The sequence below is a fragment of the Panicum virgatum genome, chromosome 9N, assembly GCF_016808335.1.
Source record: "Panicum virgatum strain AP13 chromosome 9N, P.virgatum_v5, whole genome shotgun sequence".
Classification (NCBI taxonomy): domain Eukaryota; kingdom Viridiplantae; phylum Streptophyta; class Magnoliopsida; order Poales; family Poaceae; genus Panicum; species Panicum virgatum.
In genome coordinates, this window is record NC_053153.1 from 8714818 (window position 1) to 8777070 (window position 62253).

General features: G+C 50.3%; 9 protein-coding genes, 3 long non-coding RNA genes and 1 pseudogene across 15 annotated transcripts; 7 read left to right on the forward strand and 6 right to left on the reverse strand.

Annotated features, from left to right (window-relative positions):
- Nucleotides 1–1958: 1958 nt before the first annotated feature.
- On the forward strand, nucleotides 1959–6541 carry LOC120688225 (CBS domain-containing protein CBSX3, mitochondrial-like). Of its 4 annotated transcripts, none has more exons than XM_039970424.1 (7): nucleotides 2093–2238; nucleotides 3644–3666; nucleotides 3850–4113; nucleotides 4218–4299; nucleotides 5748–5821; nucleotides 5983–6043; nucleotides 6139–6541. In XM_039970424.1, exons 3-7 carry the CDS (start codon nucleotides 3856–3858, stop codon nucleotides 6279–6281), a joined length of 618 nt encoding a protein of 205 aa, XP_039826358.1. In that variant the 5' UTR covers nucleotides 2093–2238; nucleotides 3644–3666; nucleotides 3850–3855; the 3' UTR covers nucleotides 6282–6541. The 4 variants fall into 4 exon arrangements, with proteins under 4 accessions (XP_039826355.1, XP_039826356.1, XP_039826358.1 ...); XM_039970423.1 differs by having other exon boundaries at nucleotides 2106–2238; nucleotides 3853–4113; XM_039970421.1 differs by lacking the exon at nucleotides 3644–3666 and having other exon boundaries at nucleotides 1959–2238.
- A 2214-nt stretch (nucleotides 6542–8755) lies between these two features.
- Nucleotides 8756–9965, reverse strand: LOC120691613. Its single transcript, XM_039974753.1, has one exon. It carries the CDS (start codon nucleotides 9779–9781, stop codon nucleotides 9068–9070), a length of 714 nt encoding a protein of 237 aa, XP_039830687.1. The 5' UTR covers nucleotides 9782–9965; the 3' UTR covers nucleotides 8756–9067.
- Nucleotides 9966–14114: 4149 nt separating this feature from the next.
- On the forward strand, nucleotides 14115–15856 carry LOC120693113 (GEM-like protein 1). The gene is made up of 4 exons (XM_039976515.1): nucleotides 14115–14765; nucleotides 14875–14964; nucleotides 15068–15357; nucleotides 15522–15856. Exons 1-4 carry the CDS (start codon nucleotides 14576–14578, stop codon nucleotides 15717–15719), a joined length of 768 nt encoding a protein of 255 aa, XP_039832449.1. The 5' UTR covers nucleotides 14115–14575; the 3' UTR covers nucleotides 15720–15856.
- Nucleotides 15857–15875: 19 nt separating this feature from the next.
- LOC120693115 (ATP synthase delta chain, chloroplastic-like) lies at nucleotides 15876–17701 on the reverse strand. The gene is made up of 2 exons (XM_039976516.1): nucleotides 17256–17701; nucleotides 15876–16949 (listed from the first exon to the last, which is right to left on the reverse strand). Exon 2 carries the CDS (start codon nucleotides 16943–16945, stop codon nucleotides 16295–16297), a length of 651 nt encoding a protein of 216 aa, XP_039832450.1. The 5' UTR covers nucleotides 16946–16949; nucleotides 17256–17701; the 3' UTR covers nucleotides 15876–16294.
- A 139-nt stretch (nucleotides 17702–17840) lies between these two features.
- On the reverse strand, nucleotides 17841–21677 carry LOC120693108. The gene is made up of 2 exons (XM_039976511.1): nucleotides 21372–21677; nucleotides 17841–21281 (listed from the first exon to the last, which is right to left on the reverse strand). The coding sequence occupies exon 2, from the start codon at nucleotides 20070–20072 to the stop codon at nucleotides 17985–17987; it is 2088 nt and encodes a 695-aa protein (XP_039832445.1). The 5' UTR covers nucleotides 20073–21281; nucleotides 21372–21677; the 3' UTR covers nucleotides 17841–17984.
- Nucleotides 21678–22372: 695 nt separating this feature from the next.
- On the forward strand, nucleotides 22373–23493 carry LOC120693117. The gene is made up of 2 exons (XR_005682864.1): nucleotides 22373–22875; nucleotides 23104–23493. It is a non-coding gene; the product is annotated as an uncharacterized LOC120693117 (long non-coding RNA).
- Nucleotides 23494–23963: 470 nt separating this feature from the next.
- On the reverse strand, nucleotides 23964–25319 carry LOC120693112 (syntaxin-related protein KNOLLE-like). Its single transcript, XM_039976514.1, has one exon. It carries the CDS (start codon nucleotides 25165–25167, stop codon nucleotides 24229–24231), a length of 939 nt encoding a protein of 312 aa, XP_039832448.1. The 5' UTR covers nucleotides 25168–25319; the 3' UTR covers nucleotides 23964–24228.
- A 239-nt stretch (nucleotides 25320–25558) lies between these two features.
- On the forward strand, nucleotides 25559–31750 carry LOC120693111 (annotated as a pseudogene).
- A 2664-nt stretch (nucleotides 31751–34414) lies between these two features.
- LOC120693109 (endoglucanase 10-like) lies at nucleotides 34415–38042 on the forward strand. Its single transcript, XM_039976512.1, has 6 exons — nucleotides 34415–35148; nucleotides 35655–35962; nucleotides 36110–36574; nucleotides 36822–36957; nucleotides 37036–37208; nucleotides 37296–38042. Exons 1-6 carry the CDS (start codon nucleotides 34773–34775, stop codon nucleotides 37701–37703), a joined length of 1866 nt encoding a protein of 621 aa, XP_039832446.1. The 5' UTR covers nucleotides 34415–34772; the 3' UTR covers nucleotides 37704–38042.
- Nucleotides 35044–35758, reverse strand: LOC120693116. Its single transcript, XR_005682863.1, has 2 exons — nucleotides 35614–35758; nucleotides 35044–35524 (listed from the first exon to the last, which is right to left on the reverse strand). It is a non-coding gene; the product is annotated as an uncharacterized LOC120693116 (long non-coding RNA).
- A 437-nt stretch (nucleotides 38043–38479) lies between the features above and the next one.
- On the reverse strand, nucleotides 38480–40225 carry LOC120693110 (pentatricopeptide repeat-containing protein At1g77405-like). The gene has a single exon (XM_039976513.1). It carries the CDS (start codon nucleotides 40181–40183, stop codon nucleotides 38924–38926), a length of 1260 nt encoding a protein of 419 aa, XP_039832447.1. The 5' UTR covers nucleotides 40184–40225; the 3' UTR covers nucleotides 38480–38923.
- A 6510-nt stretch (nucleotides 40226–46735) lies between these two features.
- LOC120687326 lies at nucleotides 46736–48161 on the forward strand. The gene is made up of 2 exons (XR_005680696.1): nucleotides 46736–47408; nucleotides 47503–48161. It is a non-coding gene; the product is annotated as an uncharacterized LOC120687326 (long non-coding RNA).
- A 3652-nt stretch (nucleotides 48162–51813) lies between these two features.
- LOC120688231 (glycerol-3-phosphate acyltransferase RAM2-like) lies at nucleotides 51814–53438 on the forward strand. Its single transcript, XM_039970455.1, has 2 exons — nucleotides 51814–52791; nucleotides 52920–53438. Exons 1-2 carry the CDS (start codon nucleotides 51925–51927, stop codon nucleotides 53436–53438), a joined length of 1386 nt encoding a protein of 461 aa, XP_039826389.1. The 5' UTR covers nucleotides 51814–51924.
- The last annotated feature ends 8815 nt before the right edge of the window (nucleotides 53439–62253 follow it).

Here is a 62253-nt window from a genome sequence, read left to right on the forward strand (position 1 = left end):
ACCCCCTCATTCTTCGTCGCAAATTCAGGGGCTTCGTGCGCGCAAGGCCGTGCCGTCGATTCGTCGCCTGCAGACAGCTGGGCTCGCCGGAGGCAGCACCGCCCAGATCCGCGCGGGCGTCGCCAGTTCCCGCGCCACTGGGCTCGCCGAAGAGAGAGAGAGAGGGAGGGAGGGGGGAGGCGGCGGCAGGGGGCTGCAGCAGGGAGGAGCGCGCAGCGGCCGGCGCGTGAGCGAGCGACACGGGTGGAGCCGCTTGGCGGCGGAGGGTGGTGGGAGTGGACCGGCACGGGCGGTCGACGCCAGCGACCAAGCCAAGGAAATGAAGTAGTTCGCGGTGGAGTTTTTTCGTTCAGGTTGTGGGACGATGGTGGAAGACGGAGAGGATAAGGGAGAAGGGAGAAAAAAAAAAGAGAAAAGGAAAAATAGAAAAGAAAGGAAGAGAAAAAAGAAATGGAAGAAAAAATTAAAAAATGAAAAACCAAATGAGTGGAGTGCGGCAGACCGCACTACCTAGATGATGCATGAATCCATTCCCCCCTAGGCGCTGTCCGTCCTCCGCTGGCGTCGATTGACCGCCACCGCCGACCGGCAACCCTCCCTGAGCTGGTTTGGGTGGCGCACAGCAGGCCCGCAACGGCGCAGCGCGCGTTGCGATTGCCAGCGCCCCCCTTGCCGTGCCGTGTGCACCCCACCCGCCGCCCGCGGCGAATGGTAGCCCGGTCCCCGGGCGTCTCGGGCACGGCCGCATGGGCACGCTGGCTGCTACGAGCTCGATCCACGCAAACTAACGCTCGGTCAGTTGGCGACAGGACGCCAACACGAACCAGAGAAGGATGAACTTGTCGCGAGCAGAAAAGATGCATGAATCCCAGGGAATCCGACGGATCACACCAACGCGGCCCCCGATCCAGCCATCATATTTCCGATCCAGCAGCAGAGCGACAGGCGCGGCCGCGCGGGAGCAGAGAGCCAAGACAGCGGTGGCGGTGAAATCTCGCTCAGGTCAGCTGAAACGTCGGCGTCAGGGTCAGGGGTCGCGCGTCACGCTTGCCAATTGCCATCCATCCGCCGGGTTCCACTTCCACCTCCTCCGCCGGGCCGCCCGACGAGGCACCGGGACGGCGACGCCTGTACGTGCGCCGCGCGACGGCGACGCCGCCCCGAGTGGCTGCTGCTGGCGGCTGTTGCGTTGCGTCGCGTCTCCTACTCACCTCGAATCCTTGGCCCCCGCGGTCCTCAGTGAAAGGGGCAAAGGGCCCCCTACTCCACACACAAGCTTTTCGAAGGCCCCCGTTTCCCCCAAAGTGAAATGGACCCCGATTTCCGGTGGATCCGTACGTCCTTTTGCAAGTTTGGATGGCCATGAATTTAGGGGTTATTTGGTTCCAGAGATTTTTTTTAAGTCCCTGGAACTTTTTAGTATTTAAAAGTATTAAATAAATATTAATTATAAAACTAATTGCAGAACCCTGGGGCTAAACTGCGAGACGAATCTAATGAGGTATCTTAATCTATAATTAGCGAATGGTTACTGTAGCATCACTGTAGCAGATTATGAATTAATTATGCTCATTAGATTCGTCTCGCGAAAAAGCACTCAGCTGTCAAAAAACATTTATAAACAGATTTTATTTAATACTATAAAATAGTAAGATTATTTTTGATGTGACAGAGACTTTTGAAAAAAATCTTGGAGCCAAACAACACCTTAGCCTAATTCCAACTAGTGCCCAACTATCCCCGGCACGGTTCACCCCACGAACGAGCCGGCGCTGCCGAGTGCCCACCCATCCGCTGCGAGATCCAAAGGGCATCGCCGTCTCCTCGCAGCACCAGAGTCCAGGCACTTACAAATTATTATAAAGAAAAAATAGTACCCAGAAATCAGATGCGAATGCACTGAAAAGAGCTTTGCAGGCATAACCCTTTGAGCTCAAGAGAGTTGAGCAATTAATTTTCCTCCAAGTCGCGCTGAAAAAAAAAAGGTGGAAAGTGAGGGAGAGAAGAGGAGACAGGGGCCGTGTGGATAAGACCGGCCGCACGTGACTTCACCAATCCCCAGTTCGCCACCCCCCAGAGACACGTCGCTTTAACTAGCGCTCGGCACCCCCAGGCCCTCCCCTCGCACGTAACTAGTGTCCTTCCTCCGTCTTCCTCCTCTCGCTCTCATCCACTCTCCACGCCCAGCGCCCCCCCTCGCCACGGCGGTGCGGAGCTTCGGCGGCTCGGCTCGAGCAGGTAAAGCAGCCGAAACCCCCTCCGCTTTGCTTAGATTAGACGGATCGATCGGCTTGGGCGATCTCGAGGCGTGGCGTCGCTGCGCGTCGTGTACGTTCTCCAGGGAACTGCTGCTTTGCTTTGGATCGGGTAAAGCTGGCTGTACGTTCACGGAGTTCTCTCTCTTCGCGACAAGAGTATTCGTTTTTCTCCTTTTATTTCCCTTGATTTCTTCACGATCTGGTCTGCAACTCTCAAAGGAATGCGAGCAACTCTGCTCCTGGGCTTGGGTACCCAAAGGAAACGAGTTTTTAAGCAAACAGGAACAGAACAAACACTGCTAACCAATAGAAGAAAGGGAAAGAAAGAGTAGTTTTGTTCCAGGGTTTTCTCCTGCTGTCGCTGCCGGATCTGTTGTTCTCGCTCCTTCCCTCAGTTGTTTTCGCTGTTTTTGTTTGGCTGTTAGTTGAGGCAGCATATTGGTTGATCCCTATCATTTGGCATCTTCATCGATACGCATACGCATAGATTGCTAGGGCGTTTTTCTTCCTCTTGTACTACTAAATGGAGATTTCGTTTTGTGCTGTACGACTCCAGTAGTCTAGTTAACACTTCAAAAACATGTCGGTTTCAAAATCCCTCCGAGTCAGGCGTGTGGCACCTAGTTTTTCAGATTTGGATTCGTTCGTTCGTTTGATTCTCGCATCTGCAGTGACTTGGTAAATCCGAATGAAACGTCATGGAGAAAGTCCAGTGATGAGTGGGTGGAGTTCAGTGTTCTGGGTGGCGACGCCACTAGTTGGATTCTCTCTGTGTTGGTGATTCCTTATTGGTTTGATTGTGACATAAAACCGAATCTAATGTCATGGACCCGGTCCATGCTATATTCTTCAATTCTGTTAGTGGTCTGGATTATTTGAAATTCGAAATACAGGCCTGCCAAAGGCATCTAGATATACCACCTTACTGTGTAGATGCTGATTATAGGTAAATTATGGCATCTCGCTAGCAAGTTGCATTGAAGTATTTGGTTCTGTACTCTATCAGTGATTAGAAGACTACTTTTTTGTATAAATTGTTTTCTTCTTCTATCCTTACCGGTAGGAGGGAGTGATAAGCTAGACATCCTTTTCATTGTGGCAGTACCTTGAAAACTAGCGTCTCTTTGGTATTGTGCTTCGGGTAACATCGAGATAGGATTTCCAACTAGGATTGGGACAGGATTTGTTTGTTTATGCAGAACAGTGCGATGGCAACATTATTGCTGAAATACTTCCCCTTATCCAATCATTCTTGTTGCTTTCTTTCCAATTCTCTGTTTGCTTTATAGGACAACAACTTTTGCTAAAGCCCAGCCTGGCTGTCCAGTGGACCCAGCAATTGATATTTGCTTATTTCCCTGATTTCTGTTTTTCTTTGTACCAAGGTCCATGCCCTGGTTCTGATAAGGTGAACTACTTGGTGAAAGTTCAATGAACTTGTGTACTTGACTACCAGTTTGCTCTTCAAAAGTTGAGCTCTTAAGGCAGCAAGCAAATTAGTGTGGTTTACAAAAATTATAATTTAAATGAATAAATCCTTTAATAGTTCAAAATGAAGTAATTGCTCCTTTTGATTTATGATCTGACACAGAAGAAAATGCAACGGGCAGTGCAAGCCATCAGGTCGCATGGCAGTGTGCTTAAATATGCTGTTCAACAACACATGAGCGCTCCCAAACCAGCAATGCTTCCTGCTGCCTTTTCTCGCTTCATGTCAGCTTCATCTGCTCGCCTAGAGGATAGTGGATTTGAAACTGCCACTGTAGCAGATATCTTGAAGTCTAAAGGTAAGAGTGCTGATGGATCTTGGCTCTGGTGCACCACAGAGGACAGTGTCTATGATGCTGTCAAATCGGTATGCGTTCACTTCCTAATGGTCATATTAGCTCTTTTATAGGCAATGGTTATGCATCGAATTTTAACCTGCTTTTATTTACATTTAAAAAAACCTTTTGGCAGATGACGCAACACAATGTGGGAGCTTTGGTGGTGGTCAAACCTGGACAGGAAAAATCACTTGCTGGCATTGTCACAGAGAGAGGTAGTGAACAACTTTCTATACTCACTGGCATCTAGCCTGTGGTTATGATGGAAAAAAAATACAAAATAATATACTACATTGTGTTGTGTTATACGATTTTATATTTCAATTGATTGACACCCTTGACCAAAAGTTTGTTCATAAATTCATAAATACTTGATTCAATATTTGTGGGTATGATGGAAAAATTACAAAATCATGTACCATTACCACTACCTGCATTTTAAATTGATTCACACCCTTGGCTAAAAGTTTTGTTCATAAATACTTAATTCACTATTCTCAATGCATATCTTCCTAGAATGTCCCTCTAGCTTTACCCTTTTTGCCTTATTGTTCTTTAGACGATAGAGTGTACTCTAGTCATATTCTGTGAAAATTATGACTGCCAAGAGTCAATTATCTGAAAACTTGAGGAGTAAAATTTTGGAAGATAGAAAAAACTACTGCTTAGTGCTTAGTGATTGCACTTGTTGATAGAAGATATGTTTGGAAAATAATAGATTCATGTTAACCAATGATTGTCTCTACATATATAGCCTCACGTATACAAGCTGGACGCTATGCCGATATATATATATATATATATATATATATATATATATATATATATATATATATATATATATATATATATATATATATATATATATATATGCATATCAGCAAACTTGCAATTTGTATATATGCATATCAGCAAACTTGCAACTTGCAATTTGAAATGTACTGTTCTTAGATGTTTCTTTTCCTTTTCTTTTTAAATGGAAAATAGCGGTAGATGCAAAGCCATATTACTGCCCCTTTATAGTGAAAGGAAACTTGAACAATACATTGGAGAGGAAGGTATTAAAACTTCTATTGTAAGGATGCCAATGTATAACGCCTGTTTGATTTTGCTTCAGCTGCGCATCATATACTTTTTGGCATTCAAATAGTCTTCTGAGTACTTCGTAATTGATACATCAAAAACATGCAGATTATCAGCCACATGGTTGTCTGGAGTTAAACATATATGTGAAACACATGGTTGTCTGGAGTTAAACAAATATGTGAATAAGTAACATTAGATTGTCTTCACATGGCACAATGATAGTCACCAGTTTACACAGAGGTTTACGAGCAGGGAATTTCACGGGTAACAACTAACAAGTGCGTCACTTCAAGCCATTAACTCGTTACACCGCATACTGCAATCTTTTTCCTGTACGCAATGCCTTACTGCACCGTCCACCATGTTTATTCTTGGACTTGAATGTAATTAATCACATAGTAGACAACAGATGGCATATGGAGTCAATGTTTTCATGGATAGAGCCAATACTTGACAAAGGTTTACTTCTGAAAATGGAACTGGAAGCATGAAAATCTTTTAAGAAAGACCGGCATATAAGATCATTGTACTATGTGAGTATACCATTCGACTAACATCTGAAACTGTGCGTGTTCAGATTATCTCCGGAAAATCATAGTGCAAGGACGATCTTCCAAGTCAACTAAGGTTGGAGACATCATGACTGAAGAGGTATTGTCCCTTGTCCCTTCTACTTCTACAGTTGTACTACATTTTCATTTTCAGTTTCCACCATACCTAGAATCTGATTGGTACAAGATGTCTACTTGGCAATCATAAGTATTAGAAGGATGTTTAGACACAACTTAACTGATGAACCATCATGCTGACAGAACAAGCTGATCACCGTGAAGCCTGGAACCAAGGTCCTGCAAGCCATGCAGCTGATGACAGGTAACCAAAATGTGTTCTTCTGTCAGGCAGTACTACTATAACCGTTCAAGACACTGGAACTGATCATAACCTGTTGTGCCGATCTCTTCTTGCAGAGAACCGCATCAGACACATCCCGGTGATCGAAGGCACAGGGATGCTGGGGATGGTCTCCATCGGCGACGTCGTCCGTGCGGTGGTCAACGAGCACAGGGAGGAGCTGAACCGGCTCAACGCCTACATCCAGGGAGGCTACTAGGACGACGCCCCTACCTCCCAGCGAAGTCCGCCTTTGATATCCAATAACTCGGACCAGTGATGATGACGAAATAGGCCGTGTGTTCGCGGACAATGTTGTTGAATTGCGCAAGGTGTTTTCCCCCGCGTTTACTATATGTGTATATTGCCAAAAGGCGGGCGTGACAGTGCGCCTGGTGCTGGGGCGCAGCCGCGCAGACTATCTGACGGTGGAAACACCGGAAATAAAAAGCGTGCCGCCGTGTGCTTGCTTCCTTCGCAGTCGCAGGATGTCCTCGTTTCGCCGTGCCTATTGTTTGTGAATTGTGATGCTTGTTTTCCCCTGGTGTTTGGGTTGAGACTCCTGGTCCCAACCAAGAGTGGAAACTCCTGGTGTTTGGGTTTCTGGAGACTGAAGTGGGAGTGTTTTATTGGTCACATCAACGAAGACGAAAGATAGTTGTTGGACTGAAATAGCTTCTGGGTCAGTTTCTCTCGCTTTTTGGGGAGATCACGGTCGTCGTGGGCGTTCTGCCCATGACAGTGTTTACCTGGCTGACCCTCAAGTTGAATAGTTCAGGCGTTTGCTGACTTGCTGTAGTTGCAATTAGTCTCTATAGCTGATCGGTCGTGCATGCCGTCTAATCTGTAGCGAAAGTTCAATTTCTCGTGGTCTTAGCCGACGCCTGAAGAAGACTGAAGAATATTTTATCTCGTTCACGCTTTCGTCAAATTGCATAATTTCCGCGTCTCCAGGATACGAGCAAGTCACCGCAACGACATTGTCGTTATAGATGCATGGCACACGTCTCCAGTGCAGAGCAACCGTGAGCTCACAAGGCAACTTCCTAAGTTGGTTGCAGTTTACTCGTTCAAACATTGTACAGCAGCTTGGCACTTGCAGCCGACCAGAACCGATTTTGCTGTCCATATTGACATCTTCACTGCTAAGAGAAAAACATGTTGCTGGAACTATTTTTCCTTAATCTAAAAAGAGAGAAAAACATGTAAGCATAATACAAAAGATTTTATTAGCACAAAATTGATTCAACCAAATAAAGAACAACGATCTTTCATGTGTGCGTCGCACAAAATATGCGCATGACCTACCTTGCGGCATGTTGGCTCCTTGCATTTAACCCCTTCTCTCTTCCTTCTTGATGAGAGAACTAGTTTACTTTCATTACGTGTGCTGTGTGTCTGTGAAGCTCCGGGTCCTTAACATGCTTCAGCTATTTACACACCTGTACTGTCATGCTGCATTCGAGGATGCATGCCATAGCTGAAGCGTCAGACTTGACTCTCTTTTTTTTAATAATTACTCTAATATATTAAAGCAATGAAAGCAAAGTACAAACTTTGCTCACTTGTTAGGTCAGTCTCAGTGAGGAGTGTCATCAGTTACTAAAACTGTAAACTAGATAACCTAACCGTAGAAGTGTCATGGTGATAACACTCCTCTCATATTCCATAATACTTCTACTTATCTATTCTATCATATTAGTAAATTTAATGCTCATAACATTATCATTAAGGTTGGTCTTAAAGCAGTGAAAGCAAAATACAAGGCGGCCAGCATTATTTCTTTAATAAAGCAAGCACTAGTACGGTCATTAATGCTCATTGTGTCACGGTACAGGTGCTAGCACATAGTCCGTATACACACGTTAATCATCTTCAGTATATGCACCAACAGGGAGAGAAGAGGGTATTCCAACCCATAATTCTTATTCCTTTAGTCTAGCAACCATCACACATAGGCCATTATTTATAATAAGAAATTATTTACACTAATTATATGGGCCACGTTTTAGTTAATATAACAATTTAACAAAACATTGCTTAAATATTTGGAACCTGCTGATGCCGACAGGCAACAGACTAGTTGCTTCTGCAAACGCTGGAGCCAGGGAAAAGATCTGCAGAGCAACGCGATGGGACCAACAGGCTACATACAGTCCTCTCTCCGTTCTTTTTTATATGACACCATTGATTTTTTTTTTAACTTTAACCAATATTATTTAATTAATCAATTAGTTAAATAAAATGAAATGAGTACCTTTACGTCTATTATCAAGAGTCTTTTGAATCTAGCTTGAAGATTTGGCTATTTACATAAATATTTGTAGAAAAGACGAATAGTCAAATAAAAAAAATCAATGATGTCATATATTTAAGAACGGAGGGAGTACTGTCACCCCTATGTTCGTGCCATTGATTGTGTCCCCCATTATTATCCTGCCGTTAAAACGGTTTAAATTATGTTACCTAACCAATGCCATCGTAGTACTACGTCGCACAGGTCAAAGAAAGAGGAAAAGAAAGTGCAAAAGAATGCTAGACGAGAACGTTATCACGTAACTTTACGGCTGATCAGAATAATGGAATCGTAATCATGTCGTCACTTGCCTCGCGACGCAAGCTACATGTTTTTTTTTATATAAGACGCAAGCAAGAGGTTGAAACGGACAAAGAGCTGCAAAAGGATTGGAAATCTTTTGGTCTGGCAATAGGCAATGCATTGTAATTGCCTCGCTGAATCTTAATCGTTGAATAAGCAAGCAAGATTGCAAGAATTACAATCAATAATCTGTACATTTGACATCTAAATCAGGGAGAAACCGAACTGAACGAAAAGATTATCGATTCTGCTCGTCTCCCCTCCGGCCCTCCCTGCTTCCAATCCCCATGCTTCTCTTCCTCGTTCTTGCCGGCAAACTGGAGGCATCATTGCATTTGGACGTTGGCCAATCGAATACTATTAGTAGTAGTAGATCAGTAGTAGCAGCGGCCATGGGCGGCGGCGGCCTATCGGCGGCCGGCGAGGCGGTTGAGCCAGGCGTTGCGGAGCTGGAGCTCGACGGGGTCGCCGAAGCACTGCGCCCGGGCGAGGCAGAAGTGCGTGCAGAAGCCGGCCGAGGAGCGCACGCGGCAGGTGTCGAGCACGTAGCAGGACGCGCACTCCATCCCGCGCGCCTGCACCACCAGGCCCCACACCTGCCGCGCGGCCTCCGTGGCGGAGGCGCCGCCGTCCGCGGCCGCGGCGGCCACCTGCTCGATCAGGATGATCCCGTCCGGCCGCCGCTGGCCACCCGGCCCCCACCGGCGCTGCACGTCGGGCCAGCTCTCCGGCGACGCGGGCTCCCGCCGCACCGTCACGCCGTCGTCGTCGTCGCTGCTGAACAGGTGCACCAGGAACGGCGCCTCCCCGATGTGCCGCACGATCTCCGCGATCGACTCCCGCATCCACCCTTCCACCTTCTCCTCCCCGACCTTCTCCAACTCCTCCTCATCGCCATCTCCTCCGCCGAACACGCTCCCCAGCAACCCCTCCTCCCGGTCCCGGCGCTGGAGCTGCAGCCCCTGGGGCGCGTCCGCGACCGCCGCGCGCAGGCGCACCGAGGCCGCCCGCCGCGTCGTCACGGGCCCGAACGACGCCGGCATCCGCGGCCGGGGCAGCGCCACCGACGACGACGACGACGCCGGGCCGTACCCCCGCACGGTGGGCGCCACCGCCGCCATCGCGCGCCGCACCACCACCGATCGGACCGCCGCGGACTCCTGCGACCGACCTGATATGATCCGAGGCGCCGGGATCGATGGCGAAACCGGTGGCAATCCGAAGTGGTAGCAGTAGCACGAGCCGAGACGAGTCACCGGCGATGGAACGGGTGGTGCGCGTAGAAATAGGTTGGGAGGACGGATTGGGGAAGCCGTCACGGCAAAGGTCTCCGACGCGCAACCGCCTGCTGCTTCCCGGAACGGCTCCGCTGCGGGCGTGGCGTCCTACGTGGACGGAAATTCGGGATCCCGTGCGGCCGAGGGCGCCGTGTGAACATCTTTGTGGCGGAACGGTGGGCTCTGGTTGGTCGGGACGCGTGCGCGGTGTGGTGCGGGGGCGAGGGAGCGTGGGGCGCGCGGGGGCGCGCGCCGCGGCACGCTCCGGCACGCAGCGGGCGGGAGGCGGGAAGGAGTTTGCTCGTGCCACGCTGGACGGGGAGGACATGTCAGCGCGCCGCGGCACGGACACGTCGGACCGGTGGCGGGCCTCTCGGCTTTCCGCTCCGCACCACCGACCACCATCGCCGCGACGTGTTCCGATTTCCGTGGCTGCTGGCTGGCCAAGACGAGCCGTGTGGGCCTGAACCGGTCGCAGCGGCGTGGTCGCGTGCGGGGTCTCGTTTTGCTCGTGATCCTGGCGCGCCCGCGTCGTGAGACACGGCCCCCTCTCGCGTGCGGTTTTGGGTTCCGCTGCACCGGTGGTGATACGTACTCCGGAGTAGTACGATTTTTTTATCATGCAGTATAACTGAGACATTTATAACACACGCTCACTACAATTCTTTTGCTACAGATCTTTTTTCTATGTTTATTATGTTCAGTAATAACTCTTTTTTCCAATGCACTCATTCTCGCACGGAGCAGTCGATGGAACACAAGACTCCGTACGACCTCAGGTATTTATTTTTAAAAAAAATCGTAACGAATGTTTAGTATTGTGCACGTTTGCGCAATCGCGCTAGATGATTCATACCATTGAGGCATTGACCAATAAAGTTTAATTGAGTCAGCTAGTCAGGGCATAAACTTTTCTTGCAAGAAACATTTCCCTTTAGAATAGATGAAACCAACTGTATAATTTGTTTATTTCAGTACAATCAAGCGTATAACTAGGATTGCGACAAAAATAGTATATCGATTTCGTACGGGTCTTACATCGTCACATGGATGTGTCCCTTTTTCGTCAATGCCAAACACATGGGGGCTGTACAAAAAGGCCTTTTAAGTAGTGTGTGCGTCTCACCCGGCATGGCACTGAAGCTAGCTTCTTTGCCGTATCCGGAAAATGCAATCACGAGTTCACGACACCCTCTAAATTCGAAACCCAGCTTCCCAAGCCAACGGAATGGTGGTAGGGAAGCGAAATTGGCCATGAAAAATATGAAATGCCCATGGGTATTTCATAAAAAGCATTTCTACCCCTATTTTAAAGCGTAATTGTGATTTTATCCCTTCTTTTTAAACTTTGTGATTTTACCTCTCTGATTTCAAAATGAAGCGGCCATTTACCCTTATTTTGCAACACCGTTAGTGTTTCTTGGATTAAACAGTAGAAAATAAGAAAATAAGAAAACACATAGAGGCAAAAGACATAAATGCCCAAACCTTATCTCCGTTCACCAGCCCCCTCCCCGTCACCCTCCCTGGCCCGACCAGGGTTTTTTTATCCGACCGACCGGACCGAACCGCCGGCGCCCGGTTCCGGCTAACCGGTCCGGTTTGACCGGTTACCGGTAAAAACCGGTCAAACTCAAATTTGAATTCAAAATCCGCAGTTATACCGGTTTCGAACGGCTAACCGGCCGGTTAGACCGGTTTACCGGTCCGGTTTGACCGGTTACCGGTCGGTTTGACTGGTAACCGGTCGGTTTGACTGGTAACCCGCTAAATTCAATTTTTTTTCTTTTTTTGTTTAAATTCAAATATCCGCAAAGTATACTAAATGAATGTTTGTATAACATGTTTTAGCCTAAATGAACCCTCCAACCCTTTTTTGTATTACTTTTACATTGTATTTGTATACTTTTGTATGCACGTTTTTTTTGTTTAACTTCAAATGCTCGCAAAGTATACTAAATGAACGAATATTTGAAAAAATTTGACATCATTAAATTCGTCACAACTTGAAGTATTTTTAAGATTTTTTTGGGGATTTTTCCATTTTTTAGAATTCAAATTTAAAATTTGAATTTGGGCCCGGTTTGAACCGGCCGGAACCGGAACCGGTCCGGGCCGGTTAGACCGGTAACCGCGGTAACCGGTCCGGTTCCCAGCGGTTTTTTTAACCCTGGGCCCGACCTCCTCCACACTCCCCGTCGCCTGCCATGGCCCCGACCTAGGGTTCCCTGCGGCGCCCTCCCAGGCCCCTTCGCCCTGCGGACTCCCTGCCCGGCCCCCTGCGTCACCCTCCTCCGGCGGCCAGGCGCGCGGCGTCTTCCTCCCCTGCGCGCGGAAGGGAGGGGCGCAGGCGGCGTCGGAAGCAGCAGCTGAGCAGCGTGACCGCCGATGTCTTTGCGGAGAGTCCGCTTCCCTTGCAAGCCATCCTACGAGGAGCCTAGCCGGCCTAGTTACACAAGAGAACACAAGAAGGGGAGGCTTCAGGTTCCGGGCGAATGGGTCTACGTATGTGCCGCTTTGTTTTGTTTGATCTCAAGTTCTCAAGTGCTGCACAGAATTGACATGTTTGATCTCTAATTCTGTTTACATGGGTTGTCAGTTGAAATGCTGTCGAAATTTTCTACAATTTCTATACACAAAATGTCAACTTTTGATCTATTATAGGGGTAAAAACACAATTATCATAAGAAATAGGAGTAAAATCGCATGGGCCAAGTTGTCCATTTATCAAAAAGTTAACACCATTACCTAGACTTAACAGACTAGGGGTAAACTCAGCCTTCGTTTTAAAATCGTTGGGGTAAAATTATAAAGTTAAAAAAACAAGAGGAAAATCACTATTACGTTGCGAATAGGGATAGAAGCGTTTTTGCCCCAATAGTCTTAATTCAGATTTTATATGCACATAGATTACTGCACCATCTATCAATGCATATTTTTATAATCTGACTTTTTGAACACCTATTTAGCATAGTAACAATACCAAACACATGGATAGAGCGGAGTGTCCGAGTGTAGACTTTGCCCAGCTGTGCAACAGACGGCAGTACATCATGCTACAGAAAATGGGCTCAATTCTCCAATGCAACGCCGATCAATCTGGCCAGGCCAGGGCCCAGCAGGGTGGCAAATCTATGGACCGCACGTTTGGGCCGAACCAGATACTGTGAGGCGATGCCCCACCTGTTGGGCTAAGGCTATCTCCAACTATTCCCCCTCTCCAACACCCCCCATACGTAGGGTTTTCCAAAAAATTCCTCCCCCTATAACTCCTTCTTTCCAACCATTCCCCCCATATCTATTCCCTCTATATACTATCACTCATTAACTAACTATTTATTTATTATTTTTGAATTTTAAAAAATCATACAATATTTGTATTGTCATAATACGCATTATCATCATGTTACGGGGCTTAAACGGGATTAATATCGTGAAGAAACGATATGATTAGAATATAGGAGGAGTTGAAACTCACTCTATATATGAAGAGAGTTTCAACTCTCCCCATATATAGAGGAACCTTTGGAGGGAACCGTTGGAGGGAATTTCCTCCCAAAACTCCCCTACGTAGGGTGGGAGGCGGTTCCCAGGGAACCATTGGAGCGAGCCTTAGGCTGGCTCCAACGGTGCCCCCATCCCTCCCCCCACCCCATATCGGGGGAGCTATAGGGGAAATCCGATCCAACGGTTCCCCCTATAGCTCCCCCTATATACGCTCCCCATATATAAGGTGAGTTCTAACTCCCCTTATATCTCTAATCACACCGTTTCTTCACGATATTAATCTCGTTTGAGCTCCGTAATATGATGATAATGTGTATTATGACAGTACAAATACTGTATGATTTTTTTAAAATTCAAAAACGTTAAATAAATAGTTAGTTAATGAGTGATTAGTATATAGAGGGAATAGATATGGGGGAATGGTTGGAGAGAAGGAGTTATAGGGGAGGAATTTTTGGAGGGAGATAATAAAATATAGTAAATAGTATGTTTGGGGGGAGTTGGACTGGCGAATAGTTGGAGATAGACTTAGACCACAACCAGCCACCGTCCCCGCATCTTCGTCGGATTTCTCTGACCGTGCCGTGCTCGATCCTCAGCAGCAGCTCACCCGGTCAGCGCTTTCCTTTTCCTTCTCCCCGAAGGCGCCGTCTCGAGCATCGATCGCCGCACCGGCGATTCGTGCACCGCTCCGCGCGGATTCGGTGCGGCAGACGTACGCGGACGTGACGCGAACCCCCAAAATATTCCACTTGTCTTCTTCAATCACGCCCCCCTCGGCCCTCGCCGACAGCGCGGCAGTGCACGCCCCCTCCTTCCTTTCCTTTCCTTTCCCTTTCCTTCCCTCCCTCCCTCAGGTGGAGAGCCGTAGAGTGTGGAGCAGACGCACCGACACTGGAGCGGGCGCCTCCGATTCCCCACACAGAGGGTTGCGAAGCACCCGCGCCACCAGATCGATTCATCGATCACCAGGACTCCCCTTCTCCTGAGCCCGGACCAAATCGATCGGCAGTGCCGGACGGACGCCTCGACCCCTCCCGTCCCCGGGCACCACCAGAGGAGAGAGAGAGAGAGAGAGAGAGAGAGAGAGAGAGAGAGAGAGAGAGAGAGAGAGAGAGAGAGAGAGGCTCGATGGCGGCGTCGTGGGCTGCTCCGCCGCCGGGGTACCCGGCCGGGCACGGGCAGGCGTACGGTGGGCAGCCGCCGGCCGCGCCGCAGCCTCAGGCCGCCACGGCGGTGGCCGTGACCGCGGCGAGCAACGGCGTGGGCAACCCCTACGTGATGGTCACCCCCGCGGCAACCACCCCGTCCACCTGCCAGAGTACGTGCCTGAACCCGCTCCTGCTCGTCCTCTGCGCCCCCCTTGCCTGAATCCGCCGGCCGGCTTACGTGCTCGTTTGCTTCGGATGCGTTGCGTTGCGTTGCTGCAGCCGTCATGAAGGCGCTGGGCCGGTACGGCAAGCTGCTGGAGGACGGCACCCGCAAGGCCGCCGACGCCACCGGCAACATCTGGCACCACCGTGCGTTCACCTTCCTCCTCTTCTCCTCTCTCTGATCGATTCGTCACAGACGCGCTGACACGATGGCCTCCTCCGATGCGTGATCTGCTGCTTCCTTGGGCAGTGCGGACCGCGCCGAACATGGCGGACGCCGCGGTGGCGCGGCTGGCGCAGGGGACCAAGGTGTATGCGGAGGGCGGCCACGACCGGATCTTCTACCAGACGTTCGGCGCCATGCCCGGGGAGCAGCTCCGCAAGGCCTACGCCTGCTACCTCTCCACCTCCTCGGGCCCCATCATCGGCACGCTCTACCTCTCCACGGCGCGCCTCGCCTTCTGCAGCGACAGCCCCGTCTGCTACCAGGGCCAGGGCCCTGCCGGTGCCGGCCAGCCACTCGAGTGCATGTACTACAAGGCAAGTACCAGCCTGAACTTCGGTCTCGTTTCAGTTCAGTTGTTGCTTTGCATTCACCTCAGTTGAGTGCTTGTCTTTAATCACCTAGAGTGAGAGAGAGAAAGACAGACAGACAAACCAAAATGGGTGAACTTCTGTTTTCTGTGTGTGAAATTGACCTGCAGGTGGTGCTTCCCCTGAGCCAAGTGAAAACGGTGAACCCTTCTTCCAGCATGCGCAACCGGGCCGAGCGGTACATCCAGATCACGACCATGGATAACCACGAGTTCTGGTTCATGGGGTTCGTGAACTACGACAAGGCTCTCAAGAATCTCTACGAAGCTCTGCAGCACCGCGATGTCCACGTCCACCGCCACAGCTGAATGTGCCTCGGTTTGATCCTGCTACCACTGCACTGTACCTGTACTTCGTTCATGATGAACCGTGACATTCTCTATCTTGAGCTGCTGTTCTTGAATAAGACGAACACTGAAAAATTCTGATGTGCTTGTGCTACTAATCTGATCAGTGCAGAACGCTGAATATAGATAAAAGCTTTAGCTGCATCTCACAAATACAATTACTTGCTCCTGGAGACAGTAGCATTTACCTATAGTTCCCATGGCATCGGCCTCTGCTAGCTCTACACTTACAGAGCTGCAACCCACCTCCACCTCGCTTACAAACTGCAACTTCGCAACATTTAGCACAGTACACCGTAGAAGCCGCTGTTTCGGCATTCTTCATATACAGTAACACTTCGTGTAGCATACAAACATGTATATAGGCTCAGCAGGGAGGGAGTAGCTAAGTTTCTCGCGATTTACAACAACATTAGATCGGAAAACTGTTGTTGGCATGGCGTTCGGTTGTATAAATAGTGTCATGATCACGGGGATAGTAGTGCTGCTATAGGCTTGTAGCACGGTGTAGCTATGGCGCGCCTTGCTCCAGAGCATCAGGTGTAGTTCGGTCGATCAGGGATACAGGGGTGCGGGTGCCCGTGGGCGGTCTGGTCGATGGAGTCGACGCGGTTCTTGAGCGCGGCGAGCTGGCCCTTGACGCTGAGGTCGATGACGTGGGAGTCGTCGGTGCCGTAGCAGATGACGAAGCCGGCGATCAGGGACGGGTCCACGACGTTCTCGACCGTGAGGTTCACGAACCCGGTGAGCCGGCGCATCTTGCGCGCGATGAGCTCGGTCTGGCGCGCGTCCAGCTCCACCGCGGAGGACACGACCACCCGCAGCGCGAGCAGCTGCGGCGGCGGGGCGCTGGCCTCGCCGCCCGCCAAGGCGGAGCTCACGCTGCAGCTACTCCTGTCCAGGAGCGACCGCAGGAAGTCGAGCGTCGGCGGCTTGAACGGGGCGGGCTCCGGGCCCGCGGCCGCGGTGGCCCCGTCGTGGTCGGCGCCGACGTAGCTGCTGGCCCGGCGCAGCGTCTGCGCCTGCCATCTCGGGTACTGCGCGCTGGAGCGCCCCGCGGCTACCGTGCTGGGCTGCGCCGGCACGCCGTCGAAGCGCACCGACGCCGGCGTGAGGTGGCCGGCCTCCTTGGCCGCCGGGAACACCGGGTGGCCGCCGGGGTTGATGGGCTGGTTCAAGATGTTCATCGCTCTGCACGAACGCATTCCAACATCAGTAAACTGCGTCGAACCAGACGTATCCAAGCATCTGCGCAAGCCTGGACCAACTCAAACGTATAGCAACTTGCAATTGCGCACGAAGGTTACGCGAGGCCAATCGGCCGGATTCGCTCACTTGCAGCAGTGATCGAGCTGCGAAAAAAACTAATTGACCTATCTGCAGAACGCAGAACTACTATTGATCGTAGCAAGCACAAGAGCAAACCAAAAAAGCATATGGCTTACGAGAAGAATTCGAACAGTGAAACGCGAATACGCCATGGCACGAGAGGCTGACCTGCGTAGTAGAAGAGCTCAGCACGGGGCAGCCGGTGATCGGAGGGAGCGGCAAGCGAGTGGAAGCGAGGTGGGGAAGAAGAAGCCAACGGGAGCAGTCGAGCAGAGGAGCGCCCGGGGCAGCACAGCAGGAGGGGTAAGTAGTAGCTGCCGAGATGAGGCCAGCGGGGGGGATAAGGTAGCAGCAGCTGCGTAGGCTGGTAGCTGCTGGCGTCGAGGGGGAGAACGGAGACGGGAGAATTTGGCGAGCACACGATGCGGCCCCGGCAGCCGCACACGCCCCATCCGGGGAGATCTGGGCGCGGCGCCCGCCAATCCCCGGGCCCCGTGTGGTCGCGGGTCATTCCCTCACGAGCATATCCTAGGCGCGCCGCGCGCGACGGGTCGTCACGTTTTTGGACGGCCGCGCAAGCGCATCGGGTCCGGGTCCGGCCTGCCGAAAAGATAAAATGACGCGGGCCGAGCTGCGTTTTTATTTTCACGGACGCGGAAGCGTGGGCGGGGCGCCGCCGCGGCCGGCCGCATGTGGACGCCACACGACGGATAAAATGACGCGGGCCGAGCTGCGTTTTTATTTTCACGGACGCGGAAGCGTGGGCGGGGCGCCGCCGCGGCCGGCCGCATGTGGACGCCACACGACGTGTGGTGTCTGCAGGGGCACGGCATATCCCGGCTGGGGTCCGCCGTCCGCGTGATCTTTACGGCTCGCCGGGACACCCACACGGATGGATCAACCCTTGTTGAAGCATATCTGCAACTTTTTCTCTATTTCATCACGAAGAGCAGGTGGGTAGCGGTAGGTCCTGATATTCACTGGATTTGCACCTGGAATCAGTGGTATCTCGTGGTCACAGGCACGAGACGGAGGTAACTGGCTTGGCTTCTCAAAAATAGTGGCATACTGATCAATGAGATCCTGGACTTCACGAGGCAATAAGGAAACATCAGAGTGCAAATCGCCACCAGGAGTCAACGGACACAGCTGAACCACAACTTGTTCTGGAAAATCAGACTGTACTCCCTGCAGCACTACTTGCTGGTCCCCATAAGGAATCCGTAACCATTTTTGCTGCCAATGAACTGTCATCGGACTAAACTTCTCAAGCCAATCCATACCAATAATCATATCATAAGCTGTGAGAGGAAGCACCTTCAAATCAGAGTGAAATGACAAATCTCCAATAAACCACAGAGCCTGGGGCAAAAACCAATCGCAAGACAACTTTCCCCCACCCGCAACTTGCACAGAAATCGGTTTCTGAAGAGGACAGAGACCCGACAACTTGGCAGCTAACTGAGTGCTCAGAAATGAAGAAGAACTGCCAGAATCGACTAACAGAGTGACGGGAATATGTTGAATTGATCCAGAGAACTTAACTGTGCGAGGAGCATCAGCACCATGAATAGCGGCCTTCGAAATTGCCAGAAACAGTTCCTCTGCAGCATCTGGACTCGATACATGATACTCCGGGGCCTCATCCTCCAGTTGAAACAGCTCCCACAATTCCTGAACGACATGGAGTTGAACCGTGGCAGAGCATGTATGATCACGGCTCCACTTCTCGCCACACTTGTAACAAAGGCCCATGGCGCGACGCTGAGTACGGAGCGCCGCTGCCTTAGCTTCAGGAGACGACAAGGCACGGGCCGCATCCACGCTCCTGCGGTCGGATGCTTGTGCTGGAGAAGACGGCGCCGTACGGGGAGGTGGCGGAGGTAGAGGCAGCGGAGCTCTGGCCTGCGGCTTGGACATAAACGGCAGCTCCGGCCGTTTGTACTCCCGACGCCGAGATTGATCACCCACCTCCTCCTGCAATTCAGCCAACACACAAGCAGTATCGAGGTCGTTTGGCCGCTGAACAAGAACGACAGAACGAATGTCTTCTCGGAGACCATCTATGAAGCGTAATGTGTAATAGCGAGGGTCTGTGGAAGCAGTGTAAGCTGATAATTGGTCGACAAGTTCAGAAAAACGCTGAACATAGTCGGAGACTGTGCTAGTCTGCCTAATGTGAAAAAGTTGGCGAATCAGCAATTCCTGCTGGTCACGGCCAAAGCGGTCATGAACAAGTAGACAGAAATCCTCCCAACCAATAGATGAAACTTTACTGTCAACCGACTGCAACCAACGTGCGGCCGCATCATCAAAATACATGGTGGAGACAGGAACCCAAAGTGATTTATCTATCCCATGCATGTCAAAATAGCGCTCAGATCTAGTCTGCCAAAGCTTGGGGTTCTCACCAACAAACTTGGGAAAAGGAACTTTGGGTAATTTGCTAGAGGTGGTGTACATGGAGGGACCAGAGGAACTCGGAAGGCGATAACTGCTAAACTGACGAGGCTCAGGGGAATGGGAATTAAACTCATGAGGCGGAGCACGGGGAGGTGGTTCGAGTGGTGGAGGACGGGAGTAAGACGTACCCTTGACCGGGAGGTGGGAGATGGTCGTGATCGACCCAAACCCAGGCTCCCGGTACTGATGGTCGATGCGGTGCCCATCGGGGCCGACAGCCGGGTTGCCGGCAGGTGTTGTTGCCGCAGCCGCCACGGGGTTCGGCAGGATGCCCGAACCGGCTGGAAGTCGTTCGAGGACCACTCGATCCAGCTTGGAGGAGAGGGAGACCAGCCTGTCGGAGATGTCGTCGACGGCGGCGATTTTGGAGGAGAGGTCGGCGACGGCGGAGTCGATGCCGGGTTGCCACGCCACGAGAGCGGTGGTCGACTGCTCCACCAACTTGAAGCGGTCGCCCAGAGATCCGTCCAGACTGTCGACGCGCGACTCCACCAAGGCGAATCGGTCGCCCAGCTTCTTCATCTAGTCGAGGAGGAGCTTCGAATTGGGATCCATGGCTCCGAGGAATTTCTGGAGACGGGTATAGTGGGGGTGGGAATCCAGATCGGGCGCAGGATCGAGTCTCTGATACCAGATGTGAGCACCCGGCGGGGAATCGGATCGGACTTGAGGGAGAAGAAAGGAATTGGGGGAGAGGCTAGCAGACGCGAGGTAGGAGGAGGACAGATTAATTTCCGGGGGTAGGAGTAATGTTCACGATACAAGATGTCCTCTCCTCTCCTCTCTCTCCAGTATATATGAGCTACAATCACTTGACCCACTCTGGGCCGGTAACACGCCAGTTGGGCTTCCTCCTTCTCGGGCTGGGCTCTTGTGCATCTGCCGGCCTGCTAACATCCGCAGATTCGGATCGTTTCGCTACGATTTCTGGGTTTTTTGTTTTGGGGTAGGGGCTCAAATTCTGGTTTCTGGAGTGGCGAAACTGCCATGGGATCACCGCGTTGTTAGCTTGCGGCTTTGGTCGCGTCGGGGGTTCAGTTTACGGACTCCACACAAGCTTATGTTACGAAGTCGCCGCACGCAAATTTTCAGCCAACTTTTCGTTCCATGCATCGGCGCACGCGAATTTTCAGCTGACTTTTCATTCCATGCATCGGCTCAGCAATACTTTTATCTTAAAGTCTCATACTCTCAGTGTACAGATTTATAGCACAAAGATAATTGTGCTAGATGGATTTCATGGTGATGAAACTCTCCTCATCCCATGAAACTCCATCTTTCTCTCCTTATCATGTCAGTAAAATTGATGATATTTATCATAAAACTCCTATTAAGACCAATGTCAGCTTAATATATCAAGTGATGTACCCAGCCCAGATGATCATGATGTTGTGGGATGAAAATATATGATATAAGAGTTAACCTCGTCCTTGAACTTTTGCTCGAAGGTCACATTCATCCTTGTACTTTTGAGAAAACCAATCTATTTCTCGAACTCTGTTTTCGGGATCAATTTCATCCTCCATCTGAGCTAGATATCTACGTAGATGTCCAACTTATCCAAACACATCTAAAATTGGCATTCTCAAAAGTACATGGATGAACTTGATCCTAGAGTAAAAGTTCAAGGACGAGATTGCCTATTTTGCCAAAATATATCAAGTGATACGTTGTGAAGCTTACCTCTAAGGCTGTCCGCACTTTGTACTGGACGCCGTCCGGTACCCGGTCCTGCAGGACAAATTTGGCGTAAAAAGCCCCACAGCGGGGTACTCTAAGCGGCACAGTAAAATAGAGGGAGCTCGCCGGTACGCCACATACAGCGGAGCCCGCGGATCCGCCACGGTGCAGACGTGGCGTGGGACCCGCGCGCGCTTGCGCCATGCCCAACCTCCAGCGCGGACCAGCCAGCCAGCGGCGCGGAGGTGGAGGGAGGAGGAGAGGGCGGCGGATCTAAAGCAGCGGCGCGGCATGGCCTTCGCGCGAGGAGCGGATCCCGGAGGAGGTGGTGGCCGGCAGCGGAGGCCGGGAGGAGGAGTAGAACCGGCCGCCGCCGATGCCCGACGCAGACGCGCGCCGCCGCCGCCCCGCGTCGGCCCGCGCGCGGCCTCCACCTCCGTCCTGCTCGCAGCCGCGCGCCGCCGCCGCCGCCGCCGTTGGGGGCACCACACGCCGCCCTCCCGCGCGCACCGCCTCGCCGTGCAGACCGGGAAGAGGGAGACCGGGCCGCCACCACCGCCCGCTCCGCACGCTCCGCGGCAAGGCGCTGGCCGCTGCGTGCCGGGGCCGGAAGGAGCCGCCGCCCGGCGCGCAGGAAGGAGCCGCCGCGCAGGCCTCCGTCGCGCGCGTGGGCCTACGCCGCCCGCGCCGGCAGCGGCTTCGCCGTCCGCCCCGCTGCAGAGGGGAGCGCCCTGCGCCCGGCCGCCTGGTGCTTCGTGCGGACGTGGGAGGGAGGAGAGACCGCCGGCGAGCTCGAGGGTCGAACACGCCGCGCCGGGTCGAGCAGGCCGGCCGCCGGGGCTGAGCCGCCGCGCCGACCGCCGCAGCTCCTCGGCAGGCACAGAGCTCGTGCTCCCCGTCCAGATCCGCTCCGCCTCCATGGGCAGCTGCGACCGCGGGGGCCCCGAGCTCTTAGGGCGGCGGCGGCGGAGGCCGCGAGCTCAGGGGGGCGGCGGGGCTCGCGGCCGGCAGCCGTGAGGAGCGGCGGCGGCCTCGCGTGCGCGATTCCCCGCGGGCGGCGGCCGGGAGGAGCGGCGGCGGCCTCGCGTGGTGGAGGAGGGAGGAGGGGCGAGGGGGCACCGCCGCCAGCCCGTGGAGCCATGGAGGAGGAGCTGCGGGCCATGGAGGAGGAGCGCTCGGCCCGCTCCGCCGCTGCCACCCGCTGCCCCTAGCCTCGCCGTCCATGCGCAGCCCTGCTACGCCGAAGAGCGCCGCCGGCCGGGGGGAGGAGCGGCGCATGGGGAGGACGGCCGCCATCGGCAGAGGGAGGCGGCAGCGAGGCGATGTGTGCGGAGGGAGCGAAGCGAAGGGAGGGAGAGAGAGAGACGAGGGGGAAGATAAAAAAATCTGATAAGTGGGCCCGTTGCTAGTAGTTGATATAGAGTAGAGGTACAGAGGATGAATGACTGTAGCGAAACTGGATATAGAGGACAGAATCTCGATGATCTGGCAAGAATATTTCTTTTAGAGGATGGATTTAGAGTATGATGAGTGCAGACAGCCTAATATTTTACATCAATGATACAGGGCGTGTTCTACTTGGACGAAAGAAGAGGAGCCAGCTTGAAAGTTCCAGTTTGAAATTGAGCCTCTGGACAAATTTACGGTACGACTCTGCAATTTCCTCTCCAAAAAATGTCATGTTTTCTGCAAATGCAATCGGGACAAAAATCATATCACATGAGGTCACTGCTAGAGGTGTAAATAAATTGGTAATCGGTGCACCTCAAAACCCTATTTAATTCAAATATTTGTACCATTTTTTCAAATTGAGGTTCCATTTTGAAAAAATTTGAACTAAATATGGTTGGATACACCCTGGTCACCCTCTCAGTTTCAAATGGGCCACTCGTGAGCTCGTTCCTGATCACCGGAGGTAATAGCAATATAGCATCAAGCCATCGGGGCAGGACAAATCTGCATACATTGGCTTCTCTCGGACCGGTGACACCAGTGATTCAAGATTTGAGTATCGCAACAACAATCAAAGCATCAATGATTGGCCAAGGCATTTCATGAGCTCAAATCAATTGTTTTTTTGTGATGCAAATGCGAGTTGCAACATTGTTACATTTAGTCACTTTTCACCATGTGGTGGGGGTGTGGTGTGTTGGGTTGTAACGTTTGATTAGCAGAAGTTCACCAATCTCACATTATCATGCAGAGGCTCGAATAATAAAAAGGAACTGCAACCGGTGGCATATTTCAGCCCGGTAGATTGGTACACAAACATTGAGGGGACAATTCAGTATATGAAATCAAACAACATTTGAGACAACACCAGACCAAACTACCAATCGAATGGAACTAATCTGCAGAGTTTCCCAAGTTCACCAAATCTCCGACCAAAACTTGAGGCCGCAGCCGGAGGTAGTTAATGAACACGAAATCAGACGACGTGAAGAGACGCAGCAGCAGAGTGCGCCGAAGCTTGAGTTTGTGTATTGCAATGTTGAAGGGCCTTTACCGTTCACCCTCTGATCACTTTGATGATCAATGAGATTTAGCATCAGCATAAAACAGATCAGCGAAAAAATTGACTTCTTTCAGTTTGGACAGCATACAGTGGTAGAAGCCATTTCCTGATGAAATCAGGACAGACAGAGCAACGAAATCAGCCAGCTTCATTTACCAAGCCACAAGTTGTGGCCAGCTTCTCTGAATTTAATCAAGTCAGCGTAGGTACAGGAATGATTTAGCACAGACATGGATTTGAATTTCAACTGCTAAATGTCACCAACAAATCTCATGTCATACAGTACACGGAACAACGGAACGTATAGGAACTTCAGTTAACGGTGATTTCATCAGCTAAATCCTGATGGATACAGAAACATTCAGGCTGAAATTAACGAATACGAAATCAAACAACACGAGAGACAACCGCAGAGTGTCCGAACCCCATCATCATCATCACAATTCACAACCCCAGCGTTGTTCCTCCTCCATCACATTTCGCTCAAGACTTCCTGAAGCTGGTGGCGATGGGCACGATGACGAGGAGGACGAGGAGCAGCAGGATGATGATGCCGATGCAGAGGCACTTGCGGCTGCTCCGCTGGTACTCCTTGGCCTTGCCCAGCTCCTTGTTGCCGCCCTGCACGTAGTGGGAGGCGTTGGCGACGTGGCTCTCGATGTCGTCGAGCTTCTCCCCCTGCGTCTCCACCATGACGGCCATGTCGAGGAACACCTGGTGGAGCTCGAGGAGGCTGCGCTCCACCTCGCGCGCCGCGTCGTGGCGGTCCTGGATCTCGTGCACCGCGGCGAGCACGGCGCCCTTGCCGTGCTCCGCAACGGCGGCGCCCAGGAGCTCCTCGCCGCGGCCGTCTGAGATGATGCGCTCGATCACCTCCTCCTCGGGGACCTCCCCGGTGAGCGTGTAGTAGCGGCGCTCCACGGTCTCCTTGTACTCGGACATCATCCGCTGCCGCAGCGCCTGGAAGTCGAGCATGAGGTCCTTGAGCTTCTTCCGGAGCCCCGCGGTGACGGCGGTGCGCGTGCGGTCCAGCGGCGTGCCCTCGCGGCACCCCGCGGAGAGCCTCCGCTGCGCGGCGTTGGCGCGGTCCAGGGACTCGAGCCTGGCGCGGATGTCGCGGGCGCGGCGGAGCACGGCGACGATGTCGGCGTTGACGCGGCCACGGTGCGCGCGGAGGGCGTCGGCCTGGTGCAGCGACTTGCCCTCCTCGTTGGCGGCGTGGAGCCGGTCGAGCGCGTCGCGGATCGCCGCCATCTCCGCCTTCACCGCTTCCGCCTCCTCGAAGAACCCGCGCAGGCGCTCGTCCGTGACGCCGCCCGACTCCGGGAGCTCGATCCCGTCGCCCCCCGCCTCCAGGTCCTTCATCGCCGCCTTCTTCAGGTCGACGTAGCTCATGAAGGATTTGGTCATGAGGTCGTTCATGGCGCCGATCTCTTGCTCGGGCTAGGGTTTCGCGATGGTGGAAAGAATCGGCGGAGAAGAGGAAGAGCGGGGGTGGGGGAAGAAGGGGCGAGAGGAAGGGGATGCTTTAAACTCGCAACGGTCAACGTGGAGGCGGGGGCACGGGAATAGAGCCGTTGGGCGAGGCGGTGGACGGGGAGAGACGGGATCCAGGACAACGGCTCTGGGAGATGATTTTTTCTTTTTCTTTTTTAAAAACGAAGTTTTTTCCCCAATCGCAGCGACGGTTACAAGCGTGGTCCGGGGCCCGGGCTCTCTGCTCACTGACGCGTATGGCCCACTGTCATCGGGACAGACCCAGCTTTGTTCACCTCGGCCGTCCAGATACAATCGGGCTGTCGAGAGCACACTCCTCTGCAATAGAGAAAAGGAAACCTCTTATCCCCTCTGGTCTCGTCTCCCGGGAAGGAACGGGCGCTGCCGAGCTCGCGCCACCCGTCGCCGATGGCGTCCTCCACTCTCGCCGCTCCCCCCTTCCTCCCGACTATTCCCGCCCCAAACCCTAGTAAGCAAGTGTCCGTCCGAACCTCCGTTCGCCGTCTCCCTGTCGCAGCCTCCGCGGCCCCTTCGGGCGCCGCTGCGGCGGCGAGGGAGCGCAGGCGCTTCCTGGAGCGGTACGGGCTCAACCCCGACGACTTCGAGGATGAAGCGGAGGAGGAACCAAGGGTTTTCTCTAATGAGTTTGGGTTTCTCCTCAGTGATTTGCGTTGCGGATTGGTGTGATTTGAGTGGGGTGTTTTTTTTTCCTTCTCAAGGAAGAGAGGAGGAGGGATCGGCGGGGGCGGCGGCGGCCGGGGAGAGGGGAGGAGACTGCGGAAGCTTCGGTTGCTCCGTTGAAGGCGACGGAGCCTCGGGAAACTCACAAATTGCTTCAGGTCTGGACACAAACGGTTCCTATGTTAATGTTTTGGTGCCTGTGATGTTATCAACCGTATCAGTCTGCTTCAGAATCACACTACAGCATGATTCGATTTTAGTCCAACTATGTTTATATGCCGCGTCCTTTTGTACGCAGCCTGCATTGATCCATTAAGGTGGAAGTGGTTTTGCTGTTAGACCTGGTACATGGTACATCTGAAGATCAGCATGTATGCCATGTAGTTCAGTACTTCAGTGTCTTGTTTTAATGATGCGAGTGACTAGTGAGTAGCAACATGAAATAGATGAAAATCAGAAGCTGTTTAACTAGCATATGCCCCCCCCCCCCCCCCCCACCCCCACCCCCCACCCAAAAAAAAAAAGCCCACCCACCCACCCTTTTTTTTAAAGAAAATACTAGTATCAGATTTGATCAGATAGTAGTGATGCATCTTGGCATCTGTCATGTGTCATCGATATTATAGTGATTGCAAAGCCATACAAACTGTTGAGATTGATGCAGGCTTGTTTTACTTGGTTATCCTGTACACTTAAATTATGTTCATGTTATAACCTACATGGTCGAATGAAGCAGTTCCGTGAATTATGTAAACAGTTCACAGTTGCAGCTTTTGAAGAAAGAGTGCCCATGTGTTGATGTGCTTGTCCAAACAAAGGATCTGCTTATTGCTATTTTCCTTTTGCAACAAACCAAATCATATGCAAACAAATCTATCGTCGACCTGAAAAATGCCAGATTTAATGAACTGCATAATCTTTCCCCAAAAATGCCACTGGTTTACTAGATGGCATTGGGGCCTTTCCACATCTAATTTTGAAATTCAGTCCAGTGTTTATTTCAACATAAGGTACTATGTTGTTAAAGTATGCATATTTCTTTCAGGTGCTAGGTGGAAAAGTCCGTAGAAGAAAATTACTTTCACCCAAAGATAGGAATGTCCGTCCAATGATGGAAGTAGTCCGAGGAGCAGCCTTTGACATTTTATAGGTATATATATTTATTGATTTCGTTGATGTGACTCTGATCATTTGTTTCCTTTTTTATTTATTCCTAGACATTCATTTACTCGTGATCATAACTTGCAGTCAGCTGGTGGTTCTCCTGCTTCACTCAGACCAGGTCGGTGGTTAGATTTGTATAGTGGTACTGGATCTGTTGGAATCGAAGCTATGAGCCGAGGATGTTCAGAGGTTGTCAAATAACTCATGCTGAAACATGAGGCATGATAGTCTATAAATTAATGCAAATAATCCCTGAAAAAACTATTCATTTAATTACCTCTTCTGATTCTATCACAATTCTAAATAAGCTCATGGAATATGTCTATTGACATTTCATTAAAAGGAAGTCTCTAGTGTAAATAATAGCCTGTGTGCAAAGTAATACCTGGTCTGTGCGTGGTACAGAAGTGTACCTTCATTCACTTCATTTTTTTTACATCTTTGTGGGCCCTTACACTGTAGGAATCATGGATGGTAGCACATAAATTTTAGTTTGTTGTAGCATAGGCACATCCTGGAAAAACTAAAATGGATGTTAAGATGATCATTTGTGAAGCTACATTTGAGTCTCCAAAGTAGATACTTTTCTGCTATTCAAGTCATGGCAACTGTGAGACATGTTAACTTCAAGTTTTTTCTAGTGGACTAGAACAAAATTCTTATGATGTCATCGTATATCCAAGGACTACTGGATGCAAGCCAACAGTTCATTATTATGCACACAAGCACATCCAATACACTGTAATTTTTATGTTCGATATTCATAATGATTTTTTTTCAAACATTATCTAAGAAGATGAGCTTGAATTTGTGTGCCTATTTCTTATTTACAATGTTATCTAGTTCCTCCTGTGGATTTCTTTATCTAACTGTATAGCTGTGAGATTGATTTTAATTCATGTCAATTAAGAAGTGTATAAAACCTTCTTGAAGAGGTCGATTCTGAAATTGGATTTGGTGAGTGATGTGAATGAGAAATAATGCAATGTATTCATTGATGCGTTTGTATTTTGTTTTATCTAGGCACATTTTGTTGAGATGGATCCTTGGGTTATCTCGGAGGTACTTAAACCAAATCTGGAGTGTACAGGATTTCTTGATGTCTCATAGATACATATGCTTCGTGTTGAAATTTTTTTGGCCAATGCCGAAAAATCTCAAGGTACGAATCTCCTTAGGTAATGGATATTAATATTGTGATATGATATGACCACTGAGATAAACAGACAGTGGTGAGTGAACAAATGTACAATATAAATTCCATGATCAAATATCGTACAAAAACTAATAGATTGATAGTTTTAGGAAAATTACGGATAATTTCTTCAGATTGAATGTGTTTTTTAATGAAACATGGAGGTTTACTCCTGCTGGTTATATAAATATATTAAACGAAACAAGGCAAAGAGTATTCACAAAAGAAAAGAAACAAGAAAAAAATAAATATTACAACATGTTTTCTAGCCACCAATGGAATTAGGATTTCTTTGCTCGACAGAAAAACCAGAGCATGATTGGTGCCATGTTCTTGAAAATGAAATCGTTTCAGGATGACCAAATGGTCTACTCCATGAATAAAAGGAACAAATAATTGATTCTTGAAATTTTCCAATATCTGAAATGGGTCTGTTTGATCATGAATGTCAAGGTGGATCAAGGGTCAGCAATTTCTTGCAAACTCACAGTCTAGGAAGAGATGCTTCAGTGTCTCTTCAGTTGAATTAGCACACATGGTCATAGGAGGCAGCTCCATATTCTTTCTTTTGAGAAGGCCGCGAGTGTTTAGCCTATCTTTTAAGAGAAGGCAAAAGAACTGGGCCCACTGCACTTTGCCCAATTAGAATTTGATAAGCTTTGGCAGGAGTGAAATAATATGTACTCCCTCCATCCCAAATTTTTGGTCGTTTTGGCTTTTCTAGATACATAGATTTTTGCAATGCATCTAGACATAATTTATGTATATATATATATAGGTATCTATGCACCTAGAAAAGCCGAAACCACTAATAATTTGGGGCAGAGACTGTACTGACTGTTGCAGCTCCAAAAATTGTTGAAAAGCTTCAGCTGATAATAGGACATGAAAGAGCCAATGAAAATCCTGTCTATCTCTTGCCTTGCCTAAGGAAACAAATTTGTTGCAAATGAAAACAGCTCAGGATAAGCTTATTTAGGAACTCAACCTTCCCAAAGATCGTCCCGGAGGAAACAGGTCTTTCCATCTTGGACTATTACTGTTGCCATCCCTTTGAAGGAGTCTAGCAGTTTAAGAATATCCCACCGCCACAAGGAGCCTTTCTTAGTATATATATAAAAAAACTCGACTGGCGGGGGGAAAGACCCCCCCCCCCCCCAAAGCATTGCACTAAGAAGAAACCTCAGCCAAGCTGGCCGAGAAAACCCTCGAACCCCAGCTTCATCCTATAGGGCCACACCGTAACCTAGGCCGACCGCGACCCACTGTGTTAGCGACCACTGCAACTACCCCCTGGTAGGAGGGCCCAAACCAACCCATAGGTGCCACAAGCTGGCGCCCTGCCACTATTTTTCAAGTTGCCAGTGAGTTTTTTTTTCTGCCACCAGGATTTGAACCCTGATTGGTATCTCCTGAACGGGGAAGCTTACCACTACACTACAGGAGTGTTGCCTTTCTTAGTATGACAAGGCAATTGCCCATAGTAATGCTTTTTCCCAGATAAGCCTAACCCATGAAATGTTCTCTCTGTTGAAAAATTCCTAAGTTTTGAAGCAAGAGAGTTTCATTCTGTGTTTTAAGATTCAAAACACCAAGGCCACCTTCTTACTTTGGTTTGGATACCAGTGCCCAAGCTACTTTTGGTGCTTGTTGATTGAGTTTGTATTAGCAATTTGATGTGAAAACTGCACTTCATTAAACATTGTTCTTAGGTGGAACCCAGCAATTCTTGGAAAGATTCTTTTGAAGTCTAGGGATCATTTTTTAGATATAAAGCGAAGTGGTATAGTATGCTATAAGACCAGTTAGAATGAAGATGCACATAACAAGTAGCTTGTCTTGATTATCTAGCAGTGGTCTGCATATTTGTATTGTAAGGTGCGGAATTTCTGCTTAGCAATTTAGCATCCAAGAGTCAACTGCACTTCTCTAGTTTAATTGTAATGATATAAGTAATTAGATTTCTCATGAGTAAACTGATAAAATTCATATAATAAATCATAGCAATGTTGCTACTAATTTTTTTCTCTTCTCCAACTCTTTCTCTGTATCTCGATCAGGTAAATATCCTTCCTTTGATTATATTAGTGTAACACCACCATATCTGGAGGTCAACTATAGCACACTACTCGACCAACTTGCAAGGTCGACATTGGTTGGAAAAGATTGTTTCATTGTGAGTTCCTAATGCTCTGTAAACCAAACTATTTTTCTCCTATGCACATTTCTGACTTCATCTATGTTCACTAGCTAGTTGAGTACCCACTGAAAACAGATATGGCTGAATCCTGCGGAAACCTTATAAAGGTGTGTTTGTCTTCTGCTTGGCTCCATTGTAGTCCTGATTTGATATAGTGCATAGCTTGTTGGACCCTGTAGTGCCTATCTCTCTTGATGATTGTTGCAGTTGCTCACTTATTCTCAAACACTGCAGATAGCTGACAGGAGGTTTGGTAGAACCAACTTGTTAATATACGGGCCAACATGGTCAGAAAAAGAGAAGAACTTGAGATGATTTCTGAAGCATAAAGGCAACACACAAGGTATATTGTCTCATTTCCTCTGGAAGCACATTTTAGATCTTTGCCACAGCAATACACTAGTTCTTCATTGTGAAAAATTCAGATCTTCACCACAGTAACTGGCATACATTCTTCAGAAATTAATTTGCAGATCTATACTTGATGACGAGAAATGAGGTCGTTATATCATATCATCGGCTGCCAAGAATTGAAACCACCGTTGGGCGAGGTTAAGCTTTCAACTTATGTACTGGAGATAACTGACCTAGTGCATAGAGAAAAGGTCATTCGTGGTGCATTGAGAGATCATACGTCTCTTTCATTCTGGTTCACTGATCGACATCCCAGAAGGAAAAAAATGGCCATCTGCGTTGCGAGCATCGGCATCGGGTCACGTTTCATAACACCTTGGGAAAGAGATGTCGAGTGTACGTTGCTATGCTGAGTAACTGATGCCGCATCTAGTATTCTTTTGAGGAGGCTTGTACACTTCCATAATTGTATTGTATCAAGCGAGCCCGTATTTTTGGACCTGTATGGTATCAAGAGTACCCATGATGTAATCTGGTACGCCCGTTCAATTTGCAGGTTTTAGGCTGTTAACAATAGCTTAGCGCACTCGATCTCAGAAGACCAATGATGGTGCCGGTTAGCAAACACCCTTTACGTTTCGTTTCGTTCATTTTATTTTACAACAGCCTTGTGCTTCAGGCTTCCGTGATACTGTTGGCAGGATAAAGACATTCAAACATGCGCCAGTGCAGCGATCCGAAGCAACCGCCCGATCCTCCCTTGCATTTCACGGTAAGAGTCCGGTTGTCCGGGCGTCCGTATCCTGGTCGCATTCTCCATCGCAACAACTGGACCTGCACGTGCCATTTTGTATTGGTGTTCTGTTCGCTACTCAATGCAGTCGAGATATATAGAGCATGTTCCTGCTGTACCAGCATTGAACTGTCAAATGATTCGGTCGATTGGTTTGATGCGCATTTCATCCAGTCCCCTGGCTCCCTGCACCATGGAGAGAGTCCTTCTTGGACCTTGGTCAGTCACCTAGCCTAGTAGCCTGCATGTCAAGGCGAAGGTATCGAGATGCAAGTGATTTGGATTTGGATGCCCTTTGGAGGCAGTCCTTTCGTCAGTCAGCGTGCACGGCCCTGGGATGAATGACGGGGCTTTGGATTTTGGAACACAGATCATAGCACAGCATCTTTTCGAAGAACACCACCAGAGCCCAGTCCCCGTTTCTGGGTGGGTTTCCCGTGAGAATTTTTCTACTTTAACTCCAGGTATCCCATTGCAAACCGTAAGAATCGCTATACCCAAAACTTCCCACCATCTCGAAGAAAAAAGTACCCAAAATTTCCCACCATCCCGAAGAAAAGGCGCTCCAAAAGCTGTCAGGAGGCCACCCTTTGCTTCTCCCGACTACAGTACCGTCCATTCCATTCCTGGCAGGGGTGGCAGCAGCCTTTGGTGGAAAAAATGGGAGCGGTGGAGCAGGACAGGTCTCACGGCCCTCTGTCCGTCCGTCCCCTCTTCAGGCGAATCTGCTTGGGGTTCAGTGCGCAAGGCATTTCTTTGGCCCTGTTTGGTTGCCTCTAACACAAGTAGTATAAAAATTTTGGCCAATAATTAGGGGTACTAAATAAAGTCAATTTACAAAACTAACTCAACAACCTTGCTCTACTTCACGAGACGAACCTAATGAGGCCTTTGACCGCACGATTAGAGGATGGTTACTGTAGCATCACTGTAACCAATCATCGATTAATTACTGTCATTAGATTCGTCGTGAAAAATTATACCCATCCGTGAAAAAGTTTTGCAAATAAACTTTGTTTAGTACTCCATGCATATAAGATTTCTTTCTCAGAAATTGTGTGCTATGCTATGCTAGTGAAAATCAAACAGGGCCTTTCACAGCGGCAGATGAGGCTCTGGCGCTCTGCCCCCGCCGAGCCAGCGCAGCCAATCCGCCACGTGATGGTCTGACGACACGAGTCCCGGCACGCAGACGCGGGCGGGTCCAACGAACCCGCCACCGACAGCAGTCCACCGACAGCGCGCCACCCCAAGCGGCCAAGCCCAGATCTCGTTTTTTTTTTCTGCCTTCTATATTTCCTCGCCTATGCAAACAAGCCATTTCTTTTCTTTCGTCTCTCTCCTTTCCCCCCTTGGCGGCTCCTGCTGCTGGTTAGTCCCCGTCCTTGCCAGGATGCCGAGTTAATTAGCGTAACTCCACCCTGTGACAACGAGAGGGTGTGACCCCTCACCAGTTAAGGCTTGCGGACCCACATCCACGCCAGCTGCTAACAGCCACAGGGACGCAACAAAATTTCCACAGGATGCAATGACTTCTGTCACACTGCTACACTATAGTGCGTGGTACTGACGTCGGTACATAACACGGCAATGGTATTCGGAGTAGATGGTGTACTCGGCATTGGTCCTGATTTTCTTTTGCTGGGGAGCACACACACAATACCGGTCCTTGCTAAAACCGTGAAGTATGTGACTTCGCATTTAAAAAGAACCCACTTGAATTGTTACGGGCAAAGTTGATTCTTGTAGGCAACTAAGATGGGAATCTCGTTTTAATACATGCATAGACTATCTAGTTATTCTAGTAGCAGGTAATGCACGTCCTAGATAGAGTATATGTGCCGGAGTGGATAAAATTAAGAAATACAGTAAAGGGTGGTTGTTGGCTACAAAAGAAAGGGGGAAACCATGATAGCTAGGGCCTAACACACACTTTTCCCGTTTCCTCTCCACCACATGCGCTGAGCTCTGTGGTGTGACTGCTGACTGGTGTCTCCTCCCTCCCTCCCAATCCAGCAACTCACACTCTGTGCAGCTCTGATTAAACAAGTCATTAGAAAAAAGGGGGCGAACAGCAAGGGAACAAATAGCGCCAGAATCAGCAGAGGGTGGCCAGTATTTTACACTAGCGCTCCAGTATCGCCGCTAATATTTTTGCTCGAGCAAAGCAACGGTTACTGCGTCGCAAAGGAAAGCAAAAGCAGACCGCGGGAGCGTGTTAGATGCTGTCGCTTTCGTGCATTATTGGCCCCAATCTTTCCTTGTCACGTACTGTTTTGATGAGGGCGCGTACAAACAACCGTACTCCCATCCCACGCTCAGATCAAAGACCTACTCCCTTTTCTTACATGACCGCCCAAATATCCTGCAGCTACCGCAGTGACAAAACAAAACGCAACATCCTCACGGGTACCCTTCCCTGAATGCATGCGGTTACAGGCTCCAAAACAATACAGGAGGCAACACGGGCGGCCTGAACATATTGGGTGGTGGATTGCGTCCCCCAAAATGAGTGATCGCAAACCCCATACGGGCAAACCAATCGCCGACCCAACCGACGCTGGCCTTGTACGCCTCCGGCCTCCCCCTCCTTTTTGTACCCGAGCAATCACGCGACCGCGCTGCACAGTAGAGCGCGGAGCCTACCACTACCAGTACCAGTGCGACGGCAGGCAGGCTCCACACCCCAGCGCGGCCGCCGCAGCCCCCACCGGTGAGGCGGCGCACCCACCGCCTCCTTCCCCTGCCGCGCGGCGCACCCACCCACCAACCCACCCGTCGGTCACTCGATAGCGCAGCGGCAACGAGAGCCGAGCCGCCCGAGAGCAACGGCGCAACCACCTGATCCCTCCACCGCATCGCACGCCACAACAAATCACACCCCCACGCCACGCCCCCCACGCAGTGGCGCCGTGCCGCACTGCCTGCTGCCATCTCCCACCATAACTCTCTCGCGCCCCGCACGCCTGCCTGTCTGTCCCTCCCGCTCTGCTCCGCACACTCGGTGCAGGTGCAGCGTCGTCCCCTGCTCTGCTCCCCACCCCACCCAGCGCCCGCATTGCCGCCGGTGAGCGGAGGCGGACCGGCCGCGGCGGCGCGGGGGAGGAACCAGGAGGAGGAGGGGCGGGAAGAGAGGCGGCAGGATGTTCGGGCGGGACCCGTGGGGCGGGTCGCTGGAGATCTCCAACGCCGACTCGGCGACGGACGACGACCGGAGCCGGGACCTGGACCGGGCGGCGCTGATGCGGCAGCTCGACGAGACGCAGCAGAGCTGGCTCCTCGCCGGCCCGGGCGACCAGGCGGGCAAGAAGAAGAAGAAGTACGTCGACCTCGGCTGCGTCGTCCTCGACCGCAAGATCTTCATGTGGACCGTCGGCACCATCCTCGGCCTCGGCGTCTTCATCGGCTTCGTCATGATGATCGTCAAGCTCGTACCGCACAAGCGCCCGCCGCCGCCGCCGCCCGACCAGTACACGCAGGCGCTGCACAAGGCGCTCATGTTCTTCAACGCCCAGCGATGTGAGTTCACCTTCTTCTCGCTGAGTTCACCTTTTCCTTTTTTTTTCTCCTTTTGCTGCCCTGTTCTTTCCTTCCTCCGTTCATCGTCTCGCTGAATTCGACCATCAGATCCCGGTTCTGCGTAGACATGCAGACGATTCGGTGGCTGGAGATGTTTGCCATGCCATTTCTTGCCTTTCTGTGCATGAGTTGGTACCTGCCACATATGTAATTCTACGTTTCTACATTTAGCATGCCTTGGGTGCTCAAGATCTGACTGACCTTTTCAAGCAGACATAGGGTCTGTTTGGTTGATGGGCTTATGCTGGCCTGGTTAAGATTTAGAGCCAGGTCCCACGTGGGGAGAAAATAAATCACTACTGTATCTCACTCTGATCTGAAAAAAACATGGCAACAGACTATGAATTCGTGAAAGCAATTAAAATTGACGAAGAGAATGAGTGCACCGACAAAAATTCTGCTCACCTGCTGAGTGCTGACTGACGATGTGTTATCTGCGATTTCAGCTGGTCCGCTGCCCAAGCACAACGGCGTCAGCTGGAGGGGCAATTCCTGCATGAAGGATGGTCTCTCGGACAGCACCGTCCGGCGGAGCTTGGTCGGGGGCTTCTACGATGCAGGGGACGCCATCAAGTTCAACTACCCCATGGCCTGGTCCATGACCATGCTCAGCTGGAGTGTGATCGAGTACAAGGCCAAGTATGAGGCCATCGGCGAGCTCGACCATATCAAGGAGCTGATCAAGTGGGGTACAGATTACATCCTCAAGACCTTCAATTCGTCGGCCGACACAATCGACAGGATTGTTGCCCAGGTTTGTAGCTACTGATCATCTTGAGGTGCTGATTTGCTGTCCCAGAAATTGGCTCTCAGATCCACCCAAATTGAGTGAACTTCCGTGCCTTTTCCACTAAACATCTCGAGACAGCAGATTGAAGCAAGACCCTTTTTTTAATTGCAGGTGGGTGTAGGTGACACCTCCAAAGGCAGCTCCCAGCCTAATGACCACTACTGCTGGATGAGACCAGAGGATATCGATTACAAAAGGCCTGTCACTGAGTGTCACTCTTGCTCAGATCTAGCATCTGAAATGGCTGCTGCCCTGGCTGCAGCTTCCATAGTGTTCAAGGACAGCAAGACCTACTCTGACAAGCTTGTCAAAGGTGCAAAAGCCCTGTACAAATTCGGCAGGCTGACGCGCGGGCGATACAGTCCGAATGGATCCGACCAGGCAATTTTCTACAATTCCACCAGCTACTGGGATGAGTTTGTGTGGGGTGGTGCTTGGATGTATTTTGCCACAGGGAACAATTCATATCTCACAATCGCCACAGCCCCGGGAATGGCAAAGCATGCTGGAGCCTACTGGTTTGGCAGTCCAAACTATGGAGTATTTACCTGGGATGACAAACTTCCAGGAGCTCAGGTTAGCATATTCATATTCGGCACTGAATATATAGTTAAAGTACTCAGCATGATCTGAATGGAAAGAAAAACATGATCCTCTGTATTGAATATGTCAGAAACACCTAGCACAAGCTGACCATACAGAAAAAAAAAGAGTCTCTCAAGCAACTAGACTGGAAAGGAAAAACAGAAAGGCTTATCAATGTCATAATGCAGCCGTCTAATGAATATTGATAATCACTAACGTAGTTTCTACTTTATCCCAGGTTCTTCTCAGCAGGTTGCGACTCTTCCTAAGTCCAGGGTACCCTTACGAAGAAATACTGAGGACATTCCACAACCAAACTGACAACGTTATGTGCTCATATTTACCTTTATTCAATTCATTCAACTTCACTAAAGGTTGGTAATGTTCCTCTTTATTCCTCTCTTTCTTCCTTGTTCCACAGAAGAAAGACTAAGCACCGGAATATATTGCAGGAGGATTAATACAACTCAACCATGGAGGGCCTCAACCACTTCAGTATGCTGTCAATGCAGCTTTCCTTGCTTCTTTATATAGTGACTATCTTGAAGCTGCAGACACACCTGGGTGGTACTGTGGGCCTAATTTTTACACCACAGAAGTCCTCCGGAAGTTTGCCAGGTCACAGGTAAAGTATTGCTCTTAGTGCTTTTTAAGTGCGTAATGTACATTAGCAGGAAATTTGGATTGACAGTTAAATCTCTTCAATTTGCAGCTTGATTACATCCTTGGAAAGAACCCACTAAAGACGAGCTATGTTGTGGGTTTTGGAAATAAGTACCCTAAGCGTCCTCATCACAGAGGTGCATCGATACCTCATAATGGCGTCAAGTATGGATGCAAAGGAGGTTTCAAATGGAGGGAGACTAAAAAGGCAAACCCTAATATTCTCGTCGGAGCAATGGTGGCTGGCCCTGACAGGCATGATGGTTTCAAAGATGTCCGCACAAACTACAATTACACAGAGCCTACTCTTGCAGCAAATGCTGGTTTGGTCGCAGCACTGATTTCTATAGCTGATATACCAACTGGAAGGTACAGCATCGATAAGAACACAATCTTCTCTGCAATTCCTCCTATGTTCCCAACACCTCCACCGCCGCCATCAGCATGGAAACCATAAAGAGACAGACCTCTGAATATTTTCCAAGCATCAAACTGGGAAGTGGAGCAACATATGATCGTTTGGTGCAGCAAAGGCCAGAAACAGAATATCAGATGACATAAGCTTATAGAGCTTCTATTTCTGTACCAGTTTGACAGATCAGTATAAAATCTTCTGTCAAACATAGATCGGAAGTTGTGTGCACCGCGTGATGCTAATTTTTGGGGTCCTTGTTGCTATTGGCATTCCAGCTCATGTGTGAAGTTATTTTTGTAGAAATGGCACCTTTACAAAAAAATTTATAGGAGTGACTTTTCATCATAGTAAAGAATTTGTGTGACCTCTATGCTTGCTTCATTTTGATCCTGTCATTTTATATTTAAAAGTTCCTATTTCAGGGGCAGCATGTTCACTAAGTTCTCAGACTACATGGGAATGGCAAAAGCACGGATAGGAAAATGAGTTACGACAGCTTCTCTGTGCATGCGCTGAAGCATATCTTAGAATGTGTGCAGAAAATTATAATGACCTAAGTGACTGCCCACGAAGGCATTTCCAACGTTTTTGCTTTCTTGAGGGAAGGCATTTCCAAGTTCCAACTATTAATGAACTATTATAGCAAAGACAACACAAGTGTTTATCAAATGTGGACCTTACAGACAAAGCATATTCTCATGATTAATGCAACCAGGGTAGACAAAAAGGAAACAAAGGCAGTCATGATGATGGCTCAGGTTAGAAAAGTGAAAACAGCAAATTTTAAAGTTGTGATGCTGATAAACTTCAATGGTTCATGCTGAGAAAACGGCAATTTCTATATTAGTTATTCTGCGAACTATATGATCCCAGAATTAACAAACAAAAAGGTTTTGAGTGAATATAGATAACGATTATTCCCTACTTGGCCAGCAATTAGGAACAATCTCAAATATATTTTACCTTTTGTGCAAATAAGCTTTACTTTACCCTTGATTTATCTTGTGATATTGGAAATATCCTATAACTTCTTCCTGGTCACGTCGCCTGCTCCCTGGCAAGGCTCTTTCAACAAATCCTCCTTACAAGAGCACTCAGTCCGCACTAGCTTTACACATGTATTAATTAGCTTCAAGTTGTAGGCTTGTAGCCATGTATCACCCTGGGCATCTCAACCTGAGAACAGTTCGCTTGCAAGACCTGTGTCTCTCATGTGGCAAACAGGTTGCGAGTATCCACAAGCTCGTTTTCCCCCTCCTAGATCATCTTGTAACTGATCGCATTATGGGTTTAATTTGCATCACCTGTCGATATCTCACTGTAATGCCATCCTCAATGGACTGACATAGCTCTTTTGGCAGGGCCTCCTCACCAGCATCTTCAATTGCATCCTTCACCAGCTTGTAAGTGTGCTCCCTTGGCAGATGCCCACTTTCAACCATGTCAATCAAGAACTGCCTCGCCTCGCCAACACGCCTGCTCTCGCACAAGGAGTGGATGACAGGTGTATACGTGCTCGATGAAGCAATCCCGTGGCCCCTTGCAACCATTTCCCTCATCCACTCAACTGCCTTATCCACCTGATTCACCGCACTGTAGTATCTGATGAAGGAATTGTAAGTCACCCGGTTTGGCACGCAACCCTTCTTGAGCATTTCATCGAACACCTCGTGGCCGCGCTCCACGCGGTACGTTTTGCACAATCCATTGATCAAGCAGTTGTAGGTCACGACGTCCGGCTCGAGCCCCTTCTCCCCCATCCTCCGGAACAGCCTCCCCGCCTCGTAAATCCTCCGCCGCGCCGCCTTCCGGCACCCCGTGCCCACCCCGATCCGGCAGTACCAGGAGATGAGCACCGTGTAGGTGTACGAGTCGGGCTTGCAGCGCGCGCCGGGGCGCTCCATCTGGTCGAGCAGGAACCTGGCATCCTTGAACCGCCCGTTCCGGCACAGCGCGTCGATGAGGGTGTTGTAGCACTGCGCGTCGGGGGAGCACCGGAGCTGCCGCATGCGGTGGAACGCGGCGAGCGCGTGGCGCGGGAGCCCTTCCTCTCCGAGCGCGCGGATGACGTCGGTGAGCGCGGGCGTGGAGACGAGCGGGGCGTGCGCGCGGAGGAGGCGGAAGAGCGCCGGGAGCGCGCGGGCGCGGGCGAGCGCGAGCGCCGCGGCGCGGAGCGGGACCTCGGAGAGCGGGATGGGCTCGGAGCGGGCGTGGTCGTGGGCCCAGGAGAGGAACCCGAGGGTGAGGGCGGCGGTGAGGCGGCGGTTGGCGGGGCACGAGGCGGAGGAGGCGGAGGGGAAGGGCCGCTGCGGGCAGAGGCGTCGCGGGGAGCGCGGGAGGAGGAGGCGCGGGATGGCGGCGAGCGCGGCGGCGATGGAGTCCGGGGAGAAGCCGCGGAAGGCCGGGGAGGCGCGGAGCGTGGCGTCGAAGCGGCGGCGCTGCAGGAGCGCGACCAGCAGCTGCGGCACGAGGCGGGACGGGGACGGGGACGGCGGCGACGGCGCAGGGGAGGGGGTGGACATGGGGCAACTGGCTGGGTTGGGGCGTTGGGCCAGGCCTGGAATTCTCCTGGGGTTTGAGCGGGAAGGTTACTGCCAGCTGAATACTACTAGCCGACCTGTACGGATCATCAATCTTTCCCGACAGAGAAGAAGAATTGGCGAGTGTGATGTGGCATTCAACGGAGAGAAATCAAATTTCGAAACAAAAATAAAGAGCTTGGGATTGAATGCCGTATAGCACTTCTGAATGGTTTTAGGTTGGGAAAACTAGGGAATCTAAATTTCGGGATTTATATAATTTGTCGACTGCTCTATAGTTCGTCAGAGTTGGTATCTACATGACGTCATATGGCGGAGATATGTTCACGTAATCAAACTGCTTTTTAATGAAGTTAAAGTGATTTTGCAGGTTCTAGATTCTATATAAGTAAAATAAAAAACAAAGATCAAAGTGGCCTAAAACAGGCCTGGAAACCGTCACGATCCAGCCCAAGCTCCAGCAAAAAACAAATGGGTCAAGCCAAGACTCCCAGGCTATGCACAGGCCCAATCCACACACACACACACGCACGCAAACTCGCAACAAAACTATCACTGCCCGTGCAATCTTCGCCGCTGACAAAGGAAAAACGAAGTTGGCTGCTGCCCTTTATTTTGTGAATCTGAACTAGACTCTATGAGCTTGCCTTGCCACATCGTTACCTCCCCAAGCTTGGCATGCTATCTGTTCTAGTGCCAAGAATTGATACCGTGCCCATCATGTCCGTTTCAAGCAATGCAAGTACCACTGATAAGGAACTGACATAAGTAGCATGGAGTGGCTAGTATCTTCTTATTCAGAAACAGTGAAACCGCTGTTAGATACATTATAGATAGACATTCCTTTCTAAGTGTAAGACTTTTTATGTAATTTAATTTCGAACCTGTATGATTTTGTATTTGCTCTCCTCTTTTAGATTACAACGCCTCCTGCAAATTTCTTCAAAACAAAATTTCTTTCTGAGCATCATTGGACCATGTACAGCTGTTGCTGCTGCCTTCAAAACAAAATTCCTTTCTGAGCATCATTGGACCATGTACAGCTGTTGCTGCTGCTCTCCACAAGTCCACAGACCACAGCTAACCTGATCAGATCCCTGAACAATCTCTCGCCACGCCACCCTCCTTAGTCCTTACCCGTTTCTTTGACTAGCTGCTGCGTGCATGAGCAAGACGTGACAAGAGGCATCGAACACTCTAGGCTCTAGCTGCTGCACTGCTGCAGGTCCAGGGTTTGCATTAATTGCAACATGCATGCGACCATCAGACCATGTAGGCTCTGTTTGACAGGGCTCCACGAACAGCTCCAAGAGCAGCTCTAGCCGGAGCCCTGCCAAACAGAGGTTTTGGAACTAGCTTCACGTCTGAAGTCCCTGCTGGAGCCACCGGCGGCTTACACAGGCAAGGTGAACCTAAGAAAACGAGGCTCCACGCGGCTCCAGCAGCAGACCATCTCTCTCCCTTCCACGATTGCCCCTAAACTTGGCCGAAATAACCACAATTTTGCCACTCCCCCACCCCTCCAAGCCCCAACGGGCAAAAAAAAACCCGCAGACTATCCTCCCGTTCCCCTCCCTGACTCCCAGCGATACAAACGGGAGCCATCTCCGAAGGCTTGGCTTCAGAAAACCGTTGCCCTGAGGCTCGCGTCGCCCCGCACGGCGACTCGAGCGGCGGAAACCCTAGCACCGCCGCCACCTCTCCCCGCCGCCTCCTGCCGTCGTGCCGCTGCCTGAGGGTTCCTCCGGAAACTCGTCAGGCTCCCAATGAAGGCGGCGGCGCGGCCTCTCCCATTCCTCAGGGACTCCACGGCGGGCGCGGCCGCCCCGGTCCCGAGGGACCTCGCGGGCGCCGGTGTCCCCTGCGGCGGCGGCGGAGGCAGGGGGCCTCGGATCCGGCCCGCCCTCGACCGGATCTAGAGGCCGCGCAGAGGGGGCGCCTGTGTGTCGGCGGTGGGTGGAGGTTGGCATCCGGCGGCGGGCGGCTGCAGATGCGGAGGCGCGAGGACTCAAGCGGGGGCGCACGGGACGGCGGCGGCGGCGGCCTGTTTGGGCTGCCGCGCCGGCCGTTGAGCTGTGGGCGGCCCTGGTAGGGGCGTCTTCGGCACTTGCTGCCCTGGGCCACGGTGGCCGGGGGCGATGTCAGCGATGTGCTGCGTGCGGGCACTGGGTGCTGTGGGGTGCTGGGCGGCGTTCCCCTCCCTCCTCGACGACGCTGCAGGTTTGGCACCACCATGGTGGTGGGCCTGGGTGGCTTGTGCTGGGTGCGCCCAGCACTGGGTACGCTTGTGGTGCTATGGTGGCACTCCGGGTTGTGCCGGGCCTCCTCTTCGGCAGGGGCGTTGCGGAGGCGGCATGGAGCGAGTTGCTGTCACATGGTCGTGAGCGTGCTGTAGGCATAGGGCTCAGCCGGGCGAAAGCCTTCACCGATACTCCTGTCGGTGGCGATGGCAGCGGCGTCTTGCAACGTCGTTTTCCCTGTTGGGGGTGCCATCGTGGAGTACCCTATCCGGCTGCACGGGATCCTCGGGGTGAAAACCCTGTCCAGCTTTGGACGAGCGACGACGGCGTCATTGGCGTCGTGCCCTTCTTGGAGGCGTCGTTTCTGAGACCCGTCTCACCCTGTGGCAGTGTTGGTGGTGCTTTGTTTGGTGGTGTTGCTCGTGCGCAGCGGCGGTGGAGGTGCGCTGGATCCATGTTGGCGGCAAGGTGCAGAGGGCCCATGGGTGCTGGAGGCCTTGGGCTGGCGCGCATGGTGCGGTGGTGATCCTAGTGATGGCTTGGCGAAGGTGAGGCTCTCAATGCGGTTTCGGTGGCAAGGATCCTTGGCTAAGCAGTGTTCAGTGTGGCGGGCGGCAAGGTCCCCGTACACTTTAAGGTGGTTGCTTCTGAGGAGTACGAGGCGGTGGTTGTGGAGATGCCCCCACGCATTGAGTGTTAAAGTTAGCTGCACTGGCGCTGCGGCGGGAGTGTTCTACTGAAGCAAGACTGGACCTGGGGGATCGACGGTCGTGTGTGTGCGGCATGAGGATGACAACCCCATGGTGGAGGAGTTCTGGTTGCCGCTCAGGCTAGCAACGGGTTGCGGATTTTGGCGTGGCACAGCATTGGTGACGACGGCGCAGTTCGCGGGTGGCTTCTTTTGGCTCCTCTCCTAGGTTGTGGCGGTGTGGTGTTTTATTGTGTGCGTTGTTTGCGTGTGTTGTTTGTGTGGTGGTGTTCGCTTCAACGCATTATGTACGAATACTTCTTTTTATATGACGTGGCAGTGCTCCTGTCTTTTATTTCAAAAAAAATCCCAGCGATACAAAGGGAAGGCCATGAATCCTCTCCGGCGGCGGCGCGCAGGGAGGACTCCCCGGCCACCGGAATCAGCGGATCCACTCCAGCGGAGGTCGATCCAGGCGACGGCGGCGGCGCAGGTCCCTGTACAGGGCGGAGGCCTCCCAGACCAGTGCTGCCGGCACCGTCGAGCGCTGCGTTGATCCTGGCGATGAGCTCCTGGCCGCAGGACTCGTCACGTACCTTCCAGACGCATTGGAGCCGCCCGGGCCGCTGGTCGTCGTCGGAGAGCAGCAGCCTCCACCCCACCACCTTGAGGAGCAGCCTGCGCGCATCGTCCAGGGAGACAGCCTCCGCGTCGGGCTGCAGCGGGAGGCGAGCCCAGCGAGAGCGCCGACAGGGTCGGGATGAGGATCTGGTGGAGGGTGTCCACGTTGCCCATTGCCTAACCAATATTACTTATTTATTTATCTATTTTATTTCCACATGAATTGAATTAAATCCGTTCTTGTTTCCTTATATGTATAGCACCACATCTCATCAGTTTAAGTAGCTAAGGGCATATTGTACATTTGACCATACCAATCCATTCATGAAAAATAGGATGGAGCTGTTTTGCGAAATGTTTTGCAAAACGGCTCCAGCTCCACCAGAGGAGCCGGAGCTAGAGCTGTTTTTGGAGGAGCCGGAGCCCTGCTAAACAGGCCCGTAGTATATCCATTTAGGCCTTGTTTAGATCCAAAACGCAAAACGCAAAATTTTTGTAAATCGCTTGTATGGTGTACTAAATATATAATCGCATTACACAAATGGACTGTAAATCGCGAGACGAATCTAATGAGCCTAATTATGACATGATTAGACACTAAATTACTACAGTAAACGCTTTGTGATTAGTCTACATTTAATACTTCAAATATTAAAGATTTCCTTCTAAAAACACAAAAATGCAAAATGTAAAGTGATCTAAATACACCCTTAGAGCTAGATTGTAAGAATATTTGAGCTCCTCAGAGTGGAAATCAGGATGGACTGCGACATGGTAACACATAGCATGTGCGCCAAGGTTTCTTCGTTATCTTAGCATGTGTGTGATCTTGTGTGTTGTCATGGGTCGGTTGGTCCCCTTCATTTGAAAAAGACACCTTCCGCCAATGTCTATATACACTTACTAAGTTGGGCGAATGCAGCGTACATAGACCCGACACGTATAGATACATGCGATGCACGAATTTTTATTAACCGAAGATGCACTGCACTTGGTTTACAAAGCAAGGTGTATTTCGATTTTACAAGGTATCTATACATACTTGCATTTCGTGGAATGTTCACATACCTAGCATAGTTACTCCTCGACAATAGCATAACGACCACCGTGAAGCGGCATGGACAAAAGGCAAGGTGACAGGACACGGGGGATCGAGGGAGGAAACATGTCAAAAATCATTTTTGTAAAACGTGTCTATAAACATAGCTTTAATTTAGTTAGCAATGTCATCACACAACTTTGAAGATCAACCCCTGTTTCATTTGCAAGATATGGAATTGATGAACAACCAAGAAAAGAACATCAACGTCTCGTTCATCCTTACTTTAGTTTTTTCTTTGATTGCTAATTCAATATTTAGCAAAGAAAAAAGAATAGATCTTGGAATGAAAATGCTAACATGTTATGTCATCAGTGGCAAAGGGCTTTAAAATTTGACTTAGATTATCTAATAAGAGTCGGGCTCTAAAAGGACCGGACTCTAATAATTTTATATAAATTTGAGCTAAAAATATATAAGGATCAAGTTGAATTGTCAAAAGACCACAAGAGAGCCATAATCCGTTACCACCCACCCTAGGTACATCATGTACTATGGGAGGGAATCGGTTCCTATGGAGTACTGGAGAGTGACTCAGTGCCACTGACCGGCAGACACCACTGCACTGGAGGCCACAGGTCAGTGAGACGAGTCCCTTGCAGTGCAGAGGAGGCTTATCCCTATGGGTGTGTGGGTGGGTAGGTGGGGGGAGGTTATTTAGGTGCACATGGAGACGATTAGTTCTTGCGGCAGCTATTTACCAAGAAAATACTGGCAGGACTGTGAGTTAGGAGCACTAGTTGGTTTGCTGATGGTTGGTCCACCAGCATGTTTGCTTTATTCGGTTTGGTTGCATCCAAAAGCTACAAGAGGATGGCCATTCCATCCTCATCCTGTGAAACGGTGCTGGCTGATCAGACGATCCGGCATATATACAACGGGGCACATATACTTACTCTAGTTACTATGTACGCTAGAGAGGGAGGTGAGAGAGCGCTCCGCTGCTCCCTGGGCGACACGTGCCGGGGAGAGGACGGCCGACGCCGCGCGTGGATTTGTCGCCCGGTCCTGCTGCCGCGCCGGCTGTTTTTCTCAACCTCTGCGTGTGGGGCTGCCTGCTGCCGCACCACCTCTGATGTGCGTGGGCCATGCCGGGCTCTCCTCTCTCCGTCTCCACGGGACATCGCCCCCTTCCCAGTTCCCACTGCGCTGCCTTTTTGTTTTTGTTTTCCTCTCGTGGAGGCGGCGTAGGGTTTGGGGACGGCGAGATGTCGCCGCCCTAGGAGGACAGCGGCGGCGGAGGAGACCCCTGGCGGTGCGTCGGGTTGCGGCTCCTTTTCGTTTTCCTTTTCCTCTCGTGGAAGCGGCGTGGGGTTTGGGGAGGGGTTTGTGGACGGCGAGATATCGCCACCGTAGGAGGACAGCGGCGGCGACGGAGTCCCCCGGCGATGCGTCCGCGTCGGGGGCGCCCGAAGCAGCCGTGCTCTCGGCACACTACCGCCGGGACGCAGGCCCTCGCCTGCATTGCCTCGGTTCTCTTCATCCCATTGGTAAGTTCTAGATCCGCTCGATTGTGCGGGTTCACACACATTTTTTGATGATGCTTGCCCTCCTGTTTCATGGCTTGCTTGTGCAGTTGTGCGCCTTCCTCGGTTCGCCGTCGGCCGTTGCCTTCATCTGATCTCCACACCGCCGCTGTTTCCTCCGTCATTAGCTGGTTCCCCGAGGTCTCCCAAGCGAGCTCCTGCTACTGCTTCCACTACTTTGGTACCCTTCCCTTGCCTGCTGTGCTGCCTGGATTGGGTTGGTCCTGCTGCTTTGCCTGCTCTGTTCTTCGTTTCTTTTATTTTCTGTTCAGTCCCTGTTTGTTCCTGATGATGCGCCTATTATGTCTAGGTGCTTTGCTTCTGGGACGCATTCTCAGCGGTGACTTACTACTTCTTGGCAGGTGTGTGGTCTACACATTTTTACTTTTGGAGTCTGCAGCTTATAGATCTTGGGTTCGTTATAATTGGCTATATGTGCTTATGTGCAATGAGTCTGTCATAAGGTCTGTGCTGCACACATTGTTTAGTTTTGGAGCGTTCAGCTTATAGATCCTTGGTGCTTCAAATTGCTGTGCCTATTGTTTAGTTTCAAGGTATGGGGATTGTGAATCTTTGTTGCACTAGCCTTACTGGTGTGATCCTGAATGAGTTAGAATCATCATTGCCCTCATAGGCAGTGAGTAGTGGTCACTGGTCGCCTCTTTTCAGCCCGCTGGTAGAACGATGGTCCCGTTTCGAAACAAAACATAGTTCACCTTGATGAAAGGTTGGCGTGCTTTGTCCATTCTGGCTTTTGTGCCTCTCACACTACATGTCCCTGTGCTGTAGCTGTTTAGATGGATGTTCCTGGTCCTTCTCGGCGGCGTTGCAGGGAACCTGTCCATTCCAGTGGTAGGAATGTACGCCCTAGGTGTCCCATGACGAACTTGGTTCAGTCACGGCGCCGGCACCGTGAGGAGGTTGCTGCAGCCACTTTGGCTGCTCATGCCGCTTGACCAGCTTGCTTTGGCTCTCCTGAAGATCCTGCGCGATGGGATCATCTATGAGACCAAGCACGCCACCACTACATACTGTAAGTTACTGAGTTTATGCGAAAACAAGTGTTTGGGGGCCTATATTCTACATCAGCACTTACCTAATCATGATCAAATTAACTTTCTTTGCAGGAGGAGGCCCACGTTCCGCCCACTGTATATACCTACCTACTGCTACTACCTCTGCCTTGCAGTCACCAAGACAACAATGGCCTCACCAGCTAATGATGGTTTCTTTTGCATGCTCTAGCACTCAGCACGGCTAAATATGGTATAGCACTTACTTTTGACTGTTGCCTTTATCAGATATCAGACCACAACATGTGCAACAGTATTCTTTTGGGTGTTCCACCGTAAGACACCACTTACAACACTCATCCAAAATATGGTTTAGAGGAAAACTCTGCATCCACTGCACACACAAAGTCCTGCAAACCAGCTCTGAAATCTTGAAAAGGATGGTGCAGCCAGGCAACTCACTCAATTTCTCAGCTGAGGATAACACTGACCAAAAAACTGCTAAACTCTCATTGCTGGTTTGAACTTTGTGTGTGTTTAGTTGACCAAAATAGATATTGCAACTGCACTTTGTGATCTGTGTTGTCTGTAGTAGCACATATTGCATCAACATCGCAGCCGTGCCTGTTGGATGTGCATAGGAATTTCTGAATGAACCTGTGTTGCAAACACCAAACTCTATGCTGCATGTGATCCTTCATATTGAACCTGAATTATATATGCGTGAGTATGTATTTCTTTTGGACTCTAATGGCCAGCCGTGGTGTTGTTTATGTCAGGTGCGGCGATTATGTCATGTGGATTGTGGACACATTTTGTTGATTTTTTTGTGTGCTTTCTGTCCACGCAGTAGCAGTGGTTAGTTAACCTGCTTTAACTACTCATTAGGTCCCCTTAGTGCGCATTTGATTATCTACGAGTTGTTTAGTCTGTGACTAAAGATTCCAAACGCTGATATATATGCAGTTATAAATCACGCCAATCTATAGATGGTACCATAGATAATCTGGTGATAGAAAGCATCATTCTTTATAGTTTTACATAGTGCTAAAACAAATGCTGACATGCACAACCAGATAAACTGGAGTGCCCTTATCAGGCATACAAAAACATTGTTACACATTCTGTTTTAACAAACAAACAACTACAAAAACTCAATACCCCACAACCCACAACAGCCATCTCAGTTCTCATCCATGACCTCGATGGACAGCTCTTCCACTGCAGTAGTGGCGCTCCAAACATTCTCCTCGGCCCAAATAGCAGCTCCATGAGCGAGTAGCCCAATGGATGTCCTCGAAGAACCGCCGACGGCGTCGAGAGTGATCTGTTCGCGTCTTTTGAACCACCTCCAGCTGATCAACTGATCGAACCCAACCAGACTTGAGCAGAAGATTGGTCCTGCGAAGATTTTCATTCTCCTGTCGTAGATCCTCAGCCCAGTACACAAGCATAGCAAGAGCCCAACCCGCAAGTAGCACCTAACGGCTCACAAACATACTCCGATCCAAACAAAATAGAAAACTTCAGCCCACTACCGTGATATCCGGGTGAGCGCGGCGTAGCGTGCTGCTGACCTAGTACAGTCGACTCCTCTAAGAGTCTTCCACTCCACAGCCTTCCCTTCCCCTTCCCCTTCCCCTTCCTTTTTCCTCTTCTGCTTTCCTCCATTTTTCTCAGTGTAGACGCTGCTAGGGAGCGGAGGCGATGGCGCAGCAGAGCAGCTCGAGGGAGCAGGGCGGCCCAGCGTCTCTGGCTATAGAGCTGGCGGAGCTCCGCGCGCTTCGGCTTCCACGGAGCGGCGGCAGCTGTGGGGTCGGTAGGGCTGGGCGGAGGTTGCACGGTGGGCCCGTGACTGCGAGCTGAGCTCCTCGGATACAACACTTTTTTTTGTGACGGAAAAGTGTTTTACAAAACTTTTTACCCAATCTTTTTTGGTTTTCGATGCCAAAGTTTTTTCTTCAAGTTTTTTTTTTCATTTTTTTCTCAAAACTTTCTCTTTCAAAATTTTTGTTATAATTTTTCCCCATTTTTGTCCAAATTTTTTGTTGAAAATTTTCTCCGAAAAATTTTAATCACAAAATGACAAAAAAGTTACTAGAAAAAAAATCGGAAAATCGACCTAAGAGTCTCTCTGCGGTCGATCGTAAATTAGCTTAGACCGCACATATATTCAACTCCATTGGCGCGGCGTGCGTCTTTTAGCTAATAAAGGCCCTGTTTAGTTCCCAAAATTTTTCCTACAATACGCGTCACATTGAATTTTCGGAGACATGAATGAAACATTAAATGTAGTTGACAAAATAACTAATTACACAGTTCTACTGTAAACGACAAGATGAATCTTTTAAGCTTAATTAGTCCATGATTGAATATTAATTGCCAAATAATAACAAAAGTGGTACAGTACTCAAATCCAAAAAAATTCGCGAACTAAACACACCCGAAGTTTAGCGTGCTGCCACATCCTCTCATACACGGCCGGCGTCTCTCTGACTTAGGAGCTTGAAGAGAAGGTAATGGTGGTGCAAGTACATCCTTTTGTACTGGTATACCGTAGCTATAGACAAGCCAATAGTGTTGTGAGTTCTCGCAAAAAAAGAAAAAAAAAAAGAAAAACAAGTGACCTAGGGAGGAACAGTACCAGTGAAACAGTGCAACACGCCATGGAAGGCGCGCGTGCAGGCTCGATGGCCGCCGGTGCCCGGCGCTCCAAGCCTCCGGCCGCTCCGGCGCAGCAGCGCAGCGCCGCCGCAGCCCACGGTGCCGGCCGCCGGCCGCCTCCGCCCTCCGTCCACCGGCCGCCGCCCCACGCCCCCGCCGGCTGCCTCCACCTCCGTCCACCGGTCGAGGCAGGCTGCAGGCGGCCAGGCGCGCGGCCGGCGGGAGGTGCTGCCGCCGAGGGCCGCCCGAGGCGGCCTGCAGCGGTGCACGAGACGGTCGGACGGGGCGACGGCCGACGGGCGGCCAGGCGGCAGGCGCAAAGGCCAGAGGACGAGGCGACGAGCTGCGGCAGGCGCAGGCGGGCGGCTGGCTTGGGCGGCTGGCCAAGCAGCCACCAAACCCCACGCAAACCCTAGGCTGCGCTGGGCTGAAGCCTGAAGCATCCCGCAGCCCAATACTCGGCCCACGAGCCACCAAGTCTCGGTCCAGTACGCGGTTGCCTGTCTTCCTCTCAAATTTCAGCGTCGTCCTCGCTTCCGGCAGGCGCCGCCGCGATTTGCTGCCTTCCCGGCGGCGTGAAGAACTGAGGTCTGAGGATATCCTCTACTGCTCGGCCAAGGGGACCTAGGGCGGCCGCCCGGGCTTGCCCTAGTAGTGGCTCCGCCCCTGCTTGACGGCGCATCGGTAAGTTGACGTTGCGCCGTCTGATTAATTCTTGTATCTCATATTGAGTCAATTAGCAAGAAAGTGGCTGTGCCGTCTGATTTGAACGAGAGATGGTGATATATATCGTAGTCAAATCATCATGTTTTTTTCACAAATTAAGATGCAAAACATGCCAACGTACCTCAACTCCCTCCGTTCCCTCCGTTCCAAATTATAAGTCATTCCAAGAATCGTGGAGAGTCAAACCATCTTAAAGTTTGACCAAAATTACAGAGAGAAACACAAAAATTTATGACATCAAATAGGTATACTATAAAAATATAGCTAACAAAAAATCTAATAATATTTAATTGGTATAATAAATGTTATTATCTTATTATATAAATTTGATCAAATTTGAAAAATTTTGACTCTCCAAAATTTTTGAAATGACTTATAATTTAGAACGGATGGAGTACTAATTAAGCAGAGCAATACAACGAAGAACCCCAGATGATATACACTGAGCTATTACCGTTACTTCTTGTTCACAGTACACCAAACTTCCAAACAAACTGATCAAAAAAAAAATCCTTCCAAACAAAAAGCTCCTCCCCAAACAAACCCCAGGTCGCCTTCAGCAGAAGCGGCCAAAACCTGACTCTATGTAGTTCCCAGAAACCTAAGCTTCTTTTCTCCGGCTTCGCTTTACTGGCGGCCATGCCGATGCTCCGCGCCCATGTGAAACAACGCCGCGCCGGTGCTTCCTAAGAAGCCCTCCTTTGGAGCGTTGGAAAGCCTTGGCGATTCCCATCGACGTAATATGCCTGCTCGCCTTGTGCGTCCCTTTCCTCGGTTTCTTCTATACACGTCGCAACCAATTCCGTCTTGTCCTTTGCATCAAGCAGCTCGCTTCTTCTATATAAAGCCGCCATGGAAAAGCGCAAGGTCCGCATGCAAAATACTCGATCTACACCAGAAAGCGTGCGTGCCGGAAAGCAGTGTGTGGTACGGTAGTACGCTTGCTGCTTTCTGCTAGCTCCGGGGGCGGACTTGGCGGCGATCATGGGGAAGACGGCGGCGGCGGCGGCGGCGGCGGCGATGGCTGGCTCGCCGTTCCCGACGGTGGAGAAGTGCTCGTCCAGCGACCGGGCCGGCGACACGGTCGTGGCGGACCTGGACGGCACGCTGCTGTGCGGCCGGAGCTCGTTCCCGTACTTTGCGCACATGGCGTTCGAGACCGGCGGCGTGCTTCGGCTGCTGCTGCTCATCGCGCTGGCGCCGCTCGCGGGGCTGCTCTACTACTTCGTGTCCGAGCCGGCGGGCATCCAGGTGCTCATCTTCGCGTCCATGGCGGGGGCCAGGGTCGCCAACATCGAGGCCGTGGCGCGCGCCGTGCTGCCCAAGTTCTACTGCGCCGACCTGCACCCGGAGTCGTGGCGCGTCTTCTCGGCGTGCGGCCGCCGGTGCGTGCTCACCGCGAACCCGCGGGTCATGGTCGAGGCGTTCCTCAAGGAGTACATCGGCACGGACGTCGTCGTCGGCACGGAGCTCGTGGTCTGGCGCGGCCGCGCCACGGGGCTGGTCCGCGCCCCCGGCGTGCTCGTCGGCGAGCAGAAGGCGGACGCGCTCCGGAAGGCGTTCGGCGACGTCGCGCCGGAGGTCGGCCTCGGCGACCGGAAGACGGACTACCCGTTCATGAGGCTGTGCAAGGAGGGCTACGTGGTGCCGCCGGCGCCGAAGCTCAAGCCCGTGCCGCGGGAGGACCTGCCGAGGCCGGTGGTGTTCCACGACGGGCGGCTCGTCCAGAAGCCGTCGCCGGCGCTGGCGCTGCTCACCGTGCTCTGGATCCCGATCGGGTTCCTGCTCGCCTGCCTCCGCATCGCGGCCGGCGCGCTCCTGCCGATGCGCATGGTGTACCACGCGTTCCGCGCCCTCGGCGTCCGCGTCACCATCAAGGGCAACCCTCCGCCGCCGGCCAGCCGCGAGACGGGGCAGACCGGCGTGCTCTTCATCTGCTCCCACCGCACCCTCCTCGACCCCATCTTCCTCTCCACCGCCCTGCGGCGCCCGATCACCGCCGTCACCTACTCGGTGCGTGGCGTGGTCATGCATTGCAATGCAACTTCGATGCTAGCTCGCTACAGCGGTACAGCCTACATGGGGGTCATGCAAGTCGCATCGGAGGATACTGACTTCTTCTTCTTCTTCATTCGTCTCAGGTCTCGCGGTTGTCGGAGATCCTGTCACCCATCCGCACGGTGCGGCTAACCCGTGACCGCGCCGCCGACGCCGCCATGATCCGGCGGCTGCTGACCGAGGGCGACCTGGTGATCTGCCCCGAGGGCACGACGTGCCGCGAGCCGTTCCTGCTCCGGTTCTCGGCGCTGTTCGCGGAGCTGACGGACGAGATCGTGCCGGTGGCGATGGAGAACCAGATGAGCATGTTCCACGGGACGACGGCGCGCGGGTGGAAGGGGCTGGACCCCTTCTACTTCTTCATGAACCCGAGCCCCGGGTACGTGGTCACCTTCCTCAACAAGCTCCCCGCCGAGCTCACCTGCAGCGGCGGCAGGAGCAGCCACGAGGTGGCCAACTACATCCAGCGGCTCATCGCGTCCACGCTGTCCTACGAGTGCACCAGCTTCACCCGCAAGGACAAGTACAAGGCGCTCGCCGGCAACGACGGAACCGTCGTGTCCAAGCCCAACATCGACAAGAACAAAGTCATGGGCTGCTAGATTAGCGAATCGTTCATTATGGCTAACGGGCCTCTTCTCTCTGATTAATATAAGCCCAATAAGCGCGCTTTCCGTGCTTCATGTTTTTGGCACGCGGATACGTCCGTATGTAATTGTTTGTTTTTATTGTCCAGAAAAGAAAAAAAACGTATACATTGTTTTTGGACTCATGTACTTCGGAATTTGTCCTGTGGCTATTAGCTGGTGCATCATCAAACTTCGGGTAAAAATGTTTTAAAGTTTGAACATCATTAGATTAAATTAAGTTCTTCAAAGGTTGTGTACCGAGCGTAGCTCAGCTGGTAAGATTCCTTGTAACCTACCCACTAGGGTTTGAGTTCTCGACTCGGCGCTGTAGTAGACGACATGCCTGTCGGTGGCAATGTGTTTGTACTGTGTTTCGTAAAAAAAAACTCTTCAAAGGTTATTCCTTACTTATGGATGAAAACTCAATCCATAAGCTTTTTCATGCTTTTGTTAATTACTACCTCCGTCCCAGAATATAGCTATTTTAGATTTTTTCCAAGTCAAATCTATTAAACTTTGACTATAGATGTTCACAAAGTACAAATGATATGAGTTTATTCATAATGAAACCAATGATTGCTTTTGAAGATATTATTGGTTAAAGATGAAAATTTTGGTTTTGACTAAGTCTAAAAATTGTTATATTTTGGAACGAAGGTGGTAGTATTTTATATTCATAGGAGTACACACTAATTTATACCCAAGTTCTTCTTATTAGGAGAACACTAGCATAGTACCAGTGTGTTGCTATGGCTAATATAATAGATCTAAATAATTACCAACTTTGTGTTCGTTCACTCCGTGTACAGGCTGTGTTGTAATCATACGAGGTAGTGATTGTCCGGGATCTGACTGGGATTTCGATTGATTCGTCTGGATTCTAATTATGATTTCCGACTGATTTGTCCGGGTTCCAATTAGGATTTTGATTTATAAGACTAGTCGGACTCGCATACGGGATAGACTAAGACTCGCTTGTCAATAACAAACCAAAATTTGAGGTGGAAACCTTACTCGCTTTAATAATTGGTATATAGATATGGTAAGGTGCTTTAAGTAAGGCACTTTGGTGTTTATTTTGGACGTCTCCTGTGTTACAAAAGCTTGCAATCATATATTAATCCAATGAAGATAAAAGAACATAATAAGTGACTTTTTTTTTCTCACATAGACTAAATCATCATTCTTCTTATAGAGAATTGATCTGTTAGAACTACTGCCGTACTATAGTGTAACAGAGGGCTCAAGAGCACTCTTTAAAAATAAGTCTGCCAAAACAACTAAACTTTTTGAACTTACTCCAACCACCAACCCTCCAGTTCGGTAATTATGTTTTGACATCTTGAAAATAAATGACTTGATTACGTGTATAAGGAAACCACCCATCAACACACATTTCATGGACATCATATTTTATTTTAACCTCAAAATGCATCGGGGAATTCTAATTCGCGCGCGCTAGGACGGTTCCTGGCAATTGATCCGACAGCCCTTCCACTGTCCGAACCCCACCTTTGTTCCCCATTTTTTTACTTCCCTTTAAGACAGGCAATCAATATGGAGCATGCTTTCCTCCCCTCTGTACACTGGCCCCTTGCGCAGCAGCACAGACGAGTCCTCCCAGTCCCACGCACACTCCACAGATCACTACATGGACAACCGTAGTCGTCATTCTCTTTCATCATTCAATATAAAAAACTATATATAACACAAACTTATATAAATTAAACCATATACAAAATATATATGAATGAAATTATTATAACAAGTTATACTACAAAAATTATACACAAACTTAGATACAATATATCTATATAACAACATAATTTATATTCATAAGTTGTGCATAAAAAGCAAAATATACATAATATATTGAATAAAATTATTATAACAAGTTATACTACAAAAATTATACACAAACTTAGATACAATATATCTATGTATCAACATAATTTATATTCATAAGTTGTGCATAAAAAGCAAAACATTATGTCCATAAAATATGTGACATAATTTATACGATAATAAAATTTAGATTGATAAATTGTGCATAAATGTTTGGATAAGAGATATGATAAAATGTTACTGTACAAGCAAAAATATTAAGATAGAAAAGTTTTGAATAAAAAATGTTAAAAGAAATGCTGCTGGCCGGTAATCCGCTTGCACCCACGTACAGGATGCCTGAGGAGCGACGCGAGCTCGCGGTTGCCGCAGAGACACAGCATGGTAGTGTTGTTACATGGACATGGAAAAAGGGAATGAAAAAATATAAATAGTCGGCGGGACTCAGGAGCGCGATCTGGCCGGTCGGAAATCGAGCGCTCGTACGCTCCCTAGCGCTCGCTTGTGGAATTAGAATCGCCAAATGCATCAAGGCACATTCCATTTCTAATGTGGATTGCATATTTTGAAAGTTTAGAATGTAATATTTAGGTTTACACAATGTATAGAGCTACTGGTTGTTCAGTCAAAGTTGCCCGGCAAAGTGTACGCACAAATGTTGCACAAATGTTACCTGTGAGTATCTAAATGCTTATTAGCTGTTATGTGACTATGTCAAGTCACTAGAGTGGTTCTGAAATTTTTGTGAATTGGGTGTGGTAACAATCTTGACAGCTTCAAGTAATCTTTTGATATGTTGACGTAAGGTCTTTCCTATCATAAAGGATTTAAGTATTGTAAGTCTTTAGTTTATAACCATTTTTTGAAGAACAGTTGTTGTCAGTATTCTATTTTCTGATTATGCTTTTCTTATGTTCTAACCTTTGCTCATATGATTGACCAAGTTTTCCATGCTAATTAATCTAAAATATTGCTGATGCTTTTATATTTTCTGCGTAAGCTATATTTACAAACACTGGATCCTGGATGATCAACTTGAAAGCAATCATCCAGAATGCAGGGTAGATAAACAAAGGGCATGTGGGCATCAAGCAATGTGCACACATGAGGAAAAATAAAGGCATTCGCGCACAGCTGACTGATCATAAAACAAAGGGTACTAACAACCCAAAAACCTCCAAAATGTTGTCTGAGAGTTAGGTGATATTCATCGACATAGTTGTACTATGCAGCAGCAATAGGAAAGAACTATTGTTACAATTAAGGGTGAGCTCGGCTTCGTGTTGTATAATCATGGGTTTTAATTTCGTGCCAGACACGCAGTGGGCGCCAAACTGTTGGGGAGATAAATCCGCCAAGCAGCAGAGAGAGGGAGAAGGCACCGAAGGTGCACCAAATCAGAGCAGGTGAGCACAACTCAAGAGAGTGAAATGCTTATGAGGGAAGAGAGAGTCCCCTTGACCCCTAGGGTCATTTATATATATAAGAGGGGAGGGGGTGGCAATTTTCTCCCAGCCCCCTTGTGAGTTCTAGATTTACAAATATGCCCTTGGACCGCCACAGGCAGCATTCCATACTATTCTATCCAAAATATCCAACTCTAGAACATTCTCACACTTATCCTAAGCTCCCTTTCCCTTATTAGTTACCAGCCCACCGCTATTCCAAAACCGTACATGAAACCTTAGCTTCATATGGCCCTTCTATGATCAGAAAGAAGGAAAGGATTGTTTCATTTCGGTATTATCCCGTGGGCGTAAATTAGGTAAGGTAAAATGGATTGGAAAGCCCTAAATTAGACCAAAGTAATTCCGTCATATCTAGATATTTCTTACCATACATAAATATCTAGGTTCTAGACCCTTCTTTACTTTGGTATGAAGAAACAATTATTCCAGATTCTTCCTTGGCAAATATCTTATCTTTATGCTTTCAAAAATATTCTAGAATGTTCCACAAGTATGTATTGTCATAATTCAACAGGGAACAATCCCAAGGCATCATAAATTGACATCCAATGATCCAAGTAATCTGGATAGCAATAGAACCATACATCATCAAGCTGTTAGTTGCCTTAAAACCCTACCGACGTCAAGTCTGAATTGATGGGAATCTTGCCTATTAGTATATTTAACTCTGCAATGCAAGTCGATGATGCCATCGCACATATCCAAGATCAGCAAGTTGCCTAGCTAATACACAAGCCCAGATATCTCTCAACTGGTAGGCAATGGTTTTGATGACTTTCTCTTTTTATGAGGCAATACTAATAGTATCTTTTTCCTGCGACCTGAAAAAAAAAGACAAACATAATGGAGCACCCATGCACCCACCTGTCGCGCGCGGGTGACATGCATATGCATATATAGAAGTGCCTTGCCTACATCCTGGAATTGGGCCACTGTTGTTGATGGAGTGCATACTGTGTTTCTATCGGATCGGGTCAGCTAGTCAGGCCCACGCCGGTGAGCTTTCACTGGAGTAGTACACATGCATATGTTGAATTACACACATGCTTCTAAACTCCATGCATGGCAACCATACACTTTTTTTTATGCTAAGAGCAACCATATAGGAGTATATGTAGTATTAATTATTGCCTGAATTGAAGTGAGATCGATGGAGGTCGATCGAGGCATCGTCGTTGGCACAAATGATCGGGCTTGAGTTGTCGCCATCATCAGCGCCATTCTGTTTGATCTTCTTGCATTGGAGCAGAACCAAGCTGGAGTTACGTACGTACCGGCGTGGTTATCTATCAAATCGAATGTGTGCATGAATTAGGCATTAGCTAGCTAGCAGCAATAAGAAGGAAACGAGCCCAGATATATCCGGTGTTGTCCCAAAGGAATATAATATAATATAATGTTGCACGGAACGGACAAAAAATTTAAAAATATCACTCGTTTTGTTGTCATTGGAGCAACCATCCATATTTATTGGTAGCTTCTCCGCCTTTCGCTCCACTACCATCTGTGTCCTGAGCTGGCTCTGCCTCGTGGCTCCTCACCTAGCTCATCAGTGTCTATCTCGTATTCTCGTGTACAATGCGCTCTATCGAGAGCTGAGTCTGAAACCGAGAGCGACCAGTGGTGGAGACGCAGCTATGGTCCCTTTCGCGCCAACTATGCGTTACCATCCTTGATCGACGGAGCGAGCATCAAGGAAAAAAATAATATCGCGGCGACGAAACATGTTTACCTTCTAAAAAATGATCCACAGAATTGCTACTCATACATACTAGTATTGGCTAGAGGCCTGAATAAAATAATAATAAACGATAATAAGTCAGTAGTATTATTGAGCGCTTGGGACGGAGCAGTGTATTAGCCTAAATGCTAATTGCTAAGCAGTCCGTCACCTACCATTTAGTTTTTTATTTGGACTAAACGTCCATTCAAACAATTATTAAATAGGATAAATGGCTGATTAAACATACCAGCCTATCAACCCGTGCTCCCGCACGGGCTAACTAAAATTAATATAAAAATGATGTCAATAATTATAATTACATATCTCATGCTCTTTTTCATCAATTAAATATTCTAACACATACTCTAAAATATATATTTATCATTATTTAGTTACAATATATTTTATTTTGCAACTCATCTCCACATATATTCGATATATATATTTAGTTGAACTATTTATTTGTGAATTGGTAGTCTTATCTCTTCCATCATATATAAATACATGGTGACACATCGTGGGTAGTATTTTTATATAAATAATAATATTAGTAATGATAGAAATTGTAATATTATATAAACAATAATATTAGTAATGGTGACTCCTAAATTCAGATTTAGGAGTAATTTAACTTCTAATAATGATATAATTGAATTATTTATATGTAAATTTAGAGGGTTATTTGTATTATAATGACATAAGTGGGTAATTTACACGAAGATTAGGGGGTTACTTTAGATTTTTATAATGGCATAGGTGGGTAATTTAGATACATGTTTAGGGGATTATTTTAGTCTATTTTTATAATGACCGAGGTGGGTAATTTATAAAGAAAGATAACAGATCCAATGACTATTATAATTAGAGTTGTTAGATTGATGGCTAGATGTTTCTGATTTTTATGAGAATTTATAAGATTTCTCTATTTTTAGAGTGTCCACCTAGGATCCTAGGTGGCTTCATGTGGAGCCTTCAAAGAAGCCTCCAATTAGTAATAGTAAGATAAGATTCACATTCGCACTACAATTTTTGCCCCACAACGCCACAATCATATGAACTCATTCAATTATTGCCTTGTTATCATGCGTATCCTAGCTACCAAATAGCTCATCTAGTTCTTGCCTTTCTATCAAAGCATGATTCTGCGTACGGAGACGGCCAGACGGGTGAGCAAACAGAGGCACGTCCGTGAATGGGGTAACCCATCCAACTAGTATGGCATCCAGCCGCGGCGTCGATGGCGTGTCTGGGCACTCTCGGCGTCGGCGAGGCCTCACCGGCATCTGCACTGGCGAGGTCGTCGCTCAATTGGAACGAGATCGCGCTACAAGCCCCTGGAGGCGCGCGTCGTCGTCTCAGTGGCACCAAGACCGGCGAGCCACCACGACGTCGTCGTTTGCACGCTGCGAGGTGGCTCGCGGAGCAGAGGACGCCGCCCAGCGGCAGCGGCAGCGGCAGCGCAGGGGTGGACGGTATTTCATGTGCCGTCCACCTATTGGACCCCGGCGTCCGTCCGATCCGCGACGGGCGGCCCGGATTGGACCAGATCATCAACTGACATGGCTGTTTCCTGGTTTCGGGAGCCGCGGGATGGCTCAGCGGGCGAAGCTCCATGGTGGCCGCGCTGCTCGAGGTCGCCGCTGCTTTCGCCTCCAAGCTAGCCGTGGTGGTGAGCGGTGACGCTGCTGGACGCCGAGCATCTGCAGGACCTCGATTGCGACATCGAGCAGCTTTAGCAACGCCCCTGCCATTCCGGTACTTTGTGCTTGGACCAAAATCTTTGAAATTAGCCAAACACAATTGCATCTATTCAAGGTCTAATTTTCCTAGGGTGTCGATTTCTTGTCCAGATATCTCAACACCCCTGCAGCAACTGCAAGTCTTGGAGATGAGTAGAGTCGTGTGCATCCTGCATCCCTGCATCATGAAAATTTGTATCTGTTAGGTTGGCGGCCGGCTTGACCGCAATTGATGGCAAAAGGCCAAGGTTACCCTGTGTTGTGTCTTCCATTGAGTTCAAAGGGACATTCGACAAAACAATGCGCGGTGGCCGGACGCCGTCGCGGCGGCGCAGTTTGAAGCCCGCACGCGGCCACGCGGGCGCACGGACGGCGAGGTGCAGAAGGGCGTGCTGGTTGAGCTAATCGCCCAGGTCGACGGGTTCATCGATGGCATGAAATCAAAGATGGCCGCCGCCGCCGCCTGATCGCCACGGTGTGCTTCCAGGACGGCATCCGAGCGGCGCGCGGACGCGTGGAGATGAACGTTCACGGCGAGACACGGGAGGAATGAGGAATCTACTGCTCGGCGGCGTGCGCGAGGGGACGGGACGGCTGTGCCGGCATGCCAGGCGCCACCGCCCTGCACACGGTGTGGAAGCGAACGAAGTCACCGGCGGCGCCGCGCTCGTGCCGGTGCCAGAGTGGTGCTCGCGGATGCTTGCAGCCTCTTCCGCTGCCACGCCGTGTCCTCCCTCGTCGCCGAAGCCGGATGCAGCGATTCGGCGCCGGCACGGGCACCGACTGCGGTGAGCTATGTGCTGCGTTTCGTCGAAGGGGACGCGCGACGGTATGCGTGAGGAAAGCGGAGAGGGCCTCGCTCCCTATCCGCGGCAATCTCGGCCGCACATGCCCAATCCAACGTTCAGGAGAGGTCGAAGGGTGGACGGTGTTTCATTCGCCGTCCTCCCCTGGACGGTAGACGAACTACCGTCCACCCCTGGGGTTCGATCCGGCCGCCCCGCCACGCCGTCCAGGTGTCTGCCGCCCGTTTTCCTAGCTTGCGACGTGTTCCATCTTCCTAGTTTGAAGGTACGGTCGTCAATTGCCTTCACCGTATTGGACGCCGACGGCGCACGCAGTTCGATGGACGGCTGCTCTGCCCCTGGGCGTGTGTGCTGGTGGGCGCGCGTTCGACCGCCGGGCGGCGGGGGTGCCCTGCGGGCGTGGTGGCTGGACGGAGCGTGTGCGCCGGCGTGGACCACGAGAGATCGGTGGCACAGCACATGGCAGCGAGGACTTTGGGAACGGTACGGCCGCAGCTGCACTGTCTGTTGCCAACCTGGAGCACGGCAGGAGCGTTGCCTGACGAGGAAGGAACAAGCTAGCTCGGTGCCGCGTCCGTGACGTGCTCGATTGCTTCCGCGTCTCCGGAGTCTGGAGGAGCCCAGGCCGCGGACGACGGCGACGCATGTACGAGCGGGAGCATCATGGCGGCGCGGCGCTCAACCTACTCTCGATCGCAGTTCGTGCAAGCTGCGGCTGTGCATGTTCACGACGAGGGACGGGAGGAAGCTACTACTCTCGGCGCGCGGCCGCGCTTGGCGCCATGGCCTGCACACGGCGTGGAAGCGAACAGAGTCGCCGGCGCCGTGCAGGTGCCGGTGTCGGCGTGCTGCTCACGGATGGTGTCAGCCGCGTTCCGCCGCCGTGCACGGGTGCCAACAGCGAGCTACGTGCCGCGCTGGAGCTGCTGGCCCAGGTGGACGGGCAATGGCAATGCAAGAGCAAGAAATAGATTTCGAGGTTCCTGTTCATGAAAGCGGAGACTACAGAGGGTCGCTGACCATCTGCGGCAATCACGACCGCACAAACCTGATCCAACATTCGAAAACGTCTAGGGTGGAAGATATTTCATTTACCGTCCATGATGAGGTACCGCCCACCCCTAGGTCCGACCGGGACGGTGCCGCCAACGCGGCCGGATCACCGAGGCGTCTTCACCGCCCACCCTACTGGGTTCAGAGTAGTTC

Bases quoted from the DNA above. Each gene is read 5' to 3' on its own strand.
- LOC120688225 (XM_039970421.1), top strand. From the start codon at position 3,856: ATGCAACGGGCAGTGCAAGCCATCAGGTCGCATGGCAGTGTGCTTAAA. The intron at 4,114-4,217 runs GTATGCGTTCAC...ACCTTTTGGCAG, and splicing joins TCTATGATGCTGTCAAATCG to ATGACGCAACACAATGTGGG. The intron at 5,822-5,982 runs GTATTGTCCCTT...TCATGCTGACAG, and splicing joins GAGACATCATGACTGAAGAG to AACAAGCTGATCACCGTGAA.
- LOC120691613 (XM_039974753.1), bottom strand. From the start codon at position 9,781: ATGGCGGCGGTGGCGCCCACCGTGCGGGGGTACGGCCCGGCGTCGTCG.
- LOC120693113 (XM_039976515.1), top strand. From the start codon at position 14,576: ATGGCGGCGTCGTGGGCTGCTCCGCCGCCGGGGTACCCGGCCGGGCAC. The intron at 14,766-14,874 runs GTACGTGCCTGA...GCGTTGCTGCAG, and splicing joins CACCCCGTCCACCTGCCAGA to CCGTCATGAAGGCGCTGGGC. The intron at 14,965-15,067 runs GTGCGTTCACCT...TTCCTTGGGCAG, and splicing joins CGGCAACATCTGGCACCACC to TGCGGACCGCGCCGAACATG.
- LOC120693115 (XM_039976516.1), bottom strand. From the start codon at position 16,945: ATGAACATCTTGAACCAGCCCATCAACCCCGGCGGCCACCCGGTGTTC.
- LOC120693108 (XM_039976511.1), bottom strand. From the start codon at position 20,072: ATGAAGAAGCTGGGCGACCGATTCGCCTTGGTGGAGTCGCGCGTCGAC.
- LOC120693112 (XM_039976514.1), bottom strand. From the start codon at position 25,167: ATGAACGACCTCATGACCAAATCCTTCATGAGCTACGTCGACCTGAAG.
- LOC120693109 (XM_039976512.1), top strand. From the start codon at position 34,773: ATGTTCGGGCGGGACCCGTGGGGCGGGTCGCTGGAGATCTCCAACGCC. The intron at 35,149-35,654 runs GTGAGTTCACCT...CTGCGATTTCAG, and splicing joins GTTCTTCAACGCCCAGCGAT to CTGGTCCGCTGCCCAAGCAC. The intron at 35,963-36,109 runs GTTTGTAGCTAC...TTTTAATTGCAG, and splicing joins TCGACAGGATTGTTGCCCAG to GTGGGTGTAGGTGACACCTC.
- LOC120693110 (XM_039976513.1), bottom strand. From the start codon at position 40,183: ATGTCCACCCCCTCCCCTGCGCCGTCGCCGCCGTCCCCGTCCCCGTCC.
- LOC120688231 (XM_039970455.1), top strand. From the start codon at position 51,925: ATGGCGTTCGAGACCGGCGGCGTGCTTCGGCTGCTGCTGCTCATCGCG. The intron at 52,792-52,919 runs GTGCGTGGCGTG...CATTCGTCTCAG, and splicing joins TCACCGCCGTCACCTACTCG to GTCTCGCGGTTGTCGGAGAT.